General features: G+C 41.9%; 14 protein-coding genes across 18 annotated transcripts; 9 read left to right on the top strand and 5 right to left on the bottom strand.

Annotated features, from left to right (window-relative positions):
- The first annotated feature begins 22181 nt into the window (after positions 1 to 22181).
- On the top strand, positions 22182 to 23131 carry LOC9660961 (probable glutathione S-transferase). Its single transcript, XM_002962871.2, has 2 exons — positions 22182 to 22558; positions 22627 to 23131. The coding sequence occupies exons 1-2, from the start codon at positions 22235 to 22237 to the stop codon at positions 22969 to 22971; spliced, it is 669 nt and encodes a 222-aa protein (XP_002962917.1). The 5' UTR covers positions 22182 to 22234; the 3' UTR covers positions 22972 to 23131.
- Positions 23132 to 25887: 2756 nt separating this feature from the next.
- Positions 25888 to 27246, bottom strand: LOC112342509. The gene is made up of 7 exons (XM_024664464.1): positions 27185 to 27246; positions 27049 to 27123; positions 26942 to 26999; positions 26817 to 26872; positions 26686 to 26748; positions 26557 to 26631; positions 25888 to 26511 (listed from the first exon to the last, which is right to left on the bottom strand). Exons 1-7 carry the CDS (start codon positions 27236 to 27238, stop codon positions 26338 to 26340), a joined length of 555 nt encoding a protein of 184 aa, XP_024520232.1. The 5' UTR covers positions 27239 to 27246; the 3' UTR covers positions 25888 to 26337.
- Positions 27247 to 27448: 202 nt separating this feature from the next.
- LOC9662182 (GDSL esterase/lipase 6) lies at positions 27449 to 28717 on the bottom strand. Its single transcript, XM_024660440.1, has 2 exons — positions 27799 to 28717; positions 27449 to 27735 (listed from the first exon to the last, which is right to left on the bottom strand). Exons 1-2 carry the CDS (start codon positions 28715 to 28717, stop codon positions 27449 to 27451), a joined length of 1206 nt encoding a protein of 401 aa, XP_024516208.1.
- Positions 28718 to 29511: 794 nt separating this feature from the next.
- On the top strand, positions 29512 to 32195 carry LOC9660960 (alpha-galactosidase). The gene is made up of 15 exons (XM_002962870.2): positions 29512 to 30066; positions 30157 to 30215; positions 30284 to 30340; positions 30393 to 30427; positions 30485 to 30588; positions 30644 to 30719; positions 30788 to 30849; positions 30904 to 30969; positions 31033 to 31116; positions 31179 to 31243; positions 31374 to 31456; positions 31518 to 31608; positions 31666 to 31724; positions 31778 to 31918; positions 31973 to 32195. Exons 1-15 carry the CDS (start codon positions 29705 to 29707, stop codon positions 32105 to 32107), a joined length of 1479 nt encoding a protein of 492 aa, XP_002962916.2. The 5' UTR covers positions 29512 to 29704; the 3' UTR covers positions 32108 to 32195.
- Positions 31623 to 35044, bottom strand: LOC9662181 (ATP-dependent DNA helicase 2 subunit KU70). Of its 2 annotated transcripts, none has more exons than XM_024661847.1 (20): positions 34953 to 35044; positions 34816 to 34893; positions 34653 to 34763; positions 34497 to 34596; positions 34336 to 34441; positions 34169 to 34286; positions 34034 to 34117; positions 33927 to 33985; positions 33741 to 33874; positions 33647 to 33690; positions 33525 to 33601; positions 33330 to 33477; positions 33217 to 33278; positions 33109 to 33169; positions 32962 to 33054; positions 32791 to 32908; positions 32629 to 32731; positions 32382 to 32574; positions 32199 to 32329; positions 31623 to 32138 (listed from the first exon to the last, which is right to left on the bottom strand). In XM_024661847.1, exons 1-19 carry the CDS (start codon positions 35016 to 35018, stop codon positions 32216 to 32218), a joined length of 1869 nt encoding a protein of 622 aa, XP_024517615.1. In that variant the 5' UTR covers positions 35019 to 35044; the 3' UTR covers positions 31623 to 32138; positions 32199 to 32215. The 2 variants fall into 2 exon arrangements, with proteins under 2 accessions (XP_024517615.1, XP_002962490.2); XM_002962444.2 differs by having other exon boundaries at positions 32030 to 32138; positions 32202 to 32329.
- A 1045-nt stretch (positions 35045 to 36089) lies between these two features.
- Positions 36090 to 38050, top strand: LOC9662180. Of its 2 annotated transcripts, none has more exons than XM_024660197.1 (12): positions 36090 to 36267; positions 36316 to 36442; positions 36506 to 36579; positions 36644 to 36690; positions 36759 to 36882; positions 36949 to 36990; positions 37041 to 37230; positions 37279 to 37340; positions 37394 to 37491; positions 37547 to 37598; positions 37656 to 37703; positions 37757 to 38050. In XM_024660197.1, the coding sequence occupies exons 1-12, from the start codon at positions 36105 to 36107 to the stop codon at positions 37939 to 37941; spliced, it is 1212 nt and encodes a 403-aa protein (XP_024515965.1). In that variant the 5' UTR covers positions 36090 to 36104; the 3' UTR covers positions 37942 to 38050. The 2 variants fall into 2 exon arrangements, with proteins under 2 accessions (XP_024515965.1, XP_002962915.2); XM_002962869.2 differs by having other exon boundaries at positions 36946 to 36990.
- A 40-nt stretch (positions 38051 to 38090) lies between these two features.
- Positions 38091 to 38837, top strand: LOC9660959 (photosystem I reaction center subunit VI, chloroplastic). Its single transcript, XM_002962868.2, has 3 exons — positions 38091 to 38317; positions 38375 to 38498; positions 38561 to 38837. The coding sequence occupies exons 1-3, from the start codon at positions 38199 to 38201 to the stop codon at positions 38738 to 38740; spliced, it is 423 nt and encodes a 140-aa protein (XP_002962914.1). The 5' UTR covers positions 38091 to 38198; the 3' UTR covers positions 38741 to 38837.
- LOC9662179 (uncharacterized hydrolase YugF) lies at positions 38803 to 40447 on the bottom strand. Its single transcript, XM_002962443.2, has 6 exons — positions 40059 to 40447; positions 39891 to 40002; positions 39712 to 39808; positions 39345 to 39522; positions 39224 to 39293; positions 38803 to 39177 (listed from the first exon to the last, which is right to left on the bottom strand). Exons 1-6 carry the CDS (start codon positions 40439 to 40441, stop codon positions 38869 to 38871), a joined length of 1149 nt encoding a protein of 382 aa, XP_002962489.2. The 5' UTR covers positions 40442 to 40447; the 3' UTR covers positions 38803 to 38868.
- A 43-nt stretch (positions 40448 to 40490) lies between these two features.
- Positions 40491 to 42624, top strand: LOC9662178 (DNA primase small subunit). Of its 2 annotated transcripts, XM_024659170.1 has the most exons (15): positions 40491 to 40532; positions 40579 to 40659; positions 40714 to 40764; positions 40818 to 40993; positions 41049 to 41129; positions 41182 to 41293; positions 41344 to 41480; positions 41527 to 41585; positions 41639 to 41754; positions 41800 to 41951; positions 42009 to 42066; positions 42122 to 42195; positions 42249 to 42294; positions 42338 to 42417; positions 42481 to 42624. In XM_024659170.1, the coding sequence occupies exons 1-15, from the start codon at positions 40526 to 40528 to the stop codon at positions 42547 to 42549; spliced, it is 1299 nt and encodes a 432-aa protein (XP_024514938.1). In that variant the 5' UTR covers positions 40491 to 40525; the 3' UTR covers positions 42550 to 42624. The 2 variants fall into 2 exon arrangements, with proteins under 2 accessions (XP_024514938.1, XP_024514934.1); XM_024659166.1 differs by having other exon boundaries at positions 41639 to 41951.
- LOC9660958 (tyrosine decarboxylase 1) lies at positions 42483 to 45003 on the top strand. Of its 2 annotated transcripts, XM_024659158.1 has the most exons (14): positions 42483 to 42584; positions 42631 to 42703; positions 42757 to 42890; positions 42950 to 43022; positions 43073 to 43303; positions 43358 to 43539; positions 43603 to 43743; positions 43800 to 43859; positions 43916 to 44080; positions 44139 to 44195; positions 44257 to 44321; positions 44380 to 44503; positions 44551 to 44688; positions 44751 to 45003. In XM_024659158.1, the coding sequence occupies exons 1-14, from the start codon at positions 42582 to 42584 to the stop codon at positions 44931 to 44933; spliced, it is 1629 nt and encodes a 542-aa protein (XP_024514926.1). In that variant the 5' UTR covers positions 42483 to 42581; the 3' UTR covers positions 44934 to 45003. The 2 variants fall into 2 exon arrangements, with proteins under 2 accessions (XP_024514926.1, XP_024514923.1); XM_024659155.1 differs by having other exon boundaries at positions 43073 to 43539.
- A 204-nt stretch (positions 45004 to 45207) lies between these two features.
- Positions 45208 to 48690, bottom strand: LOC9662177 (autophagy-related protein 11). The gene is made up of 4 exons (XM_002962442.2): positions 47629 to 48690; positions 46046 to 47560; positions 45764 to 45968; positions 45208 to 45649 (listed from the first exon to the last, which is right to left on the bottom strand). The coding sequence occupies exons 1-4, from the start codon at positions 48507 to 48509 to the stop codon at positions 45275 to 45277; spliced, it is 2976 nt and encodes a 991-aa protein (XP_002962488.1). The 5' UTR covers positions 48510 to 48690; the 3' UTR covers positions 45208 to 45274.
- A 1514-nt stretch (positions 48691 to 50204) lies between these two features.
- Positions 50205 to 51044, top strand: LOC9662176 (probable glutathione S-transferase). Its single transcript, XM_002962865.2, has 2 exons — positions 50205 to 50564; positions 50633 to 51044. The coding sequence occupies exons 1-2, from the start codon at positions 50241 to 50243 to the stop codon at positions 50975 to 50977; spliced, it is 669 nt and encodes a 222-aa protein (XP_002962911.1). The 5' UTR covers positions 50205 to 50240; the 3' UTR covers positions 50978 to 51044.
- A 5873-nt stretch (positions 51045 to 56917) lies between these two features.
- Positions 56918 to 57736, top strand: LOC9662175 (probable glutathione S-transferase). The gene is made up of 2 exons (XM_002962864.2): positions 56918 to 57277; positions 57346 to 57736. The coding sequence occupies exons 1-2, from the start codon at positions 56954 to 56956 to the stop codon at positions 57688 to 57690; spliced, it is 669 nt and encodes a 222-aa protein (XP_002962910.1). The 5' UTR covers positions 56918 to 56953; the 3' UTR covers positions 57691 to 57736.
- A 595-nt stretch (positions 57737 to 58331) lies between these two features.
- On the top strand, positions 58332 to 59922 carry LOC9660957 (cytochrome P450 71A1). Its single transcript, XM_002962863.2, has 2 exons — positions 58332 to 59237; positions 59311 to 59922. Exons 1-2 carry the CDS (start codon positions 58344 to 58346, stop codon positions 59920 to 59922), a joined length of 1506 nt encoding a protein of 501 aa, XP_002962909.1. The 5' UTR covers positions 58332 to 58343.
- The last annotated feature ends 4744 nt before the right edge of the window (positions 59923 to 64666 follow it).

The following is a 64666-nucleotide window of genomic DNA, read 5'->3' as shown; positions in this document are numbered from 1 at the left end:
CCAATATCTCTCTTAACACTATGGTGAAGGCTTAGAGCACAAGATATATAAATGCTATAATTCATGAAGGTATAGTCTAATTCAATTAAGAACATTGTTTTAAGTTTTTTTTCTTTTGTAGATTTATTTAATAGAAATCCAAATGAGGTATTCTATGGTGTAAACAAAGGTAAAAATATAGATATTATTTTATACCATAAAGCTTCTTATTCCACCTCTTACAGTTGCAAAGGAGTTCTATAAAACTTTCTTCACCACCTTCTTCCCCAAACCAATCCTTAAAGATAAAGTTGATAATATTGTATTTTGTCTAAAATGGTTAAGTTTCATTCTAGGAGGTAATATAAAGGGTTTGTCCTCAACCTGTAATTAGATGTACCTTTCTAAGAACTTGGGCACTTCTTTAATAGTAAAGATTGAGTTTTTCCTTGTGCATATTGCAAGATAAATTAAATATTTAATTGCTTGTTTATGTGGGATATTCCTCACATCCTACTTCTCCTCCTTAAATAAATGATTTTGTGTTTTTGTAAGTGCAAGTCTATTGGAAGTGGTGTTGCAATTATTTTAGCATATTTTATGTTAAGCTTAGCAAGAACTTCCTCTATATAGTGTTTGAGTAATGCTTTTTTTGCCTATACTCACATTCTTGCCCCTATCTGCAAAATAATGACAAACAAACAAAGATAAAAATGTAGAGAAGAGAAGAAGAATGATAAAAGAATGAAATAGAACTTAGCTTTAACCCCAAAGGCATGAATAAGGATAAGAAAATATCACTCTCTCAACTCTATTTTTGCAGAAACAATCATAGGTAAAAGAAAAGAAGTTAATTTAATGCAAATGCATATCATAGTGAGTGGGGGTTGTTTCTAGCATGTCTAAGTGTTATTTATATATTACATAATTTTATAATCATTTATAACTGTTTCACACTTGTTTATGACAAATGTTGCCTAGATCAGATCTTTCTTTTTTAGATGCATAAGCTTAAGCATAATTCCATTTCACCTAAACTTTCTTCTTTTGCTCTGCCTAGGATAATACACAAGATAAAACATTTACCTCTTCATCACTCCCCCATGACAAAGCTATTACCTATCCTTAGGTAATTAGATTTTCCAAATCCTACTCCAGGTTGCTAAGCCTGATCTTTATAGTGACAAGCTCAATGCTTTAGCGTAGATTATCGAATTCTTGATATATGATATGATTTTCCTGATCGAACATTGCAATGTGCTAGTCCTGATAGTTGATGTGCTCTGCATCAGTGGATGTGGAAGCAAGGATTGCACTCTTGAGTTCTTGGATTATGTGGTGTTGATAATTCTGCTTGCCCACGATTCCATCTACTTTCTTGGTGATTGTCTTGAGGTAGCTCAAGATTTGTATATGGTATTTCGTTGTTTCCTCGTCTTTTACCGGCTGTATCGGTTCGTCAATTGGCTGCTTGCTTATCAATCCAGATTCAGGATTGATCTAATGTCTATTAACCTAATTATTAGCAAGTGTATTTCTGCCTATGGGTATCCAAGTTTTATTGTGAACTATTAAAGTTCCTACAATAGCTTCTTTGTCTAAGATTGTATAAAATTTTAGCAATTGTCTAGTAGGCGGAATTTTATAAATCCTTTGCAAGTTATAATACTCAGGATTTGTGTCTAACTTGAATAGGCAAACTATCTCTCTGTTTAGGAAGAATCTTGGTACTATTTTCTTTTTGTATATGTAACTCCATATATATAAATATCACTCACACTATGTACCTACAAAGTAATCTAGATGTATTATTACACCTTTGATAATAGTAAAGGTACCAGGAGTCAAACTTCTATATACCTTGAATAGAATATTATCAAGTATTTTGCTTGGTAATTCGTCAAGTTGTTTAAGTAATTTCGTTAAATTTATCATTCATTGGGTTAGTTAGACATATAAGATAGTTTAGTTTTATCTTTCTTATACTTTTGCTTAGTCATATAAAGTGAGGATTAACTAACTTCCATTTAAATTTATAAGCAAAATGTATCTTTTGATAAGTGTGATAGATCGTTGGTAAACATTCTTATTTTGTCTATCTCAATTCCCTCATTCAACTTCTATTAAGACTATAAAGGGTTGTCAATCCTTAATCTCTCCATATAAGTGCCCAGGAGGACCTTCCCTTTCTGCCTATGGTTAGTATAGTTAAAATTAATTTAGTGCAAGGTCTCTGGTGTGTGATAGCCAATTCTAGAGTAGTTTGTTTACTTCACAATGGGTCTTACCCTCTAGCTTATAACCAACTTTGCCTTTACAATTATGGAATTAAAAAGAGTGGCCTATTGCTTTTAGCAAGTTTTATGCAAACTAAATCAATATTAGGGACTAATTTGAATAGAGCATGGAAACCATTTCGTGAAATTGCCCTGTGGAATCAATATAAGGGTCAAACTATCTAGTGTATGATAGCTTATTCTAGATCAATTTTCTTGTGGAATTATATTAGATAGTTTTCCAAACATATAATAGCTAATTTATGGAAGATTTTGCTTCAGATCTAGACAAAACTTGCTTTTCAAAATAAATTTTTCTTTAGCCTCTTTGTCAATGAGTGGTAATGGTCAATACAAGTCTCTACTTAAACTTGTATGACAAATTCTTAAGCTTATTTAAGTAAGCTTTCTATGTGTAAAAAATGAGTCTTGATTAATTTGCCTAGGTGTCATATAGTTGTTTGAACAATTAGAGCGATTTGTGATAATTGTTTTTAAATTTTCGACTTGTGAGTTTTGTTCAAGTTTTATAAGCTCTTACAATATGTGTAAGAGAGTTAAACTCATGACAAGTCTACTCTCAAACCGTATCTGAGTAGTAATCTAAGCTAAAAGACCTTGGATCAAAGCCTTGAGACAACATAATGTTTTAATTGTGATTCTGCCTTTGTCAAAGTTTTGTAAAACTTTGGTGAATAATTCCCCAATTTATTCTTCATTAAGGTTGGCTTTAACTCTTTTTAAATTGGAGTCGAAAACAAGAGTTACAGATGCTTAATTTTCCTACTTGTATATGCCTAGAAAAGTTGTGACATGCTACTAAAAAATGTATCTTCTAAAAACTCAAATGAGAACTTATTCAGAAGGAAAGAATTTTAGAGCAGTTAATTGTGTTTTCCATATCAAATAAACTCCATTCCTTCTTTTTTTAGATTTTTCTCAAGAATTTGCTAGCGAAACAATTTGAATTTGAGTTTTTTTGCAATATATGCTGAACTCCAATTTCAAACTCGTCCCATACTCTATGGCTTAGGTGATAGTTGAAAACTATCTTTCTTGCATTATTTAAGCACTAGGCCATTGCAATTGCAAAAAGAACTCTTTTGTTCAGTGTTGTCTAGGCTCAATGCCTTTACAATCACTAAAAAGATCTACTTGTGATTCTTAGTGTTATGTATGTTTGAAATTCATAAATGATCTTTTCCTGGTTGTTTTTCAAACCAAAGAGTGGCAGTTTATCCCACTGTGGCTGCCAAAAGTGAATAAAGCTTTTTCTGCCTATATTTGCATTCTTGCCCCTACCTGCAAAATAGTGATAAACAAACAAAGATAAAAATTTAGAGTAAAAGAGAAGAATGAGAAGAGAATAGAATAGAACTTAGCTTTAAACCTTAAATGCGAAGTAAGGATAAACATATGTCACTCTCTCAATTCTACTTTTGCACAAATAATAATAAGTGGGATAAAAGATGGTTAATTCAATACAAATGCATACAATAATGAGTGGGGGTTATTTTCCAACATGTCTAAGTGCTAATTATATACTACATAATTTTATAACTGTTTATAACTACTTCACTTTTGTTTATGATGAGCATTGCTTAGGTCAGGTTTTTCTTCTTTAGATGTCTAAACTTAGGCATAACTCCATCGCATTTAAACTTTCTCTTTTTGCTCTGCTTGGGATGATATATAAGATAAAACATTTACCTTTTTGTCAGTGCTCTTGAAAAAGATCAATTATTCTAGTTATTTGGAACACCTAGATGCTAAGACAAAATGAAAGAGATTTCTAGACTTCAAATTTTGATTAAAAACACTACTCAAAATAGTGTATCAAGTTTATTTTGGTGGCAATTATCAAATTGTTATCCACATTAAATGTAAAGAGAGCAAAGCTGTTCCATTACTTCATGAGGAGTATATTTAAACGTTACCATTTACTTGAATTTTGATGAAGCCAAGTGCCAAAGAAACAGGTCTACAAAGTCATACCATGCCCTAGAATATTGCTACAAACTATAGAGTGCTTTTTTGATATGTGTTTCTCTTTTGTGCTAGATAAAACATTCTAGTTGAGAGGTGAAGACTTACTTTTGCAACTCACCATAAAGAAAGTCCATTTTCATGTTAAGTTGGTGAATTTCGAGATTCTAACAAGTTGCAATCTATAGAAAAAGTTGAATGGGCACCATCTTTATCACTAAGGAGAATGTTTATAAGAAATCAATCTTGCCATATACAAAAAACTTTTAGTTATAGATTTATAATGTATCACCTCACTAGTGGTATTGAGCTTGAGTTTGAATAGCCATTTGATGTTGATTACCCTCCCATTTGCTGGTAATGGAATTAAATCCTATATCTAGTTTTTAAGTAACAATTAACACTTCTCTATGGTTGTTCACCATTATTTTGCCTTTGGAGAATCACTTCTCACTATCTTAAGATCTAGAGAGAAAACTCTAATACCATATTACTCCTATTAGGTAAGTAGATTTATTATTTATTATTATTATCAAATAAAAATGGTTATTTAGAAAATAAATAAACTTTCATACATATATATCTTAGCTACTGTAGTGCACCCTATTTCTCTCCTCTTAAGTAAATTAGAAAAAGGGTATTAGCTTAATAAAAGAGCTTTTAGTGGCTATTTTATCACTATTTATCCCCCAAAGTTTCAAGGATCCATGGTGACAGTATATTTTAATCTCATCCTATATTATTATATAGCTGTTATATAGATTTTCAAAAGGATAGTACCTAACTAATTTACCTTATAATGAGATATGTATTGTACCTTTAAAAGATTGTAGAAGATCGAGTACTAAATTTACTTAGGAGTTTAAGACAATAAGTATTCCTCAATGACTATTAGACAATAGCAAATCTTGCACTTCTATAGCTAGAATAGGATGATATTGTTTAAACTTAGACATCTAAATCTGCCACACATAATCCTTGGTGGATTAGGTGATTATAGAAATAAGGTAAATGAATATCTTTTGGTTGTTTAAGGTGGAGGATTATAATGTTGAAAAGCTTAGCTTGGAAAGAAGAATAATATAAGAATAATGCTTTGATTAAAGTAGTTGATATAGGGATGCTAGAATTGGGTTATGATGTTTACTTTCACTTAAATATTTGATTGTAATTGTCTTTTTTTGTTAAAAGTTTGTTTTAGACCATCATACTAATAAATTTCCTTACAACACTATCACAACTTTAGTGTGTTAGATGGGATGCCTTATTTTCTAGAAGTTATAAATCTTTAAATAATACTATATCCTCTTTTTCCCCTATTTTTATTTTCTCCTCTTCTTTTAAACAATTAAATTACTAGTAGTGATTATTATTATTAATTTATATGCCATAGTTTGTTAAACATGGAAGTGGCATAATGTTGATCAAACAATTCTCCCCTTCTCTAAGTCTTTTTTCTTCTGTTTTTTTCCAATCCAAATTTATTATATTTTTTTATATGAGTTCCAAGATGCTAATAGTCAGGATTATGGTTTTGTCTTCACAAATGCAATTCATTTAATGCTATCTTTATCTATTATGATTAAGTCCATTTTCCCCTTTAAGTATACCAACCTTAAGGATGTTTTTAACAAGAGGAGAGTTAACATCTTGCTAGCACATTAATTTTATAATTGTTCTATTGATCTTGTAGAGTGGAAATCACCACCATTTGGTTTCATTTACAAACTTTCATTAGTGGAGTTAAAGGTGTTAAGTAGTATATTCCTAATTAATATCTATTTCCATTGATCTTAAAGAGTTGCTCCAACATCTCAGATATCTAATTCTTCACTAAGATTGATTTGTATAGTGCTTATAGCCTCATTTACATTCAAAGGGGTGATGAGTGGAAAATAACATTTTATACTTGTTATAGCCACTTCAAGTACATGATGCTACTTATTAGTCTGATCAATACTTCTTTTATTTTCCAATATATGGCAAATAATATGTTTTATGATTTTTTTCATCTTTATATTGTCATTTATATTGATGATTATAAGAAATAAATTTTTCCTTTTTAATTTACCATCTTACCTCGTCTATTTGATTGCCTTAGCTTTAGTTAAGTTCCCTTGCTAAGGTTCCCACATATTGTACTAGTTCCTATTTGATCCTACTTGGTTTTAACTATTCACTACATGAGCAATAAAGTGTTAGCCATCCATCTTTAGATTCCCAAATTTTCTCCCAATCCCCCTCCCAGGGTTAAACTAGACTCAAGGTTTAGCTACATTCTTCATAGGTACAAGTAGCCAAGCACACCAAACCTCTAAATTTTTAACATCCTTCGTACAACAAAACTTGATTATAAAACCTTCTAAATCCCAAGCCTTGGGCGCATTTTTTGCTTCTGGATATAGGGGGAAACATTGTGGCCTAGCAGCCTAGTATGAGTACCCTTACTCCCCCACTTCTGTCCCAAAGGAAAGGCATAAACCTTATAAACTCTGATTTTTTAGGTCACACAACCCAGTACTATTCAAACCTAAAGATGCTTAACCCCAAGTATCCCAATACCCTTAACCAATTGGAAAAGAAGGTGCACTCTTATTCATGGGCCTTTTGCCCTCTATATTTAAACCCCATGGATCATCTTTTGAGTCGTTCCCTTTAGTTGCTTACAAACCCCTAGGAAAGAGTGAAAATTAATAAGCCCTATAGTACTCAAATAGGGCACAACTCTATATAAGCTGGGAGCATTGCAATCAATTTCCCTTCTAAGAGTGAGAGTTGCTTTTAAGCACTTCTTTGAGTGGATTTTTTGAGTCCATACTCACTCTCACCTAAGGCCCTTAACCCTCAGTCTTTGAATAAGGCTTTTTCTGTCTATACTCACATTCTTGCCCCTGTCTGCAAAATAGTGACAAATAAATAGAGACAAGAATGTAGAGAAGAGAAAAAGAGGAGAAGAATAAGAATAGAATAGAATAAAACTCAACTTTAAACCCCAAAGGCATGAGTAAAGATAAATATATATCACTCTCTCAATTCTACTTTGCACAAATAGTCATAGGTGAGAGAAAAGATGGTTAAATCAATGCAAATGCATACAATAGTGAGTGGGGGTTGTTTTCCAGCACGTCTAAGTGCTATTTATATACTACATGATTTTATAACCATTCTTAATTGCTCTCGCCTAGGTCAGGTCTTTATTTTTTATATGCCTAAGCTTAGGCATAACTCCATTTCACCTAAGCTTTTTTTTTTTTTTTCTCTGCTTGGGATGATACACAAGATAAAACATTTACCTCTTCATTACTCCCCCACGACAAAGCTACTACTTGTCCTCAAGCAGTTGAATTCTCCAAATCCTGCTCTAGGTTGCTAAGAATACTCTTCATAGTGATAAGCTCAACACTTTGACGTAGGTCATTGAGTTTTTGACATATGATCTAATTTTCCTGGTCAAGCATTGTGATGTGTTGGTCTTTGGCAGTTGATATGCTTTGCATCAGTGGATGTGGAAGTCGGGATTGCACTCTTGAGTTTTTGGATTATGTGGCATTGATAATTCTACTCGCCCATGGCTCCATCCACTTTCTTGGTGATTGTCTTGAGGTAGCTCAAGACTTGCACACGGTATTTTGTTATTTCTTCATCTTTTACCAGTTGTATTGGCTCATCAACTAGCTCCTTACCTCCCTTGATGTGTTAAGCGAGCTCCTCCATAAAGCTCCAAATTGCTATCTCACTTAATTGACTCAAGGTCTTATGAGTGAAAGCATGGCTAGCCTTGACCTTGTAGTGCTACTGCAATGTCTACTACTGTTGTGGCTGCCTCATCTTGATAGGCTAATTGGGCGAGGATGTGTCATTGTTGGATGCATAGGTGAACTAGAGAAGACTTAGCTTATACTCTTCCAGTTCATCTATATCCTCTTTTGTAGCCTCATCCTCTTCATCTTGTTGAGTTTCTTAGCCATGATTTTCTTGGCCTAAACTCATCTCATTAGCTGTATCTACAACTAATGGTTTTATAACATCTGTAGGTGTATCATATATTAAACTTTGTGGCCCAAGTTATGGAATTTCTTTGGCATCCATCATTCACCTAGTGTTATCCATTTGTGTACTTACGCTTCTTTGATGCTCAAAGAGATTTGTATTAGCATCAGAATTGTCTCTATAGACGTAGACGAGTCATGACTTTATTCTTAATCTAGGCATGGTGTTTTATCACCGTACTTGTTGCGTCTAGCTTTTCTGCGGCATACTCGACCAATAGATTTTTACAAGAGGTTTTATAACTTTGATTTTTAGATTTAGGTGGAGTTTCTTTTTGAGGGGAGAATTTTCCTTGTTTGAATCTGTGTCATCGGGATTTTTCTCTATATCCACATCTCTCACTATCTCCCTTGGAGGAGATATTGGAGGTGGTGGCTCAATGGCAAGGTGAGGTGTAGGATTCTCTTGAGTTCTATAATGCTCATAAATGCACCGCAACAAAATGAAGACTCCCATCTTCACTTGCCTTCCCTTGCCTATTGGTAAAACAACATTTTTCATTTTGGCCATAAATCCATTATAGGTGAAATGAATTATGTTTATTTGCCATTTAGTCTTAATAGTTTCCAATAAGTGAGCTATTTTAATGCTAGCATTTTGCATAACCATCCTCCCATCGACGATGGCACACAACATATTAAACCTAGCATGATAATCGAGCTTCAAGTAGGTAAAGTTGCTTCTTCGTCTGAATGTATAGTTAGGTAAGACGTATTGATTTAACATGAAATTCTTCTTGTTTATCATGATTATTTCACTCTTTTTATCTATGTGAAAAATCTTAGCAAACTGGGTGAGTCCAAAGGGATGGACTCACCCACAGAAAAAAAAAATGCTCTGTTAGGTACCATTTTTGTATAAGCTCAATCCCTTACTTGATTGATATTTCTCCTTCGAACAACTTTGCATAGGAGAGTAACCCAAAAGCATTAAGCTAAAACTTATCATAGAGAAAAAGCACAAGCTCCTTAGACAACTTTATTTGGCCATGATCAAACTCCTCATCACCAGATAAAATTTCCTCCACATGCTCATATTGTCTAAAAATTTTTGCCATCTGTGTGTAAGCGACTAATTTTTCCATTCTACTTTAGTCACTTAACCACACTTCCGACCAATTGGAGGAGTCTCACTCACAACCTCCATAAGTCCTATTTCAAACTTGGGCTTGCTAGCCCTGAGAATGGCATCCCTGCCACCCAACCTTTGCACTTGGTCCAAGTGCTCCATGTGACTGATCCCATGACCGACACTCCAAGGTACCACCAACATATCAGTTCGTTACGCTAAGGCCATGCCCATTCACCTTGGTCACACCGGTGGTCTGACACCACCTCCATCACAGTCCCGTCCCTCAAAGACTGGGCCATCCGTTTATGAGTGATCATCCCAGATCCACTCCTTAGCATCCTTAGGATGCCAACAGACATGGGGAATAGCCTTCCCCCAATGTCCCTTTTCTAGTCCCCACCAAGTCCCTTTACTGTCCATGGCCGTGTTCACCAACACTACCACTGGATCGAGGCCCACAGGCCCAACCACTAAGTCCCACGGTCCTTTGGGACTTCCTCACCACACGACTGTGTCCTTGGTCACTACCCCAGAGGACTGCTCCTCTTCCTTTCCATAGTCTGGGCCTTTAGGACAACATTTCGGAACACCGTGGCCTTACGCGAGCCACCTGGGTACTCTCCCCACCTTTTGCCTTTAGGTGCTCTAGCCATGGGCTTAGAGCGAGGTTCCATTAAGCCACGCCTGGTATCCAAGTAGGTAGTGCCACCCACACTTGGACTGGGAGCATCGGTCAGTCGATCTCTCGGGGGAACTAGAGCCGGCTCTTGAACACTTCACCAAGCTACCCCGCTTGTCGGTCTATATTCACTTTAGTCTTGGACTTCCCAGTGGTCAGTTTATCACCCAACACTGGGTCTGGCCTTCTTGGGCCAAACTACTGGCCTTTCCTAGCCAAACTAGCTCCACTGCAGTCCTCCCCCTTCTATACTTTTGGAGCTCACCAAACCCCCCAGGGTCTGGGAGACGAACGCTTTGGGCTTTCACCCTCTCGGACTCGGACTCGGACTCGGACTCGGACTCGGGCTCGGGCTTGGGCTTGGGCTTGGTCTCAGCCTTGGCCTCGGTCTCGGTCTCGGTCCCGGTCTTGGTCCCGGTCTCGGTCTCGGTCTCGGTCCCGGTCTCGGTCTCGACCTCGGACTCCATCTCGGGTCCTTCTCGGACTCCATCTCGGACTCCATCTCGGACTCCATCTCGGACTCCGTCTCGGTCCATCTCGGACTCCGTCTCGGTCCATCTCGGACTCCATCTCGGACTCCGTCTCGGTCCATCTCGGACTCCATCTCGGGTCCATCTCGGACTCCATCTCGAGTCCATCTCGGACTCCATCTCGGGTCCATCTCGGACTCCATCTCGGTCCACCTCGGACTCCATCTCAGACTCCATCTCGGGTCCATCTCGGACTCCATCTCAGGTCCATCTTGGACTCCGTCTCAGTCCACCTCGGACTCCATCTCGGACTCCATCTCGGGTCCATCTCGGACTCTTCCACGTGTCATGTGTTGGTCCTTTTTGGGTCCCTTTTTGGAGCCTTGCTTATTGCTCGCTTCGTGCTCGCTCCTTGAGCACTTTGTTGGGAGTTCCACTCCCGCTCTCAACCTTCCAAGTCAGAGCTTTTAGTCCAAACGTGTTATACTCGTTTGGGCTTTTGCTTCGGCCACTACCACGTGGCACCCTTTCCGGCTCCACTTTGGGGCCTAGGGATTTTGTGTCTCACAACTTTAGTTGGAAAAGGGGGTGCACTCTTGTTCATGGGCCCTTTCCCTCTATATTTGAACCCCAATGGATCGTCTCTCGAGTCGTTTCCTTTGGTTGCTTACACTGTGGAGATTTGTAGGCAAAACACTTGGCATTAAGCAACCAAGAGATATAGTGCAGTGCTAACGGAGATGCCCAAAAAAAATTTTGTGCTGACAGTGCTTTAAGAGTGGAGTTGATACCTTGTGGTTGTGGTGTGAGGACAAGATCACTCTGCCCAATTGAGGGCGTGCTCAATCCAGTAGGCAGTAGCAATGGCATTTGCTCTTGCGCGGCCCTAGGCAGCATTTGAGCTGCCGTACATTGCTTTAGAGCTAAGCTTGGAGTGTCGGCACATCTCAACGGAGGCGTAGTCATGGAGTGAGTGAAAAGAAAAGAGCAAGAAAGAAAAAGAAACTCCCTAGCTGCCTCCAAATTACTTTAGTCACCCTACCTTACCATGTTAGCCTTAAACTTTATGCTCTTGCTGTAAGCAACCAAAGAGAACAACTTAAGAGATAGTCCATGGGGTTTAAATATAGAGGGAGAGGGCCTATGAATAAGAGTGCACCCCCTTTTCCAATCGGTTAAGGGTCTTGGGATATTTGGGGTTAAGTGTCCTTGGGTTTGAATAGTACTGGGTTGGGTGACCTCCCGGGAAGTCTAAACCCAAGAGATTACATTTGGTATTGGAGCGGTCTCGGGTCCGACTCTGTTGGTTGGTTAGGGGAATCACACCACATGTTGATTGACATCTGGCTGGTCTAGTTTGCTCCCGCTGGGCTCGACCCGAGGGGTAAAGTGTCAAGAGAGTGGGGCTTTTAGGAGAGTTGCAGCTCTTAACTTCCGTTCACGAGGGCGTGAACTTGCATGCTCCTGCTGGGCTCGACCCGAGGGGTAGGGTGTCAAGAGAGCAAGGCTCTTAGGAGAGTTGCGGCTCTCAGCTTTCGTTCATGAGGGCGTGAATTTGCAGGGAAGTGTGGTGGATTGTAAGCAACCAAAGAGAACGACTTGAGAGATGGTCCATGGGGTTCAAATATAAAGGGAAAGGGCCCATGAATAAAAGTGCACCCCCTTTTCTAATTGGTTAAGGGTCTTGGGATATTTGAGGGTTAAGTGTCCTTGGGTTTGAATAGTACTAGGTTGGGTGACCTCTCGGGAAGTTTAAACTCAAGAGATTACACTCGCCTTTGTTTACTTTTGTATATAAATGTATTGTAGTTTTTTTTTTTCTTGTTGGCCTAGTATTCTCTACTCATTAATCTTTGTGGTTTATTAGCAGAGTTTATGAGGCAAGAAAAATGTAAATATTAGAGTATCCGCTCCTTTTATTTTCCTCTAAGTTTTGCATTGCCTAAAGAAAATTTTTATAGGCTATACCAGCAAGATTTTGAGGGAAGGCTTGCTCCAGAGAAAGGAATATCTGTCTAATGTATCTTTTGATTTCTTTCCTTAGAACTTCTTTATCAAAGAAAGCACTCAGATATATAAAGGTTTCTCTAGCATAAAAATGAATATTTCCTAGGGGATATGTATTTTCCCTTTATTCTAAATGAATAGATCCTTATCAGGAAAGACTACTCTTTCTATTTAATTCCACTGATTTAGCTCTATAGGGAGGTAAAAAAGTTTGGAAATAAGATTTTGAATAATCTTAATATCCTCTCCATCCATTTTGAAAATCAATTTTACAGAATCCCATAATTGAAGAACCAATCTACCTTCCTATGGTTTTACAAAGTTTGATATCACTTTGTAAAATTTTTCTAGATCTTTATCATTCATCTAGTTAACCACTTTATCTGTGCACTTAGGTAGTTCATCATGATAAATCTTTATTAGGGCTTCATTCATGAGCTTATCCATAGTTTTGTACTCTAAGATATAGATAATATTTATATTTATATCTTCATAACACTTCCTTAAATGATTTAAATTTACTATTGCAGTATCATCCCCATTTAAAGTGTGCACTTTAGCTGTTTCTGAAATTGATATCTTAGACAAAATAAATGGACCATTTCATTTTCTCTTGAATTTATTTCCAAGAGCATTTATTTTGCCTTAATACTAAAGGACTTTATCTCTTGGTTTAAGCTTCTAAAGATATTTTTAATTGTCTATCATGCTTAACATTTCTGGCCTTTTGAATTGCATACAAGGTTTAGATTGCTCTAAGCTTAACCTTATTTAATTTTTCTATTTTGGCAAGTCCTTGCTTAAGATCTTTTTTTTAGTCTAAGTCATTTTTAATTGCAATACGCAAAGAGGAAATTAAAAATTCCATAGGTATAAAAGCTTCTTAGCCATAAGATGAAATAGTGTTATATTTGTGGATACTTTATATGCAATCTTATAAGCCCATAAAACATCTAAGATTTCCTCATTCTAATCTTTTTTATTGTCTTTTACAATATTTTTCAAGATATTTTTAAGCACTTTATTAGTAAATTTAGCTTGATCATTCTCTTGCGGGTATTATGGCATGAACTTTTTGTGTTTAAGGATAAATTCTTATATAAGAATTTCTATTTTTCATTGATAAAATGGATGTTTTTATCTATGACAATCTCTTTAGGCAAAACAAACCTTACAATGATGTTTTCATAAAGGAATTTAGTAATGTTAGTGGCTAAGGCTTGTTTCATAAGCGTAACTTCTATCTATTTAGTCACATAATCAATAGCAACTAAAATGTATTTGTTCCTTTTACTACTTGTCAATATAAGATTTACAAAATCCAATCCTCATGTATGAAATACTTCATATAGATAGGTAGAATTTAGTTCATGGATTTGCTTTTTAGATAGTAATTTATACATTTGGCAATATTATAATTTTTGCATAAAATTGCTATATCTTTCCAAGGCATAAGCCACTATAGCTTTGATTGTAAAATTTTCTTAGCAGTGGTTTTGTTTGCAAAATGGCCTCCTAATGAGCCTGAGTGAGCTTTCTTTAGGATTTCATTTCTTTTTTCTTACATATTAACACATCTCTTTAGTGTTGCAGCAATATTTAATTTATATAGGCACTCCCCCATGATAGAGTAGGGCTGTATCCTCAATACAAAAAAATTATTTTTCTCTAGCAAATTATAATGGTGCATGTAGAAAGATAGATTTATATATCTTCTAACCATGTAGTAAGTATAGAGATTGCAAATAAGTGAGCATTTGGGAGTTTATTTACTATAGTATTATGTGACTCTTTTGTAATGATACGGCTTAGGCAATCACCCTGTTTATGGAATTTTCCAGATTTATATACTATTTCAAAATTATATTCTTCTAATAGTAAAAACCATCTAGTTATTTAAGCAGATATACACAGTTTATTGATAAGATATAAAAAAGTCTTATGGTCAGCAAAAACAATAACTTTTGTTGCCAAAAAATAATGCTTAAATTTTTGTAAAGCGTAAACTACAACTAAAGCTTCCTTTTCAATTGTTGTGTAGTTATGCTCAGTGTTTATTAACATAATAAATAAGATGATCTTTTTGATCACTTTATGCTTGGAACAATATTGCACTTGTGACAATATCAAAAACATCCACCTATAGGTGAAACTTTTTTATCTAGTTGGGCTTAATAAGTATAAATGCCTTTTTAAGGCATTGTTTAAACTTTAAAAATGCTTCTTGATAATTTTCATTTTATATAAATGGAGTATCTTTCTTTAAAAAATCAATAAGTGGCTTAACAATATTTGCATAAGCATTTATAAATCACTTATAATAGCTAATTTTGCTTAGAAAACAAGAGAGACTTTTTAAATTGTGTGGTGGAGATATTATCTCAATTACTTGAGTTTTGTCTTTATCTACAAATATGTCTTCCTTGCATACAATATAACCCAAAAATATGCCTAAATTTACAAAGAAAATACATTTCTCTGAATTAAAAATAAAGTTATTTTCTTTGTATTTTAAAAACATTTTTATAAGAAAGTTAAATGTTCCATTTTGGAGTTGAAGACACTAAAATTATTTATGAAATCTCTTATGAAATCAGTGAGAGATTCTTTAAAAGTGTCCAAAATAACTCTTTGAAATGTGAAAGGAGTATTGCATAGGCCAAAAGGTATTTTGCGATAGGCATAACCTCCTCATGTGCTTATAAAAGCTATTTTATATCAAGTTTCATGTGCTATTTCTGCTTGATTATAGCCAAAGAATCCATCTAAAAATGAATATATCTTATAACCTACTATTAAATCTAGAATATATTCTTTTTTGTTGTATCATTTAGCTTTTTGTAATTCACACAAACTTGTAACTTGCCATTTTCTTAGGCACAATTACAAGGGGTAAAAGCCAAATCCTAATTACTAAAATAAAGTCAAGGAAGAAATCAATAAACTTCTCCATATATGAATCATCTATCTAATTTAAAATGTTATATCCTTTTAGACATATTTCCCAAGAGTATCTCAATATGATGTGTATAAAGTTCTAGTGGGATGCATTTTAAATCTGTGTAAGACTAGCCAAAAATATCCTTGTAATCTTTTAGTAGATTTGTGGCATGATTGCAAAATTTACTTTGCAATCCTTGAGTAATTGAGATAGTATATAGATTATCCTCATCTGCTAAATTAATTTTCTCAAGTGGTTGATCACAAAAAACATGTGAAACATAACTTTTTTATTAATGAATTTTATAGGCAGGATCCTCCTTTAGGGAGAAATCTCTTATAGCTGTATTGACCTCTAATCTAGGGTCTTTTTGCTTAGGTATTTCTTTGAGTATTGTATAGAAATCAACTTCTGAAATTAGCTCAATTTTAAGGAAAGCTTTTAAGATTTTTTGTTTTCAAAAATCGTTTAAGTTTTCCTCCCAATTATAAAATTGAGTTTGAGGGGTTAATTTTTCCTTTCCAACTATATGGTGGAAGTAATAAGCACAAATCTTTTCTGGTTGCCCTGCTTTATACATAATAAATCATTTTTTAGTCTTAGTTTATGCAAGTAATTTTTAGCCAAGGTCTACCTAGTAGAGTTTTGTAGGTAGAATTTCATTGTGTCATTTTAAACACAATATAATTAAATTTGTACTTTAGGCCAACCACATTAGTTAAAACATTTCTAATAATTCTAATGGGCCTGACACTTTGGTCATCGGCCATTTGTACATTAAATGGGGTTGGTTGAATTGGGCATAAGCTTAATTCTTTGCAAATATCTTTTTCCAGAATATTTACGCTTGAGCCACTATTAATAAGAGTTCCAAATAATAGATTCTTGCCAATTTTTATATAAATTGTAGGAACTTTATCATCACAATCCCTTGGCTTAATTATAATAGCTATAGATGGGATTAAAGTTTCTTCCTTCTTATTTGAGCAATGCAATTCTAAGATAAAGTACTATAATAAGAAGTTGGCTTAAAGTGAGTGTAATTATAGCATTTAAAACGTCTTTCACTACCTTCTTCTCATCCTTGCTATTTAATTTTAATATAAAATTTTTCTTTTGCATTAGTGATAAATTTGTGTCAGTTTGTAAAAAAGTGAGACTCTCTGTGGTAAAATCACCATTCTCCAAATTGACTTATAGTTGCAAGTCTTAGAGTTGTTAATTGATTTCTATGTTAATCATTTTTTTTGGCACCATTGAGAGTTGGGGATGATTTCTATTTCATTATCACTCCCTTCATCTTAGCTTTTAGATTCAACCATTCTTCGTTAGGCTTTAGCTATGACACAAACGCTAAGTAACTCTTTTGTATTTGACCATTCTACCTTAACATGCTTAGCTACAGATTATATATCTTTAAGAGGCCTATTATTCTTGCTTGATGATTTAACTTGATTGTATGGCCTAGAATAATGAGTAAGAGTTTTAACTTGATCATATTCTTTTGGGCTTTCATAATCTCTAGGCCCATTGTAGCCTCTAGGCTGATCATAATCTTTAAGTTAATTATAGTCTTTAAGCTTATTTAGGTGAATAATTTAAAACATTACCCCTAAAAAGATAATTTCGATGGTCATCTTGCCTTTCAATATATAGGTATTCACATTTAGCACTTTGATTATCATGGTAATCGTTCTTCCTATGATAACTTTTATTGTCAAGTGGATAACTTTGCCTATATGGTGTTTTATCAATTTGGGCTATCTGTTGGCCTATTAGTTGTTTAAATAAAATTCTATAGTTGGATGCCTTATTATTTCATAAATTTGAAACTTAATCAATTGGAGTTTGCATTTTTCCTTATTATAGTCTTTATTTTTGCATTTGGTATACTAAATCCCTTTTTTGATATTGGTTTGCAATTTAAAGTTTCTTAAACAATTGTTTTCTTTGTCTATAGGAGTCATTCTTTTGTTAGACTTTACCATATATACTATGTCATATTATTTTATAAGATCTTGGTAGTCAATCATGGCATTTTTCAAGTTATCAAAATTTAATTATGATTATGCCTCTATCACAACCTCATAAGATTTGGGTGATTGATTCCCCAATTTATTTTTTACTAAGGTTGGCTCTAGCTCTCTTTAATCTAGAGTCGAAGACAAGAGTTATAGGTGTTCAATTTTTTTGCTTGTGTATGCCTAGAGAAATTGTGGCACATTGCTAAAAAATGTGTCCTCTAAAAACTCAAATAGAAACTTGCTTAAAAAGAAAGAATTCTAGAGTAGTTAATTGTGTTTTCCACATCAAACAAACTCCATTCCTTCTTTTTTTAGATTTTTTTCAAGATATTGTTAGCGAAACAATTTGAACTTGAGTTTCTTGGCAATGTATATTGAACTCTAATTTGTTCTGTGGTGATTGAAAAACTATCTTTTTCTTGCATTGTCTAGGCACTAAACCATTGCAATTGCAAAAGGAGCTCTTTTGTTTAATGTTATCTGGGCTCAAAGCCTTTGCAATCACTAAAGAGATCTACTTCTAATTCTTAGTACTACATTTGGAATTCATAAGCAATTTTCTCCCGATTGTTTTTTAAGCTAAAGAGTAACAAATTATCCCACTATGGTCGCCAAAAGTGAGTAAAGATTTTTCTGCCTATACTCGTGTTCTTGACCTTGCCTGCAAAATAATGACAAACAAACAGAGCTAAGAATGTAGAGAAGATAAAAAGAATGAGAAAAGAATAAAATAGAACTCAGGCTCAAACCCCAAAGGTATAAGTAAGGATAAGCATATGTCACTTTCTCAACTCTATTTTTGCACAAACAATATTAGGTAGGAGAAAAGATGGTTAATTCAATGCAAATGCATACAACAGTGAGTGGAGGTTGTTTTCTAATATATTTAAATGCTACTTAATTTTATAACCATTCATAATTATTTCACACTTATCTATGACGAGCATTACTTAAATCAAGTCTTTCTTCTTTGGATACCTAAGCTTAGGCATAATTTCATTTTGCCTAAACTTTCTTCTTTTACTCTACCTAAGATGATACATAAGATAAAATATTTACCTCTTCATCAATCGTAATCTCAAGTTAATTTGAAAGCACCATTAGTGAGTTCCTTCAAAACTAGTTCTTAGACCTTTTTATCCTTAGTATACTTTTGGAACCCTCTATAACCCCCTCCTTTGGAAGATGATTTCAAACTTAATCTCATACTTAACCTTGGACTCGACTTCAGACTTGGTTTCAAACTTTGCCATTTATGGATACAATGTTGGACTTAGTTCCAGGCCATAGGCTTTATTCTTTTTTTGATGGTTTCAGTGGCTACAATCAAATTTAAATAGCACTCAGTCTTGATTTCAGACTTGGTTTCGTCTAATGAACTCTTTATTATTCTGGTCATGGTTTCAGAGATCCCTTAGCCTATAACACCTCGAATAGTTGATTCTTTATAATGACTTTTTTATTTTCTTTAAGACTCAATAAAATTTTGACCATTATATTTGCCTAATGCTTTCAACAATATAGTAGTTTTGCAATGTTGGAAAAATATTAAGATTCAATGGAATTTTTAGGCTATATCATTTCTTTATACAACATCATTATAGATCTTATTAAAGTTTTCACCATTCTTGAATAATAATACCTAGCTTTTGGTCATGATGTCAAATGATTTTTTGGCTTTGTGAACTTTACCAATGTTTCATTTAAGACTTCTCCAAAATTACTTTCCTTTTAATGTAATTCACCAAAGAATGCCTATTTTATATGGTTTTTTAATCTCCTAAAGTTATATTCACTTCTATTCTAGTTCCCATTAATTTGGAATATGAAATTATATTTCATTGAGCCATATGATTCAAATTTTACTTTGAACATTGTTTTGTTATAAAAAAGATCAAATAATAAGGTTTACTTGATTGCTTTCCACTCTTAAAAGTATAGATTAATTATAACATTTTTAATAGAGAGTTGTTTATAATTGAAACTTAGAGTCATTTCCTTAAAAATTCTCTCTATATAACCATTATTTTGAAGGATTATTTTGAAGTTTAGAGTCATTTTCTTAAAGATTCTCTCTATATAACCATTATTTTGAAGGACTATTTTAAAGCTTAGAGTCATTTCCTTAAAGATTCTCTCTATATAACCACTGTATATAATGATCACAAAAACCTTCAATATTAGTATTTAATAGACATCCTTACTTGGTATTAGGCTTAGTGGTTGTAATCATTATTCTATTTCTAAATTGCTATTATACATTATTTAGAGAAAGTGAATGGGTAAAATAATGCTTTTACTTGATATAATTATCTTAAAAACTTTATATTTTGCCTTTAGCATCAAACTCTTCTTGATTTTTCTTACTTTTAGATTAACTTATTTATACAATTCTCTGCTCCTCTTAATTTCATTTGGTGGTTCAATAGTCTAATATGATGAATATCAATTTCTTCAATTTTGGGGCATTTACATATATATTAGGCTTTTATCTCTCTATCTCTCTCTCTCTAAAAATAATAAAATATAGTTATATATACACAATTGTGAAATACAACCTTATTTGTGTAAGTATGTTGAAAATATTATCTATAGTTGCAATATATATTAGCAAATCAAAATGCTACGATATGTTCTGTTTTATCTTCTTTGTTTATGAACTTTTACCAATGTTTCATTTTAAACTTCTCCAAAATTACTCTCCTTCTAATAATAGAAATCAAATCTTCCCCTTGCTCTAGAGCTTTGGAAATCTATCTTTATGGATTTCATTAATGATTTTCCATTTTCTTAAGGATTTTACAATTTCTTTATTATGTTCAATTGGTTTTTTAATTTATTACCATATCGCAATACCATTGATGAAAAGCAATTAGCTGAGCTTATTTACAAAGAGATTTTCCACATTTATAGAGTATTAAAAAAATTTAGTGATGATCAAGAGTTTACTTGATCTTGCAAATGATTTATTGTTGTTCATGCTATTGCAATAAATTTTCTTCATAAAAAAGGTTTATTATCACCTTTTTATACTCAAGTTACTCATCACTATGTTGTTAATTGTTTTTGGCAACCTAGTCCTTCTTTTTTAACTGGATCAAAAGTTTGGCTTCTTTGTCATTATTAGAAGACCACATGTCCTTGCAATAAGTTGAATTATTAATGTTTAGGTCTTTTATTTGTGCTCTTTTGCACCTTTGAAGTTATTTATTGGCTCAATCTTTCAATATTCATGCATTTATATTTGATATTCCATATTTTTTTATTACAATTTTATTATACCTCTTTTAATCCCATTTATATTCCACCACCACCTCCTCTAGAGGTTATTGCTAGTAAGCAAGAGTTTGAGGTTGCTACTCAAAGTACTAACATTGCAAATTCTATTCCTTAGTTAATTGATTTGGGTATTCTTTTAGTGATTAGCCTACTTTTCATCTTGTTCATACTTATGGGTTGGTTGGAAATTTTTATTGATGATATCCATTCAAGTTTAGTCTTACACCACTCCAATGCTTGACATCAAAAAGGGTGTTATGTATTTGCTATTTCTTTGTATTTATTGAAAAGTATATTCATCACTTCTAGCTACAATAGAAATCAAATCTTAAACCTTTGTTCATGGGATTTGAGCTCAAGATTTACTATTTCTAAGCCTTATAAAAGTAGGGTTTTAATAATTTTATATTTAAAATATTCAATACAATCCATCTTTTCTTCTCCATCATTAGTATTTTATTAGTATTTTTCTTATTTCCCTTTCTTTTAACAAAAAGCTCTTAACACTATTTCAAGGCTAGATAATAAGAGGGAATGATGGTTAGGTTGGGCATCATCCCACCCCTTGAGGATTGTTTAACAATATTTTTGGAGTGTGACTAAGAGTAACATTTAGACATCGTGAGCATTTTAAATGTGGTTTGGATTGGAGTATGGTTCTGTTCTCTATGTGGACATGGGTTTTCTTGTTTCAAGTTTTTTAATAGTGTTCGAGCATCTCAAAATAAGGGTATTTGGAAATACCATATCAATATATGCAAGGTTGGGTCACTTCTGCATGCTTGCTTTGTATTGTAAAGTTATTATTTGCAAGCAAAGAGCCACTAAGAGATAAGAGAAGCATCACTAAGCTAACATATCAAATATTCTACACCATATAGCTTCAGTGACAAATTCAATTAATGTACATGTACAGAATCAATGGTCCAGATTATAGGTTAGCTAAGCTAATCTTAAACCAAACGTTTGCAGTAAATTATTTCCTCAAGAACAGGATCATTCTCGGTTTAATGATGACTTTGGGCAACACTGGGTGGACCATACTCGTGATTTTGCAAGTTATAATGCCTGACATCTTGATACTCTTAACAGAAGGCTCCACCAAATTCCAGGAGAGATCGTGTTCGAGATCACAAGTTACTACAAAAAACAAGCAAAAATAAAAAGCCAATAAAGTGTTCCAAGAATTTCTGGACATGCCATGAGACGATTGCTAATGCCTAGGCTTGAGCTCTGCTTGTTGGATACAATCACCCTGAAGACTGGCCTAAGCTTCAGGCTCATGGAAGGACCAAAGTTAAAATCAAATCGATTTTTTAAAGTTCAAGCCTGTTACCTTCAGCCTTCTCCTCTGCCTTCTCGGAAATTCACGTAGGAGCCACCTTAAACACGCTCTTTATGTTATAAAACGCTTCATTCGATCAAACCTCATTCCATTCGCATTTCCAATTTTCCTTCTCAATTTTCCAGCCATGGCTTCTCGCGATCAAGAGGTGACACTGCTCAGCGCTTGGCCCAGCCCCTATTCCATGCGAGTCAAGCTTGCACTAGCGCTCAAAGGCATCGAGCACGAAGATCTCCCCCAAGACCTTGGCAACAAGAGCAAGATCCTGCTCGAATCCAATCCAGTTCACAAGAAGATCCCCGTTCTCATCCACAAGGGCAAGCCCATCCTGGAATCGGCCATCATTGTCCACTACATCGACGAGGTCTGGCCCGAAACAAGCCCACTCTTGCCTCAGGACGCATTCCTTCGCGCACAGCACCGCTTCTGGAGCGATTTCATCGACAAAAAGGTATGGATTCTCTTACTAGAAATCTGCTGCTACGGGTTTCATACTCTTCTTGCTTATCGATCACACAGCTTTCCGACTCCTGGATACGATTCTTGCGTAGTAACGATGACGCGGCCGTGAACGAGGAGTTCAACCAAAACTGTTTGCTTATCGAGGGAGCTCTGGCGGAGCTGGGCAGTGAGGAAGTGGGCCCCTTCTTTGGTGGCGCGAGCATGTCGTTCTTGGATGTGCTGCTGGCACCCTATGCGGTGTGGATCCCAGGAGTTGAGCAAGTGATGGGCTTAAAGCCCGCGAAATGCCCGCGTTTCCACAAGCTCTTGGCGGCCGTGTCCGAGCATCCCTCGGCCAAAGCGGCGCTGCCGCAAGTCGAGAAGCTCAAGGAGTTTATTCGGGTTCGCTTTGCGAGCAAGTGAGCGATGACTGTTTGCAAAATCTAATAAATCTTTTGCCCGACTGTCCTGGAAGAAGATTGGAGTGAAGAGGTTAGTGTCTGCATGACATAGGAGCAGACAACTCAAGTCTTTGTACAAATGAAAAGATGATTGAATCAGTGAGAGGCCGACATAAGCTGAAGAGGAAGAGAGCTAGGGCTTCTATGAAGGGGAGGTTGTGTCCAGGGTCCAGAGGTCTCAAGCCAACAGTTGATGAGCCCCAATTTGAGTGACCATTGCTTAGGAGGTTCCAGTCTATGGGTCTGAAAACATGTCTTGATCTAGATGATCTTTGTGTCTCGATATAGCTCTTCCAGGACCATCATGTAAATTCTTGTGGCTTATATACGGTTTGATGCAGGGCGTCAGTGTGTGGATTCTCGACATGAGAGTCACATATTCAGGAACAGAATTATAAAAAAAGAGTAAATAAGACTCCCAAGATCATCTGCAGGAGTGACAATTTGTATAAGTACCCGAAGTTTTGAAAGGAATAAAGTGGCAAAATTGGTTTTATTTCAATGGTTTTCTTTGACATATTGCACTGGAACTCAAACCAAATATCATCTAAAAGTTTTTTTGGCAAAGAAAGTATGTGCCTCCTCAATATAAAAAGAGTGGCTTGATTTCAAACTGGTGCGGAAGCCTCGTGCTCTGTTTTTTGCTTGAGATAGTAGACCTGTCGGCTTCGACAGAGTATGTCAAGGCCTCATTCTCCTGCAAGAAAATCCTGCTGGAGAAGCTTTGTGACAAAGTTGGAGATCTTGAAGAATCAGGATTCCTCAGAACCAACCCCCGTGCCACCTCCAGCTGCAAGCATAAGAACGAGGAGTCCCAGACAAACAACTATAGGATATGCAATTGGACGATGATTGTGTTCATGATAAAATTGGTAATGTTGGCTGGGTAGAGAAAAGAAGTGTTTGTTTGTTACTCTTGCTGTATGTAAGAGTTAAAGGTTCTTAGAATTTTCCTTTGCTGTCTGAGGCAATAAATGTATTACCACATGAAATTGAGTGGTGTAATTTCTTCAAAGTGGAGAGGTTGTTGATAAGGACAGTAGACTTGGATTGGAGTGGACAAGTGGTTGCTTATGTCTTGCTTTTTTAAACAAGCAGATTGGAACTCCTTAACAAGTAGAGACCGTCAATACTGAAGAAAACAATCACAAACCAAGGACTTGGTGAAGATATCAGCCACTATGTCTCATGCGCCATAGTATGCTATCTGAAAACTCTTGTCTTCATACTTTGAATGTCGAAGTAGAAATGTTAGCTAGGCTGCTAGCCAAAAATGATGTAGCTCTGGTTGTCACACCACAGCCTCGAGGTGATTACTGCTGACTTTTGATCACATTTGTTGTAGTTTCTTGCCTAAACTGCATGACCTGTTGCAAGACCAAAGTAAACTGGCATTAGGGCAGAATAAATCCTGTGAGCTGTCGTAAAACTCTTTACTGTCAAAGGCTTTTAGAAAGTGTAGCTAATTAGTCACGTGGGCTGAAAAAAACTGTTTTGAATCACAGTAAAAAGGATTACATAATTAGGTTGCCTCACATATTTGTCAAGAGGTAATGTGCTTCTATTTTCTTGTGGTTTGGCTATTTGTCTATTTGCTTATTTTCACCGTCTAGAGCTTGCATATGCTGATTTTCTAAAAGAGATTTTATAGATCAATTGGTGGCAGAAGAAAGAGGAACATGTGATCTAATTTTACATGAATGCTATATATTAAATGGAAGTTCAGTAAGTTTGAATTCATCTCTATATATGAATAAAAGCATTGAAAGTGTGACAAACTTGGTTTCATTTGAAGAACCCCCAACAATTCCAAGATTGATACCTATAGGAAACGCTTCAAGAAACATTGTTGAATTTATTACCTTACCTATTAATGAAGTAAATCTTGGAAATGGAACAGAAAGCATGGAAAATACTAAAAATTTAGGATTCTTGCAAAACAACAAAGATGCTAAATTTGAAGCAGATTATATTGGTCTCATGGATAAACATTGTGACTATTGTAAAGCTTTTCTTTTTGCTTCTAAAACACAATCACAATGTTGTCATAACAGTTATATTATTAATTTTTCTAAAAAATTATGTAATTACTATTAGTGGAAAAATAATATATTATAAATTGAACTCCTTTAATTTTAGTATCATGGATTAGGCCGTACTCTAGCATCAATCCATTCTACTACTCTGAGCTCAACAACCACAAATGGGAAAGCATTTTCTCAGTAGTAGAGCCATCACTCTTGAGGGCCTGCACAAATGCTCTGCTTTACACCTACAACCTTAGTACACAAAGACATCACCTTGGCAAGGTGTTCGAGAAGCTCAAGCTCAAGCTGCAGCCGGAGTGCAACTACACCATCTTGGTGCCAACAAGCTCTAAGTCAATAAGCACGTAGCACAGGAGACCAGATCATGCTGTCCAGTCTCACATCGCAATGAACCACCTCCAGCTTGTGAAGACCAGCCAGAGCACTAGGCATTCCCGCGCAAGCTTCATGCACTCGTCCTCCGATGTAACCTTGGGATTCCCAATGAATGGGTTCGGACCATGTACACCCCGTTCAAAGAAACTGTTGGCATCGCCGCAGCAGAAACGAGCTGCTGAACACCGACATTGTATGCCCTTTCAATGTGTGATTTAACAGTCCCATACTTTTTTTTGTAAACCACCCAATTGTCAATGCTCTTTATGCATCCCTCGCCGTCAAGCTAATGCCCTCTCGTGTTTTTTGAAGAGCAGCAGCATTCTGAGAAAGAATCAAGAATAAAAAGGTTGACATACAAAGAAAACATACCCGCTAGGTACCATGTCCTGCAGATACTCAAGCATAGGAAGTAGAGCTTGAAGGAATGCAGAACAAGCTTGGCACGTCGTCAATAAGGTTGAAGTTGTACGCAGGGCCTAGTGGCTCTACCTCAAGACCTGAAGCGCTTTTGACAAAGAGCTGGCATGTCATGCCAACGCGAGCACATTCTTGATGTTCCCGAGCGCCCAGCTAGGCACCTTATTGAAGCTTGGACGAGATCTCGTGTACAGCCACCACGAAATCGTCGCCGTCTGCTTTACCCTCCCCAAACATGAACACAAAGTCGACGTACTGAAACAGGAAGTCAGGTCTCTTCCTCTTCCCGAACATTGGCATCTGCGCAGACGATGAGGTACAACTTCTAAGTCTCCTCCACTTCCTTAAGCTCCAATGAAGTCTTGGGCGGACGAGACGACCGAATGGAAGGGACGAGAAAGAACTAGAGCCCGCATATTTCCTAGTTCTTCGTCCCTGCAAGTCAGAAGCTCGATCGTGACATAGATCTCTATCTCTTCTTTGATTCAGTCGTCGTCCTCGTCGTCAGCGTCGCCATAAGCAGCGACCAGTCCAGCCATGATCCCCGGCTTGCTCTCTTGCTCGACGAGGCCTTCTTCGACTTTAGCTTTCTTAGCGGGGCCTTGGAGAGGCTTCACCTTGACAAAGATGCTGGAGTGGGACGGTCGCTTTGGCCCTGCCTGTAGAGTGTGATTCCAAGGAAAGAACGAAACTTGGTTTCTTACCACGGCCTCTCTCTTTTTTGGCTGGGGAGTGGGAGCTGCCTCTTGTGATGCTTGCATTCTCTTCGCTACCGCCGCCTGCTCGCGACTTTAGCTCAAGAAAGAAAGCCTATAAAACCCAAGCTCACTCACGTCAAAGTTGCTTAGTTCTAGCGCTTCTTCCTTTGCTACTTGCCGGTCGTGTTCTCTTTTCACCTACATTACTTTCTCAGTAAGTCGAGAAAACGAAAAAATCCAAGGGCGAAAAGAAAAGAAGGAAGAACCTTGTCAATCCCTTCCAGAAACTCCATCTCCTCTGGATCCAACGCTTTCGGTGGTTCTGTTACACATTCAGTGTGAGCCAAGTTAACACAAACACACAGAAAAAAAAAAAAAAAAAAACTCTCACGGTGCTTGAAGCGTTCTTTGAACTCTTTATCCTGCTTTTGCTTGTTCTCCCTGAGAATCTAGAAGGACAAGGGAGAAGGAAATATAAGATAAAAGCACACGCCAAACCTCGTGCAATGGCCTCTCAGGCGCCAGCGTTCCATCCTGAATTGTGGCTCCACGCGAAGATTTGAGCTCTTCCAACTGGATAGAGAATGCATAGAGTGATGGAGGGAGCCATGGCTCGAGATTTGATGCATCCCACCTTACTCTCGGAGATGAACTGCATCAAGCGCACTGGCTGCTGTTGTTGCTCCATAGCTTTTGCCCTAAACCTAAAAACAGAGAGCATATATTTATTTGGATTGGAAGGGAAAAAAGAGGGGTTTAACGGCATTTTAGGGTTTCCTAGGAAGCCTTGAGCGGGAGTTTAGCATTATTTTTCAATGGAGATACGATTGAGAAGCTCGCTTCAAAGAAACGAAAATGAAGAGGATAAGTGAAGAACTCGATTCACTGAACTCTCAGCCTAAGTAAATCTTGGTGGCAGAGGTGGGAATGGAACAGCATTGCCTGCAAACAAGTCCTTGAGGTTGAACGGGGTAGCGATGCTCTGGTCTCCGTGCCAAAAGTTCTTAAACATCATCAAGTAGGCGGCCTCGCTGAAGTGAGCAGCATCGAAAAACATGTAAGTTGCCGGGTTTGGACACAAAAAGGGCTGGTACTCAGACGTCCTCTGTGTGTAGGAATCGGCGCAAGACTCGGCAGCGTTGAAAGGGCCAGCTCCACAGCACGCATCCACACTGTTCACGAATCCTACTCAAGTTCCAACGAATCGAGTGTCAGAAGAATTTTCTACCATGAAACGAGACCGCTTACCAGAAGCTCTAGGTACGCGTATTGTGCTCATCAAGAGATCATACGGCTTGAGAACAATCAGCTGAATTCCCGTGAGTTGCGATGACAGGGTCTTGGCGAGATCGTCAAGTCCGGTGTTCACGTCCTTGGCCAAGGTGTTTGCTGCCTCCAAGCAGTCGAAACGCCTGAATCCCTGGCTCGAACGAGATGCGGCTAGCTTTGACTGCGGGAAGCAACCCACGGGTCCAAGTTCCACCACCACTATCTTTCGTGCTCCATGGTTATACAGCGTCTGCAAAGCACCAAACGGTTTGAGGAAAGAAACCTCCAGAAACTTGACATTTACCTCGATGCCTGACTTGTAGGTGGCTATCAAGCTCTGGACAAACTGCTGCTCGGGAATCTTCATCGATGGCTGTGCAATGTAGTTGGCAATATCATCGGCACCAGTGGAAATGACGAACACGGACTCGCTCAGCATCGTCTCGGCGTTGCTCTTGCCTCTCCACTTGAAAACCGCCATCACACTTGACAGCTGCTGGAGCTGCTTCTTGAAGCTCACGACTCCTCTGGAAGCACCGGTTGAATCGAGCCGGCCACTCCCAGCTGAGGCAAAGTTCGCGCCGTGCCTGTGATCTCCCAGCGGCTGGACGAAAGGCGGGACGAGAGGGAGGCCGAGGGACTGCGCCAGGAAATCCGCCAGCGTCCGGCCATTGGTAAAACGTCCAGCAGCGTGGCCGAAGAACGTCTCGCCGTATGGAGAAACGCTGGCTTGGTACGTAGAGTTCACATACGTGTTGGTTCCAGCATCGACGGTGCCGTCTCCGAGGATGAACAGGGCTGGAACGCTGGGCAAATTGTACTGCGCTGAAGCTAAGGAGGCGATGATCGCGATGAGAAGCACCGCTGCTGGGAAGAACTTGGTGAATTCAAGTGCCATCGCTGCTGCTTGACGATAACTTCCCTTGTGGAATGGCTGGTTTTATAGCGAGGCTCGGCCAAAGTTGTCGGCGGACTAACATGGTCATTTCATTTCCTTAAATCTGAGATATGGAAAAAAAGAGAGTAGAAAAACCTGTCCTTTTATTACCAATGAAAACAAAGAAAAAGAAACAAAGAATATTCTTTAGCAGTGAATTTCTACTGTGGAGGAAGATTTCCCCTTTGAATGAACAGGATAAAGAATTTTAAGAACATTTCTTTCTTTCTTTTGTGTTTATATCCTCACTCTGAATTTGCAAAGGATTGACATCTTTCCTCCCGTGGAGTTTTCTGGGAAAGTAATGGAGGTGAGAAGAGAACACGACCAGCAAGTAGAAAGGAAGAAGCGCTAGAACTAAGCAAGAGTGTTTCATAGCTATGGAGCAGCCTTGTGTCTTGAGCTAAACAAACGTTTGTCTCGAGCAGGCAGCAGTAGCCAAAGCATCGCAAGAGGCAGCTCCCACTCCCCAGCAGCATCACAAAAAATGGAGAGAATTCTTCCCTTCGGAATCACACTGGCAAAGCGACCATCCCACTCCAGCATCCTTGTCAAGGTGAAGCCTCTCCAAAGTCCCGCTAAGAAAGCTAAAGTCGACGAAGTCCATGTCAAAGTCGTCGACGAGTCGGGGATGGGCGGCTCTAACGACGAGGACGACGACTGATTCAAAAAGAGATAAAGGTGGCAAGTTCGTAGTTTATCCCCATTTGTCACGATCGAGCTTTTGACTTACAGGGACGCGGAACTAGGAATATCCGCGGGCACCAATGAAAGCCGGCCTCCACCAGGTTGCCCGCGTGTCCAACAGTTCTTCCTCGTCTCGCCCGACCACCACAATCGGTCGTCACATTCGCCCAAGACTTCCTTCGGAGCTTTTAAGTTGTGAGTGGGCTCTACAAAGGAAGAGGAGGAGACTCGCGTTCTTGGCTTAGAAGCTGTAGCCCAGCGATGAGGAGCATCGTTGTGCTGGTAGCAGGATTGGTTCTGGGTTGGATCGACAGAGCTTTGGATTCGAGCAGGAGTTTCTTGGTGAAACGGATAGGGGTGAAGAGGCTGCAGTGGATCTCCAAGCATCTGGTGCCGTGGAGCTTGCTAGATTGGATTGGTGGGACTCTCCGGCGGAACTTTGTGATGTGGAGGAACTGTGGTGTGATTTTGGGGGTCGTGCTATTGACCTGGAAGACGCAGTCGCGGCTGCTGGGCAGCTCGGGTAATGGCAAGATGCAAACGAAGTGGAACGTGACAGCCGCTGTACCGCTGCCAAGACGTCTGGTCTACGACAACGGGTTGGGAAAAACTCCGATCATGGGGTGAGTGTCAAGAAAAAAATGGGTTTTTTTCATGCATTTTGAGAAGCCAATTTCTTCGCGGGACTGATGAGAGTTCGCTGTTGCATTTAGGTGGAGCGGCTGGAACAAATACGAGTGCAAGATCAATGAGAAGATCGTTTTCGGAAACAGTAAGACCTTTCTTTCACTTATTTTTGCTCTGTTCTTTTCAACAGGACTTATCTTATTGTTGTGGCAGCTGATGCGCTGGTCAGGCACGGGCTCGATCAGCTCGGATACAATTACGTCATTGTTGGTAATATATCTCAATCACATGGTTTTTTGAGGTACTATTTTCTTGTGTTTAGATGATTGCTGGGCTGCTTATAAGCGCGATAAGCAGGTGAGTTAAAAACGGAGTGAAGCTTCTCATGAAAACCCCGTCTGTCTTTGTGTACAGGGGAATTTGAAGTCGCACCCAACGACTTTTCCTTCGGGAATGAAAGCACTTGCAGACTATGCGCATAGCAAAGGATTGAAGTTCGGGCTTTACTCGGACGCAGGGTTGGTCGAAGTTGTTTTGCTTTTCTCCTAAGATTGAATCTCATTGTCGATGCAGAAGGAGAACTTGTATAGGACACCGAGCTGGCTCCGAGGACCACGAAATCCGGGACGCCAAAACATTCGCTTCATGGGTAAATAAAACGTTTTTCAAAGCTGCGACAGATTCCTCCACCTCACATTTGTTTCATTTTTCAACCAGGGCGTGGACTATCTCAAGTATGACAATTGCTTCCACAAAAAACATTACTACCCGCACCTTCGGTACGCTTTGAACGTGAGCTCAAGCTTTTTATTTCTGGTTTTCCTTGCTTGTAGTTACCCGGTGATGAGCGAAGCTCTTAACAAAAGTGGAAGACCGATATTCTATACCATCTGCGAATGGTGAGTGCATCTTCTTCTTCATCTTGTTTACAATGCTTTTTTTTTCTTTTTTCTTGTGCGTAGGGGTGAAGATCATCCCGCACTCTGGGCAGGCAAGTATGCAAACTCGTGGCGCACTTCTTTAGATGTCAAGGACAGATGGGACCGGTATAAGTTTGTTCTCCTTTTTTTTTTCCCCGTGTGTGGTTCAATGTTTTCTCTCCTTCCAGAATCCAGATTTTGGCCGACGACAACAATATGTGGGCAGCGTATGCTGGTCCTGGAGGATGGAACGGTAAGCTGCCCAGTCTCTTTACATTCCTAGACGAAGAAAGAAAGACGAGAAAAAAAAAGAGAGATTTTTCTGCTGGCTTGTTCTTGAAGAGTGTGTTTTTTGTATTGAAACTTTTAGAGCTGGTCTCCAGATCCTGATATGCTTCAGGTTGGCAACGGACGCATGAGTGTGGCGGAGTATCGGTCGCATTTCAGCATCTGGTCTATCATGAAAGTAAGAGCTCTCACTTGTTTCATTCACTTCACTTCACCAAGTTGCTAAAATTTTGTCACAGGCGCCACTGATCATCGGGTGTGAGCTCAGGAAAATCCGAGAGGAACACCTGGAAATCTACAAAAACAAAGAGATCATCGACATCAACCAAGGTTTGCACAGGTGCTTTTGCATGGAAACTTAATCACGTTATATTTCTCCTGTGATAGATCCACTGGGGATTCAAGCTAGAAAAGTTAGCAGGCAGGGGCGTTGTAAATGTCGTGAGGTACGACGTCACTGCGAAAATCTTTGTTCTTGCGTTGATCCTTGAAACAACAGGTCTGGGCAGGGCCGCTCTCCGGCAAGAGAATAGTTTTAGCGCTCTGGAACCGAGATTGGCGAAGAGTTGCCATCAAAGTGAATTGGTTTGATCTTGGACTGGAGCCGGGAGTGTCTGTTTGTGTTCGAGATTTGTGGAAGGTGCTGATACGACTTTGAATGATGCCTCTTTAACGTTGTTTCTTGATACCTCAGCATGAAGATTGGAGCGAGCGACAGCAGGATGGCTTCGAAGTCGCGATTGATTCCCACGATTGTGGAGTCTACATTCTCTCGGACGTGAGACTAACCTCGGACAACGTCTACGTGATCGCGGACCACGTTTTCTGAAGATGGTGATGATACACAAGTTTTTTGATTCCTTGAAAAGGAAAGAAACAAAGGTTAGCAGAAGATCCGAGATTTCTTTTGGCTTGCTTACCCCCCCGTGTAGATAGATTACATTCCCAAGTCGTTTAGAATGCGTTCAATGAGGATCTCTTTCTTGCCGCTGAGCGGGAGCTTCTTTCCCGCGAGATAATACTTGAGCTCCACCACGGTGAGTTTCTTAAGCTGCAACGAAGGAAAAGGTATTTTTTCCGTTTGGAAAGAACGAAGAGCTTACCTCGCCGTCCAAAGCAAGCTGACGCCAATTGTATTTTTCTGATTCTTTGGTCGCTACTTCAGCAGCAGCCTTTCTCTTTTGAGCTGTGACGCTTCCTTTCGCCCGTTCGGCCTCCGCAGCTGCCTCTTCTTGGTCATGATCAGCCCCGTAGACAGTGTCTTTGAATGCTTGAACTACGGCAACTATCGACGGCCTGAAAAGCATAGTTTCAGCCATGTTGGAAAATGAAAATCAAAGTACCACGCACCTTTTCATGCCTTCCTCGTCTGGCAATGTACAATCCTCGACATCTTCCACGGTGTCTTCCTGGAGTCCAAGAGCTTGCAGATTTGAATAGTGTCTTTGAAGGGCTGAGAAAAGACATGAAGAAAAGTTCCGGCAACGTTAAGATGCTTTGGATAGCACTAACCTGGGTTTTGTATATCGTATACTGTAAATTCTCGCAAGTGGAGCTTCTTGATGAGAGCCATTGCTTTGTCGATATGCTCTTTTGCCGCTATTTCAACTCCACCTTTGCTCAGATTTATCTGTGAAAGCAACTGGTATCAGAGAGAAAACATGGAAGACTGGCGCCAACTACCTTTTCAGGCTGTCGAATGTCCTCTGCATATGGAAGGTAGATCATATGCATTCCAGGTGGCTGGACTTGCCCATACTCGTTCACAATCTCTTCCTAAAACAGAAACTCGATCAGAACGAACAGCTCGCATTCGTTGCCTTTAAGTACCTGGGGAACCAAAGCAACCAGGTGAGGAGACGTCGAATTTCCATGAAACGCCAAAGCAAACCTACACAGCCACGTTTCAGATAAGAACTGGTAGAATAAGAGACTCACTTTTTCTGCCGGATCAAAGACCTATGTAGCGCAATGAAAAGACAGGTGCTGCCTTTGATGGCCTGCACGTAGCGTTTAGAGAAAATCTCTAGTTTTCCAGTCAAGCCACTTACCTCTTCACTAGGATACAGGAACGTGGCTGGCCTCAAGTTGTGATAGTCTTTAAGGCAAGCAATTGATTTGAAGCCTAGAAGTCGGACTTGTACGTCCGTTATCTTTTTTACTTCTGCAAGCTCTTCGCGTGTCATGAGAACTCGCTTACTGCATCAAACGCATGGATGATGAAACTGACAGCCAAAGGCATATACCTGTTATAGTGTGTAAAACGTTTCGTAGATTCCGTCACTATAGCGCCCGTATCCGTGCATATGAGAGCTCGTTCAGACTGCAATGGCTGTTAAAATTCAGGTAAATACGTTGAAAGAGTTACCTTCACAGGCTTGTTTGTCGTGGAATCAAGCCACTCGTACTTGCCTACATAGAAAAGCTGAGAATGAGTTTTACAATCAGCCAAAGTCTTCAACCTGTCGTAGCCGGCCGAACCATCGCATATGTCCCGAGACCGATACTAGTCCCATTAGCAATGGTGAACGTTATTTTCCTTACAACACGCTTTTGAAAAAGCTTCTTTCTCATCCTAGCCTTGAGTTCTTCAAATCTACAACAACACGAGCTTTAGGTAGCCTTTAAAGCTTCGTACCAAAACATACCTTTTTTCTGCACCAACCATAAAATTCGACAGTTCGTCATCTTCCATGGTAATCATATCCTGCAAAAAAATTGTTCCAGGATCTGGTTATGCAAAACCCGAGCGAACCTTATAAAAGATGTTGAGATTAAATTCTTCTCCAGGCCTGCTCATCGGGTAGAGTTCAATCGAAATTCCAAGATCTTGCGAGTCCTGGGGTTACAATAACGTTACTGATCAAATAAAATAATCACAGCAAAGTACCTTTGCCCGTTGTATAGTTGTTCTCCTCATGTCAGCCTTTGTAACGGGATCCGCATTTTCGAAAGGATCATCGTTGTTCGTAAACAGCAGAATTCGCTTGCCTAGATTCTTTGTAGCACTGAAAGAAACCATTGAAGGAACAATCGAAGGGAAGCTTTCCAGCGTACCTCTTTCCGAGCATGCCTTGTGCGACCCAAAGGCCACTGTAAAGCGGATTTTCTCTGGCCCCGTAGTTAGAACCATCGTTGCTCCCTATAACACTATCAAAGTTTTCTGAAATGGAGAAGACATTAGATGGCTGAAAGTAGCTAGACAAAAAGCACAGTACCGCACAAGGAAGAAGTATCTTTGATAAAAGAAGCCGAGAGCTTGCTGAGCTCCTTAAACGTATAAACACCCTCTGAGGAGAGCGAGTTATTTTTTTCGCGCTGCAAAATTCATTAAAAAAAATTCCTTGCATTCCACCAGGAGAACCAAGGCTTACCGTGTTGATGAAGCAAATTCCCACTTCATCGGTGTCTCTAGAAATGATCCTCGTCTTCAAATCTTCAGTGATAGATTCCATCACAGCTTCCAAGTAAGTTTTAGTCTCTCCCTGCAAAGAAATCTTCTATCAAAGACCAAAATGGAGCTCGACCTTAGCATACCCGCTTTGTCTGGAGCTGGAGAAGCATATCTTTCCCAGCGTCGATCAGAAACACGACGTAATCCCTGGTCGCCCCCTCCTGCCATGGCGATGCGATCAAGAAAGAGATCAAACACGCTAGAAATCCCTGGCGCATACCACCGCGTACTCGTCCTCCTCCTCCTCCTCCTCATCGGCGTATGGATCGTCGCCATTATCCGCCATCGTCTTCCTCAAGCTTCTAAAGCCCTAATCCTCGAAAGTGAGTCAGCCCTAAACTCTCAATAATGGCGCTCGTATGATGCTTTGGATATTTTTAAAAAGCATTACATTATAGAGCTTCCTATGCATGATTGAGTGAAAGTATTTAAAGAGGTCAGCCTGTCAATCATCTCAGCGTTGCAGGTATTCGCAGGAACACCATGCTTCTTGCACAAAGCCTGTAATTGCCGATAATGGAGCTTACTGAAATCTAGCCCATCCAAATAACCTCCATCTTCGACCACACCTCGCTTCTGGTAAGTGTTCTTCTCTTCCTCGAGCGATACTTCTCCAATCTCCTTCCAACGAAACTCGATGCATTCCGCACACATGAGCTGCCCCTCCAATGTCTCCATGCTCGGGTTCAGATCGAGAGATACAGCAGGCATCTCGGTCGGCAGATCGAGTCCCGCATACGGAGAACCATCCACGGGCACCGCCACCTTAAATCAGAACTCGGAGCTCCAGCACAAACCTCCACAGATCGCTGAGAGACTTTTCGAGATGCTGCTCTATACGGCTGGGACTGGAAGTCGGGAAAGACATCCGGTGGCAAAAGGAACAACACCACACTGTCTTCATTGGCATGGTCGCTGTCAAATACTTCCCTCCAGGCTTTGAGAGCCTTCAAAGGCCTCCACAAGTAGTTGACAGCATCCCTACCTGTAGCACACGAACTTAGCAAGACCTCTGCAATACAATTAGACTAACCCGCTGCACATATAGACCCGCCACCTTGGTCGAGCAGAACGCGTAGCAGTACTCGCTGAAAGATCCAGGACACAGCTTCAAGTGGAAAAGCCTCCAAGAGCATCGTACTCGTGCTTTTCCCACGCAGGCAGATGTCCGAAGTTTCCTGGCTCCTTTGACCTCGTCTGGTGAAGCAGCAACAAGGGCTCTACGTCCAATCATCCGCCCTAAGTCCACTCTTTGATCGATGAGATGGTAATCCACTTCCTTGGCCAGCGCAAAGTCCTGAGGGAAGTCTTCTCTCGTCACCTCTATAAAGCCCTAATCCCTTGAGAGTGAGTCAGCCCTAAATTCTCAATAATGGCGCTCTTGCTGCGCCTTGTCCCAGGGCGATCGCGATCGATCGCGAGGTCTCTCCGGCCTCATCGATTCCTCGCGTCTCTGGCTCATGGCGATGATGCCGCGGCCGAGGGCATGGCGGCGCAGATTCTCGACTACGCGGCGGCGGCGAGGAAGAAAGGAGGTAAAACATTTCGCGCTTTTGCGATCTAGCTAGTGATCCTTGTAGCAGGCGCCGGGTATTTGGATGCAATGCAGGTTCTAGAGCATGGCGTGAGCTTTGTGAAGAATTCCGGGCCCTCGGCTGCCAATGCGCTGTGTAAGATCCAGTTCGCGATAGCGGACTTCCACGCTGATCAGTAAGATCACTCGGAGTCTTTGGTCTAAGATTAAATTTTTCTTGTGTTTTTTTTTTCTTGTAGAGGGAAAGTCTCGGACGCTACTGAGGTATTACATGGTGTTTCGAGCAATGAGTCGGCTGGATTGGAGGTGCGGGGTCAGTTTACTCTCGCTTTTTTCGTCGGTGGAATGTTTTTCGCTGATTGTTTTATGGTGGCTAGTTTCTGCTCTGGAAGCTTTGGTAGGACTCTACTTGCAAATACACGAGGTTCGTTTTCATGTCTCTTTTGGATAAGCATCTCTGGTTATGGTGTTTTCGTCGTGCTTGTCTTCTAGGATGAATTGGCGTCCGCTCAATTGCAAACTATATCAGAGCTTGCTACTCCGGAATCTGATATTGGACCTCGATCGCAAGCATTAGCCGGACTCGTCAAACTATCTGGAGGACAGTTTGATGCTGGTATGAGTATTTTCCTTTTATTGTTTTGATGATGATTGTTTCTTTACTCCAACACGCGTATAGCAGCGGCTTCGTGTTTTGAGGCATTTCCACCTGATACAAAGCAAGGTTGGTTTTGATCATTTCTCTTTACGCTCGTAGTTTACGTTGAATTCTAGGAGCTGCCATCCTTTCTCGAGCTGAAGTTGCCCACGTAAGAGGCGATGACAAGGAAGCTAAAAACTTTTACGAAAGCGCTGCTGCCCTTGCAAAAAACGAAACCGACAAAAGCAAAGGAGCCACAATGACCTCTACCGAAGTTCATTCAGCAGCTCTAGCAGGTTTAGGACAGCTTTCAGCTGACCTTGGGTAAGCAAATTTTCATCTCTAGGCGCTCGTGATTATCTTTTATTACAGATGCTTTGATGAAGCAGAGAAATTTTTGACAGAAGGTCTTCAAGTCGCTGAAAGCATTAGTGGTAACTTGGACAACAGCCTGTTTCTAAAGCTGGTAGCTAATATGATACTGCAGGTGAGACGCACGCACGAGTTGGACTTGTGTTATCTTGCATGGCAGATCTCTACAGTAGACGAGCGAAGGCCGAGAATAGCGGGTTCATGATAGCAGAGGTTTGTAATTTTTTCTTGTTGTAGCCTTTTCATCTTCTACAAAATTTCAATGCAGGGCCTTTATCGCAGATCTTTGAACTTGTTGAAAGCTCCCCCGCTGGAAAAAGGTAGAAGCTGTAGCGAAGCTCATGTTTCTAACTGTCGCAAGCTCATGTTTCTAACAGAAGCAAAGGACAAACTTCAATATCTGGACGCCATTGCAATCACAAGAGGTATTCAGACGTTCCACACTTCGTTCTGTAATTCTAGTTCTGGACAATCGCAGCTAGATATGCCGATATCCTGTCTAGCGTGGAGCAGCGAGCAAGCGAAGCTGAAAGACTAAAATCCTGGGCTACTGCAGCGTGGAGAAACCAGCGTTCTCTCTCTGATGTACTAAAAGCCGCAGCGAGAGACAACGGATCAAAGCTCCATTCCGTGATCGACGTGCGGCTTGGTAGAGTTTTTTAAGACGATCACAGGTTAAATAATCTTTGCAGTTCTGGGTGGTTTTAACGTCCTCTACTTCGAATAGATACAGGGATCGATCCTTGTAGAGTGCCTCTTATCGGCACATCCAGTTTCCTCCTATTGCGTCTTTACACCTCGGCAAGGTTTGCAACCAAGTGGTGTGGTCCTCCGTGGAGTCCGACGTGTCGAGAACACAGCCACCATTTTTTCTTTGGAGCAACTTGGCTAGCAAGCTCCTCCCTGTGAGAGAAGTGGCGATGGCAGCAGCAACAGCAGCAGCATTGGTACCATCTGGACTTGCCAGCAGCAGCTTGAATGGGACGAAGCTAAGAATCAAGCCTACAGCGCAAGTTTCAATGAGAAGATCCACAGCCAAGTAAGTTACTTCAAAGAGGAAAACTTACAGTGGAACTGTTCCTTCGAAAACTTCCAGGCTCGGTGTCTCGGCGAAGTATGGAGAGAAGAGCGTCTACTTCGACTTGGGAGATATCAACAACACCACCGGAGCTTGGGACTTGTATGGATCGGATATGCCTTCCCCTTACAATGGACTCCAGGTGTGTCTTCTCTTTCTTCTTGATCCACGGCGATGAAACTTTTTTGCTTTCTCGTTTCGTAGAGCCAATTCTTCCAAATCTTCGCTGGCGCTTTCACCAAGAGAGGCCTGTTGCTCAAGTTTCTACTGCTCGCTGGTACCGGTGCTGTGGCTTTCACGGGTGCTAATGCACCAGCGAGTCTCGTCCCTGTCAAGAGAGGAGCTGTTGGGCCGCCGACGCCTGGCCCGAGAGGCAAGATCTAGATCGAGAAACGCTGCTAGCCACCATGAATGTAACTTGTGCTGGAACTTCGTCACTCTGGATAAGAAACCAAAGCTCGAGCTTGCTCGTCATTCTCTTTGTGATCAAAATCTAGCGAGCTTGGATCTGGTCAAGAACTTAAGCTGGCCAGCCACGGCAAGAGCTGCTCGTGCACAAGCTCTGGCTCGTCGTCGTGAGGACAGTGTCCAACGTTTTGTAGCACTCGAAGCTTTACGTTTGGACGTGAGGATGGAAGGCTGGTAAAGTACTTGCCCACTGGTCCATCCACCGGAGTGAAGGGATCGGTGTCGCCCCATAGCACCAAGATCGGGCAGTGGATCTTGTCGATGAGAGCCATGGGAGTCGGGCCTGGAGGACCAGTTATGATCGAAACGAATGCTTCCAGAGCTCCTGGATCCTCCGCAGGCCTTCTGATAATCTGTGGAGGCGAAAGTTTGAGAGAAACTCGAGAAGGAATCGAGTACCTCGATGAGTTCTTGGTCCACAGCTTCCTTGTTGACGTAAACTGACGATAGAAGAGTCTTAAGATTTTCCCTGTGGATTTGCAAAGCTTTAGAAAGTTTGCGCAGCCATGGTGAAGCTTACCTCGACTTCACTCGGTTGAAGAGACGAGAGGAGATTCCTGGTTGCTTGAGTAGCCAGTCTATGAGCGAAAGCAAGGGTGATGCTAGCTTCAAGCGCCAGTCATCCACCACTGCTTTGTTGTTCATTCCTCCGGCACAGTTTAAAAGCACAGCTCCTCGAATCAATCCTTCCGTGGCATCTAGAGAGAAAAAGAAGAGAAGATCCATGCAAGTTAGAGAGAGAGAGAGAGAGAGAGAGAACGATCAACTTACTCGCAGGAGCAGTAAGACATGCGAGAGAGAGAGAGAGAGAGGACGATCAACTTACTCGCAGTAGCAGTAAGACATGCGAGAGAGAGAGAGAGAGAGAGAGAGAACGATCAACTTACTCGCAGTAGCAGTAAGACATGCGAGACTGCCGATAGAATTTCCAACAAGAACAGTCGGAGCCGACTCCATAACATCTTTGATGAAATCCAGCAAAAGCTGCTCTACGGAACGCCGCACTGTAGCAAGTTCTTAGCACGATATCCAAAAAAGAAGAAAAAAAACCAGCAAGAACACGAACCTCTCCCCATGTTTCCATTGTGTAAGAAAAGTTTGCCGGTTTTTCAGACGCGCCTAGTCCCAGAAGATCGATTGCGTAGACCGAATAGTTCTTCGCAAGAACAGGGATGTTTCTGCGACCAAATTCACGGATTTCACAAGCTAGAATATCATCCAGAGAACCAATTACCTCCTGAAATGCCCGATAGAAGCCCCAAATCCATGGACGAGGAGAATCGCGGGGCCTCCACTCGAAACGAGAGCAACGTAATTGATCTTGTACAACCCCTTCCACTCCCAGACCTTGCACTGGCTGTAAATCTCTTCCATTCCCGGGCCGATTTCTCCAGGAGCGACCTCTTGCTGCTCCTCTCCACCGCCTGCCAGGGCAATTCCAATGCTCGCCTCCGGCAATCCAACAACGCTGCTGCTCGCGCTTGCTTCGCTTTCTTGAGACGACGATCCAGCTGCGCACCTCACGCGATTTCTGTAAGCAATACGACATCTTCCCCCCTGGATCGAAAATCTAGAAGAAGAAACGCTGAGAGAAGCGTTGAGGGCTATTGCCGCCATAGCCAAATTAACGTTAAGTTTCTAGGGCTCTTCATTTTCCCGCCATTTTCTTTCCTCTTTCTTCTAGGGCTTTAGCGAACGGCTATGGCGGGTGAGTCGTTTTCTCTGCGCGCCGCTATTGACGACGACCAATGCAGGTGATCCGATGGAAATCGACGGATTCAAGCAACAGCAAGGGCAGGCGCTTTGCAATCCCGAGCTTTTGAGCCTCTATTACAGTAAGATTGATCGTTCTAGTGTGCTAGCGCCTAAGCTGGATCGCCATTCTCCAGGGCGGATTTTCCCTTTCGCTGAGATGTACAAGTGGCTGTCGTATGGCAATGGTATGTTTCTAGACGATACCAGTCTAGATCTAACTTCGGTCGTTCTTTCGTAGATGGAAAGCATCCTTCTTGCGATTCTTCGTTTTTTGGGCGGAGAGAGTTCTCTTTCACTCTGGAGAACGACATTTATTTGCGGTACATGTCTTTCCGCGATGCGTCGGAATTTGAAGCTACTGTGTGTGAAAAGCGTCCTCAAAAAATTGATATTGGAGCGGTTTACAGTGTGGATGTAAGTTCCTGGTTGTGTTTTTTTTCTTTCTTTCCTAACACTTTTTTCCTCGCAGCCTGCCAAGCGCTTAGCGTATGCCAGCGTTTCCAATGATAGAGTTTTTGCTCCCGTCGAGAAGGAATTGGTATTTGATGTTGTGAGTGCCAGAACTTCTATATATAAGGATCAGAAACTCACCACGCTTGCAGGACATGACAGACTACGACGACATTCGAAACTGTTGTTCTGGAGCCGACATTTGTTTGAAGTGCTGGCCGCTCATGACAATAGCTATCAAAGTTGTTGATTCGACTTTGCGAGGTAGCGTTCGTCTGATTTTGGTTGAATGCTCATTGGTTTCTGGCGCCTAGAGGACTTCGGGTTTGATCACATCCTATGGGTATATAGTGGACGACGAGGAGTACACTGCTGGGTGTGTGACGCACGAGCTCGTAAGCTGACTAATGAGCAAAGAGCGTCCATTGCTGACTACTTTCGAGTTTATAAGGTTTGAGATTAATTCTTTACTCGTGAGGATCTGACTTTGTGAAAAGGGTAACGAGAATAACAACAGGAAGGTGTCCTTGCCTACACATCTTCATCCATTTCTAGCGTATGTGTCTCGTTCTTTTTTGTTAATTATTGATTCGACAATGAACATGACAGGAGAACTTATTCACAGTTTTTGAGTCGCTATTTTGACGAAGAAATCCTGATAAAGCAGAGTTTGCTGCATCCTCAAGAGAATGCTGACAAGGTTCTGAAGCTGGTCTCTGGTCAAGGTATGTCAATGCAATATATGTCTAGCGCTTATTCCGAGCTTCCAGTTCAATTGGAGGAGAAAAAGCGTAATAATAGATTGCTCCCTGACGAGATAAATAGACAGCGCTGGGCAGATTTACAGAGGAAGCTCATGCAGAAGCGAGGTATTCAAGTAGAGCTTGTATTTACTTATACGTACCCAAGACTGGACCTGGAGGTGAGGGAACAACTTTAATTTTTGTCCCCTCTTGTTTTGCTCACTGTTGTATAACAGGTAACTAAGAAAATGAATCATCTGCTAAAGGCGCCTTTCTGCATCCATCCAAAGACTGGTAATGCATGGCTTACCATCTTAAACTGTTTTATCACTTGTCAGTTGTGGTGTAGGACGCGTCTGCGTGCCTATCGATCCTGAAGACTGCGACAATTTTGATCCAACGACTGTCCCGACATTGCCAGAGGTACTGGTCTTCAGATTAAAACATGTTAATTCTAGTTTTTCTTCTGTTTCCAGCTGTTCAATGATCTAAACAACGGCGATGCGCGTCCAGTATCCAAAGGTACCGGCTCTTTCTTGTTACGTTCTCACATTTTCCTGTACAGATTGGGAACGCACGTCCCTTGCCAAGTCAATTCGCTTCTTCAAGTCGTCCTTTCTCGAGCCTCTTCTCAAGGAATGCAGAGTAAGTTTTTTTTATTTTTTTTTTCCGCAATAGGTTTGAAATTCCTGGCCGTGCAAAATGCAGTGTCAGCTGGAAGCAAGCCATCACAAGAAGCTGCAAGAAATGTCGGCAAGACCAAACTTTACCTGGTAGCTTTTAAATGAAAGCAATGTAACCTTTCATTCATGGTTGTTCATCAATGTGTGTTTTGGATTTAACGTTGTGATATTTTAGGGCCTTGGCTTTCGAGCCTGTCTTCTCACTGTTCGCTGTGTCTACTGTAGCTCTTTTCGGCTTGCATTAGCAGGTCTCGTTTTGCTTCTCACCTCGTGTGACAGTTTGCCGTCTTCGTGTCTCTAGAAATGGGGGAAGCGAACATTGGGCTCAAGCCAATAGACGCGGAAGAATTTCGCAAGCATGCTCACGAGATGGTGGACTTCATTGCAGATTATTACCGTGATATTGAGAGCTTTCCCGTTCGCAGTCAAGTCTCTGTACGTTTTTCCTTCTTCCTCCAATTTCTAATTTGCCTGACACTTGATTTATTGAGCAGCCTGGATACTTGAAAACTTTGTTGCCTGCGGCTGCGCCTGAAGATCCCGAAACGCTGGAGGAGGTTTTTGCCGGTATGTTCTGTTTCCAAGCGCGATAAAATGCCGAGTTTCCTTCCTTTCAGATATTCAGAGCAAGATAATTCCGGGAGTCACACACTGGCAAAGTCCGAATTTTTTCGGATATTATCCGTCCAACAGTAGCACGGCAGGGCTCTTGGGGGAAATGTTAAGTGCTGGATTGAACATTGTTGGATTTAGCTGGATAACTTCGCCGGCGGCGACAGAGCTGGAGACCATTGTTCTTGACTGGCTTGCAAAGCTGTTGAAACTTCCCGACGAGTTTCTATTTGGAGGTATGGTGGAAATTTTAGATTATAAGATCATTATTCTTACACTTTACAATGCAGGTAATGGCGGCGGAGTGATTCAAGGGACTGCTAGTGAGGCAGTTGCTGTGGTGCTACTCGCTGCTCGAACTCGAGCCATTTCAGAAAACAAGAGAAAAGGGTTGTCGGAAGCGGAGATTCTTTCAAAGCTGGCGGTGTATACGTCAGATCAAACTCATTCCTGTCTGCAAAAAGGATGTGTGGTACGCCATTTCAAGCTTCTAGTCCTTTCAATCCGTGATAACCTCTTCGTGTTTGTTGTACAGATTGCTGGGATTCCTCTTGAAAATCTAGTGACTGTTCCAACTGATATCTCAACAAACTATGCAGTATCACCAGCTGCGATGAGACAAGCACTTGAGGATGGCGTCAAGCAGGGACTTTTGCCATTCTTCCTTTGCGGGACTGTGAGTTCGTGCAACTAGCTTGTCTCCCTCCTTACGCCTGTTATGTTCTTTCCTAGGTGGGAACTACATCATCTTCGGCCGTGGATCCATTGTCTGCTTTAGGAGATATTGCAAAGGTATAGCTCTTTTCTTTTCAATCTCTATCGATCTCAAAATGCAAGAATGTTACCAGGATTTTGGAATGTGGTTCCACGTTGACGCTGCCTACGCTGGCTCTGCGTGCATCTGCCCAGAGTTTCGGCATCACCTGGATGGAGTTGAGAAAGCAGATTCGTTTAACATGAACGCACATAAGTGGCTGCTTACAAACTTCGATTGTTCTGCTCTTTGGGTGAAGGTAAAGTGGTGTTCATTCATTTTCCAAGAGTTCTTATACCTTTTGCTTTTCTCGATAGGAATCCAGCCATCTGGTGTCAGCTCTTTCTACAACACCTGAGTTCTTGCGTAACAAGGTAGCGCATATCTTTCTCACTTTCGTGTTTAAGTTTTCTTTTACTTTCTTTGTTGTTCCAGGCATCTGATTTAAATCAAGTTGTCGACTACAAAGACTGGCAGATACCTCTCGGCAGAAGATTCAGGTTCTAGTCTTCCGTTTTTTCCTTTAAACTCAAATCCTTAGGAAACATTGTAAAACAGGTCGTTGAAGCTGTGGTTTGTCATGCGCATGAATGGCGCTTCTGGATTACGGAGCTACATAAGGAACCATGTCTGCCTTGCAAAGCGCTTCGAAGGCTTCGTGCGTGAAGACCCACGCTTCCAAGTAAGGCACACGTTCTATTCTTCAAACACGTTGGCACCATTTTGCAGCTTCTAGTTCCTCGCACATTCGGCTTGATTTGCTTCAGGCTAAAGCCAGAAAGCGATGATCCGGACAACGGACGCACTCTAAACTCGACGCTTCTGGAGGCTCTCAATTCCAGCGGAAGAATGTTTATCACTCACACGGTAAGCCAGCAAAACTATCGCGAATCCGAGCTCTCTTCTCAAAGTTATACTTGCCTGAATAGGTGCTCTCGGGCGTCTACACGCTGAGGATGGCCATCGGCGCTCCACTCACGCAAGACAAGCACGTAGATGCTGCGTGGAAGCTCATCCAAGAAGAAGCCACCACCCTCTTTGAGATAAACTTGGTTAAGGGCCCTTCGCATATTCTTGCGAATAATCTTTGTTCCAAGAATTTAAACACTTAGTTTAGGGTTTAGGTGCTTCGGATATGCTTGCGAATAATCTTTGGCTTTGGTATATTCTTTGATATTTGGATATGATCTGGGCCATTGATTCTAGGGTTCCTCGTGGTTTTGCGGCGATAGACTAGAGTCACTCAGGCGCCTCGTGTCCATGGCGCATTTTGAGCGCTGAAAGTCGCCAAGATCGATGTCTTCCACGGGATACCAGCAGCGCTGATGATCCTTTCCATCAGCTTTGTCAAATTTCTCGTGCCACATCTGTGAAGAATGATAGTTCTAATCCGAAGAATGATCCATTCCAATCGTGTTAGATCACAATAAATGTTTGCTATGAGTAACGCTATTTACAGATCAAGGCCCGGCACCATCGCCACCGTCACGACCCAATACTCGGTTCCCACGGGTAGCCCATACGAGTTTGCTCGATGCCTCCCCATCACCGACGAGGAAGAAGAAGCTCCTCCCTCCAAGATTGAGAAGCTGGAGGAGCTAGCACAGGGCGGCGCTGCGACGGTGTGGTGCTCGATGTGGACGATCTGGCCGACTATATACTTCCGCCGCTGCTCGTTCTTGCCGTGGAACAGCGCGATGGATTCCTCCGACAGAAAATAGTTTGGGCAGTTCCGGTTGAGCGCTTCGTAGTGACCAGCCGCGTTTGGAGCGAAGAGTGCCAGCTCGTGGACCTCGAATCGTGTCAGGCAGATCTTCTCCTTGCTAGCCTGCAAAGTTTCCACAGAGTCTCCCAAGGTGTCAAGAACCAAAAAAAAAAAAAAACGGGTTTTTCTTTAGAAAAAATCTCCAGCCATTCTCTCTAAGTCGTCTAGAGTAAGTACCTGTTTCTCAAGTTTACACTTTGCGAAGAGGCTCTTGGCCATCTCGGCTTTGTTCTCCACCTCCTTCCTCAGCTGGCTCTGCGAGCTCTCCGCAAGCTTGACGCGCTCGGCGAGCTCGGCGCGCTGCTGAGCCAGAAACGTCACCCTGTCCGCTAGGATGCTGATAAACGATCGAAACTCCGCTCCCACATCGTCTCCACCATCACTGCCAAAGAACGAACTTAGCAAGCGTTCCAAAGAACTAACTTAGCAAACTTTCCAAAGCGCGGACGAACGACTTACCTCGGCAGTGAAGCGGACAAGGAGCGTAGAGAGTCCATGAAACCGGCAGAGCCACCGGCCGGAGAGGCAATGCAGCTCCTCAGCCTCTCCAGCAAGCCGCGAAGCTTGACGCTGGAGGCGCGAAGAACGTTGTACTCGGACGCTCGGCGGTCGGCCGCGCAGAGGTGGATTTGCGCTTCCTCCCGTGCCTCGTGAAGCCGGTTCTCCAGATGCGCAGAGTTCATCTGACACTGCCTGAGTAGCTCCGCGCTCGTCTCAAGCTCTTCTCGAAGCCTCGCCACCTCTGAAAGCACGGGCTCGTCCGCCGGCCACTCCATCGTCTGTGAGAACATGTCCTTGACTGGATGCTGGTTCTTCGCCTCCTCGGACTGTGCGCTACTGTCTTCCTGTCCCGTGGCACCATCCATCGGCTCCACCGCTGCTCCAGTGATAGCCGAGTTATCCGACTCTTCCCTACGTTGATCTTCACTCGACAACATCGTATCCAAGTCGGTTCTCTCACGTTCCTCTTGCTCCCTCAGCCTGTCTTCCAGCTCTCGGATCCGGGACTCGTATGAACTACACCGGCCCTCCTTCTCGTTTATGATTCTGTGCAAGTGTTTGGCATGCTCGTCTTTCAGCCTCAGAGCCTCGGCAGTTCTCTCGGCCGAGCTCAAGTTCCCACGTATCTCTTGGTCCTCGGCATCCCCCAGGATGTCTGGCTGAAAGCCGGGGTCGACGCTGCAGATAAATGCGATGGACGCTGCTAACTGAGCTCTCAGCCTGGCATTCTCGACCTCCAACTTACTCGTGCCAGATATCTCGTCACTGCAAAAGTCTTCCTTTCCTTCTGGATCACACCAGTCGTCCGCCGGAGAATCAGCCTTGAGTGACCCTGTTACCTGATAAGGAGCATACTTCTCCACATCCGCCAAGTCGATGTCCAGTAAGTTGGAGTCGAAAGATGCGAGGTTGATGAGGAACTGGCTCGGAACCTCAAGCAGTCCCATTTCCGATAAAAGCTCTCGAGGCAAAGCAGCAGTGTGCGTTTGTAGAAACTCTTCCCTGCGGACCACCTCTTTCTCCCTCTTGGCGGCCATCCTCTCTGCGAGTTGCCCGGCCTGCCCGAGGTAGAGCTTCATGTAAGACTTCCTCCTCACGACCTCGGCGAGGCAAGCCTTGTAAGAACTCCCGACCCTGCGGAACTGCTTGAGCATCGCAAAGTTCTCGTCCTGACGAGCCATGACTTCCCGGAACCCGGATATCTGGTTCCTCGTCAACTTTATACTGGCCTGGAGCGACGCCACGCTCTGCATCCTCTGGTGGACGCACAGCGTCATCGCATTCTTCCCCACGACCAGCTGCTGGAGAAGCTTTGCGAGCTCGGCATCGCAGTCCTCCATTCTCGGCAAGTGACTCTTGACCTGCACATCATGCATCGGGCCGAGAGCCAACAGTGCGTCCTGAACTTGCATGGATGAATACCTTCCGTCGGAGTAGTCATCGCTCAACCTCTTCACCTTGGTCACATCCTTCCTGGAAAGAAAGAAGGAAGATGATTTCAACTTCCACTAGAAACTTCATTAAAAAACTCTTTTTCTTACCTCAACGACTGAAGGATCGTCGACTGTTCATCGATAAACCTTGCGTGCAATCCAAGAGTCCGCTCCAGATTCTCCAAGCTCACCGCGGATGGCTCCTCGAGAAAGTCTTCCACCCTCCGCTTCAAGCCCGAGTACTCGGACGCCAGCCCGGCCACCTTCGCGCAGAGCTGCTTGTGATACACGCCACAGTCGTCGGCCGACTTGCGCAAGCTCCCTTCCTTGACGCAATCCAAGAGAGTGTACCGTGTCTCCGTCCTGAGGGCCGGATGGAGCTTGCAAGCACGCAACCTCTCGATATCCTTGCCCAAGTTTGCCAGAACCTCCGTGTGCTGCTGGCTCTGCCGCTGGAAATCCTCCACAAACTCGCCATAGACGTGCTGGATGCTGCGGTAGTGCTGCTCCATGCTTCGCCGGACCGTCTCTAGCGCCATGTCCTGGACACGAATCTCTCGAGCGAGCTTGTGGCATGCATCGAGCTTCTTCTGGCTAGCGCTCAAGATGGCGTGACCCTTCTGGAAGTTATACCGGAATTGCCTCTCGGAAGAAACCAAAGGAGAGGAGCTTCCACTCCTCTCGGCCGCTGGAGCCTCCGGAAGAACTGGCACGACATTCTCTGGAGCTCCCTGCTGTGGCGGCAGCGGCGAATTCGGCGCTAGTCGCTGGCGATTGAAGAGGAAGATCGGCCTCTCATCGTCTAAAAGGCGGTAGAATCCCAGTGACCTGTGTGAATCCAAGCGGGCATCGCCGGAGAAGAGGAGCTGGTCTTGCCTGAGCACGCCGGTGAGCGACGCCAAGACATCCTGGATTTCTTCCACCCTCGTCCCCGCCTGGCAGTCCTCCAGCTCGAAGGACTGGCCGCTCTCGGCGACATGGATCATCATCGTTGGCGATGGAAATTTTGCCCTTTCACATTCCTCGCCCTCTTCCAAGAGCGCGATCGATCGATGGAGCGAGGAGAGGAGAAGAGGAAGCGTGGATCACTGCCACACGCGTCCCAAATGCTTACTTGGATTGCGCCCGCGGGGAAAGCAAGGATTTCTCCACTTGAGGACGCCGCCCTAACTGAAGCCCTCGCTGGTTTATAGGGTTTATATGCTTCCAACCTTACAATCCTTGGGTACAATTAGCCCTTAATCTAGTGGTTATGCGTGACCACTAATTAAAATTCCTCCATGGCTTCTCGCGATCATGCTCGATGCTCTTTGCCATGCAAGCCAAGCACTGGCTTGCAAAGGCGTAAGCACAAAGATCTATCGCACAGTTTTCCAGATTGCTTGTTGTGATTCATGGACGCTAAAGAACGAGTTTATCGAGAACTACGACAAAACTGGGCAATGAGGAAGAGGGCCCGTTTCTCTTTGAAGCCCACGAGCCAGGAGCACTGCCCAAGCTCTTCAAGGCCATGTCATCTCTCGGCCAAAGTGGTGGTGCTGCCATTGAGGGACTTTCTCTTATGTGTCAATGGCTTCTGTTATATAGCTCGAAAACTTTTTGTATTAAGACTCTTTCCTATTATCATTACAAATGCATAATACATTTCATTTATAATTTTTGAACTGATTCTTCTAGAATTTCAACACTTAAATTACACTTTTATAGAGTCGAAAGTATAGTTTTTTAATATACAGAGAACACAATTTCACATTGAAAAACTATAACCACTAGCAACGTTCTTAAAGATTTTGATAATATATTTTATTTTATAAATATTTCTATAAGTTCTTTTTTTTCAGTTTTTGCTATGTAAAATACATTTATTATGATATTTTTAAAATTAAAAAAACATATTCTAGAATTCTATAACTGTATTATTATATTTATAACTCATTCCTTTCAAACATAATTGCAATTGTTAAGCTTAAAGAGGATAAATTTGTTTAAGCCCTCTAAGTTTAATGAAGAATCTAAGATTTTCAGATTTTTAAGACTTGAGATTTAAAATAAAAGAACTTTAGAGATGGTTTTAAAAACATATACTTCTAATTATTTTTATTTTATGCAAAATCAACAGTTTTATTAACCTTTACAATAACTCACTCACAATTATTCTAAGTTTGAGCAAGCATTAAAACTCACTCACAGGTCAGGAATTTCAATAAGAGCGTAGGCAAATATCCAGATTGCTTCCATACTGTGAGGTAATAGCAAGAAATACTTTCACAGATAGTGAGATAATTACTGGGGTATTTTTTCCTCAAGAACAGGATCATGCTGGGTTTAATTTGATGACTTTGGGCTGATACTCTTAACAGGAGGCTCTCGTATTCGAGATCACAAGTTACTGCAAAAATCAAGCAAAAATCAAAGGCCAATAAAGTGTTCCAAGAAGTTCTGGATGAGACAATTGCCACCAGCAGGGCTTGAGCTTTGCTGTTGGATACGATCACCGTGAAGAATGGGTTAAGCTTCAGGCTCATGGAAGGACCAAAGTCAAAATCAATCGATTTTTTAAAGTTTAAGCCTGTTACCTTCAGCCTTCTCCTCTGCCTTCTCGGAAATTCACGTAGGTGGAGCCACCTTGAACACGCCCTTTATGTTATAAAAAGCGACCCTTCATTCGATCAAACCTCATTCCATTCGCATTTCCAATTTTCCTTCTCAATTTTCCAGCCATGGCTTCTCGCGATCAAGAGGTGACACTGCTCAGCGCTTGGCCCAGCCCCTATTCCATGCGAGTCAAGCTTGCACTAGCGCTCAAAGGCATCGAGCACGAAGATCTCCCCCAAGACCTTGGCAACAAGAGCAAGATCCTGCTCGAATCCAACCCAGTTCACAAGAAGATCCCCGTTCTCATCCACAAGGGCAAGCCCATCCTGGAATCGGCCATCATTGTCCACTACATCGACGAGGTCTGGCCCGAAACTAGCCCACTCTTGCCTCAGGACGCATTCCTCCGCGCACAGCACCGCTTCTGGAGCGATTTCATCGACAAAAAGGTATGGATTCTCTTACTAGAAATCTGCTGCTACGGGTTTCATACTCTTCTTGCTTATCGATCACACAGCTTGCCGACTCCTGGATACGATTCTTGCGTAGTAACGATGACGCGGCCGTGAACGAGGAGTTCAACCAAAACTGTTTGCTTATCGAGGGAGCTCTGGCGGAGCTGGGCAGTGAGGAAGAGGGCCCCTTCTTTGGTGGCGCGAGCATGTCTTTCTTGGATGTGCTGCTGGCACCCTATGCGGTGTGGATCCCAGGAGTTGAGCAAGTGATGAGCTTAAAGCCCGCGAAATGCCCGCGTTTCCACAAGCTCTTGGCGGCCGTGTCCGAGCATCCCTCGGCCAAAGCGGCGCTGCCGCAAGTCGAGAAGCTCAAGGAGTTTATTCGCGTTCGCTTTGCGAGCAAGTGAGCTATGACTGTTTACAAATCTAATAAATCTTTTGCCCGACTGTCCTGGAAGAAGATTGGAGTCAAGACGTTAGTGTCCTCCTTGCAGATTGTGCTAGTCCTTGAGTTACAGAATCCCAGTGATCGCCAGAGAAGAGGAGCTGGTCTTGCTTGAGCACGCCAGTGAGCAACGCCAAGACATCCTGGATTTCTTCCACTTCCCCACTTGCCAATTAAATTAAAAAAACATATTCTAGAATTCTATAACTGTATTATTATATTTATAACTCATTATACACACAGTTCCTTTCAAATATAATTGCAATTGTTAAGCTTAAACAGGATAAATTTGTTTAAGCCCTCTAAGTTTAATGAGGAATTTAACATTTTTAGATTTTTAATACTTGAAATTAAAAATAAAAGTGTGAGTGCTTGGAATATAAAAAGGGAATACAGAAAATGTGCATATCAATTAGTCCAAAAACCTTAGCTTATATATAGGAGCAAGCGGTCGGGATTGAAACTAATCCGACGGCTATTAAAATCCCACTACACTAATATTAATATATAGCATCATAGCCGTACACTTAGCCTTCACATCATCCCCTCTTATCGGAATAATGGGTTTTCTTGTAGACGGGCCGGAATCTAGAGGAACATAAGGAGGAGGCATTAGCGGATTTATAGGTGGTATTAATTATTCTTGATCCCTTTGTATGAAGCATTTCAACTGTTGCACATGCACAATCTCTAGAGGATCGGTCTGCTGGACGTCATGCCGAACCTCATAAACTTGTGGTTTAATTTGCCACAACACCTAATACAATCCTTTCCACTGCACAGGGAGCCCCTTAGATAAACCACGTACCGTAAGATAGGGAAAATGGATTAACACCAAATCATCCACTTTGTATTTTGCAGGTGGATGATGATGGGAGTTGTAGCACTGTTGTTATCCCACTTGTATGCGGCCTAAGTGTTTGGCAGACTCTGCTTGGATAAATGGAAGAATGCTCCTCAAATACTGATCCCACGACCTAGCATCGGCAGCTCATAGCAATCGTGAAGGTAAATCCAACTCCATTGCTAATATTGGATCATGACTATATAGGAGTTTATATAGTGAAGCACGAACAAAACTCTGCACCCCTATGACATATGCATACCAAAGAGACGTCAAATAACTATCCTAATTCAAATGTTGAAAGTTCACATACTTCACAATCATCCCTTTGAATGTCCAAACGAGCCGTTTCACCAGATTGTTTGATTGTAGATGATAAACACTCATGAAAGTGATCATTATCAAAAAGAATTTGCTCTAGACAAGAATGCTGGAACACCACTCGATTAAGGAGGAAGTATCCAACAGTAGTTGTAGAGGCACTAGTAAGAGCACCAACTTCCACTTAACGAGTCAAGTAGTCAAAAACAATAATAACATACTCATTGCTAGCAATTGACCGTGGAAAAAGTCCCATAAGATCAAACGCCACCAACTCAAATGGACGGAAAACTACAATTGACTCCAACCATCCTTCTATAACACAAGGGGGAGTATTACGAGCTTAGTACTAAACGCAGCTATGCACATACCAGATAATATCACATACCGGATAATATCTTTGGCCAATAGAAAGATTTGTGGAGCTTCTCGGTTACACAACGATGTCCTATATGCCCACCTAGAATAAGAGAATCATGGTAAGCATGGAGAAACTACGGAATAAAGAAAGAAGGCACCACCAGCCGTAAATGATCATCAAGATTCATCCCCACAAAATAAAGAAGGCCATCTTCAAGGTGATATTGACAATATAAATGCCGGAAAGGCAAGTCATTAGCAAGTGATGCAAAATTCTTAAACCCATCTCGAAGCCTTCGAATACACAGTTCAATCTTTTGAGCCTTGCGAATCTCATCAAGAGAAGGTAGATCTTGCTCTGCACTTTATGGACACTAAACGTCAAGTACAACAATTGCCGATGGCACAGAATCCTCGTCTAAAAAATCCACAAATGCTGGAACAATAGACTTGTCAGAAACATGAGAAAACAGTGGAGAAGGAAAAGGAACTTGAGAAAGGGCATCAACATTAGCTATAAAACTCCCTAGGCAATAAACAACATCAAAATCATATATCTGAAGCTTTAAAGCCCACTGAGCAGTACAACCAACAAGGTTCTTTCACTTCAATAATGAAGTAACGGCAGCATGGTCACCTTCAAGTAACGTTCGAGAACCATGTAGATAAGCTTGAAATTTCTTGAAACCCCAAACTACTGCTAAACACTCCTTTTTTGTTGTAGAGTAGTTCACCTTCGCTAGTTGTAATGTACGGTTTATATATGCAATAGGATGGTGTTGACTAAGCACACTCAGGCTCTTTTGCATCAACACACCTCCAAGACCAATATTGGAAGCATCCATGTGCAAAATAAAAGGTCGAGTGTAGTCAGGATATGCCAAAACCAGAGGAGTTGTCAATAGCTTTTTGAGATCCACGAACGCTCGCTCATAATCCAAAGACCAAATGAAAGATGGTGTTGATGACTTCAATAATGCTCGCAACGGTGCAGTGCAATCAGAAAGATGATCCATAAAACAACTGAGATACTGCACCTTGCCCAAGAAGCACTGCACATCATTCACACACTTTGGAGTAAGGAACTTTAGAATAGCTACAAATTTGTTATGATCAACTTGCAAACCCTCACTAGAAATATAGTACCCAAAATAAGTTGTGTCCTTAGACCCAAACACGCACTTCGACCGCTTCAACTTTAAACCAACGTCATGTAGCTGATTCAACACTTTACAAACATTATGAACATGCTCCTCCCATGTCCACTCCGAGTGGATCAAGACATCATCAATGAAGTCAGCAGTCACCTCTGGCATATTGCAAAGAACCTCGTCCATCATCTACTAGAAGTTGCTAGAGCATTATTCAAACCAAACAGCATCACTAAGAACTCGTATAAACCAAATGGTGTATGAAAAGTAATCTTAGGAATATCTTCTTCAGCCATCGGTACTTGCTAGTACTTAGAAGCAAGATTTAGCTTGGTGAACCGACTTCACCCTAGACGATCCAAGAGATCAGCAATGTGAGGAAGAAGGTACACATTTGGGATCGTCACATCGTTTAACGGACGATAGTCAATGCAAAAACAAATACTCCCATCAAGCTTCATCACAAGATGAAGTTCACATGCCTAAGGACTCGATGACTTCCGAATAATACCCTTCTCCAACATCTCCTTGACGTTTGCACATAAAATCTTGATCTCCTTAGGTGACTAACGACAAATAGGAACCTTGATTGGACAAACATCCCCGGTTGGAATCAAATGACATGTGATAATCTTGGCCCCAGACGATAGGTCAAATTCAAAGAGATCAGAATACTCCTTTATGAGCCGGTCAACCACTACAACACAAAGATCGTTAGAGGGATCAGAAAAGGGAAGAGTAGAACAAGATAGAAATATAGGAGGAAATAATGGGGGAACAAAAGTAATGGAAGCAAAGGTAAAAGTAAAGGGATGAAGAGGTATGGAAGTGAAAGAAATGGATGAAACATAAGGAAGTATAAGACAAGAGGGAGAAGCCTCAAAGTCACACTTGGCATGATTGCACTGCAACCAATCAATACCAAGAATGAGGTCAAAAGCTTGACTCAGCACCACCCGCAATGACTGCAACTCAAGCTCGAAATCACCCACATGCACAATTAGGTCCGCCTCATCCCGTGCACATGCATGTGTATGGCTGTTGCCATAAAGAATGAAAACTGGTTCTGCCGCACGACACTAGTGTAGAGGGCAACATGTGGCAACAAGTCGAGCAATAGAAGATAAACTCAAATCTGTATCAACCAACACGGAGAAAATAATAGGAGACCTCTTGTTATAAAAACAAGCTTGGAAAGTAAACACTGGATGAACTGGTGCCAAGTGAACCCCTTAATGATACTCCCAAAAGAAAGATGAAGAGATCACTGATTTATTTGTGCAAGGTCCCTCCATTACTTGCGTGACTCCTCATTTCCCGGATGCATCTCGGTGTCCAAACCTTCCACTACAGCAGCACCAATGGGACGTTGCTGACGCCAAGGTCTCCACCTAGGAAATGAAGGTTGTCAATCTGGAAAATGCTAACAACATCGATAAATATGACCAATTTCATCACATGCCTAGTAGTGAACATCACGGCCAGGACCATGTTCTCGCCCTTGTCCTTGGACTCGAGCAGCAACAGCATCAAGTGGAGTTGAAGGACGTGCATCGAGAAGTGGAAAATGTGACGTTTCATAATGTTATGCCAAGTGAAGAGCATTGTCAAGGGTGGCGGAAGCAAGTGCATGCACAAGTCTGACAAAATCTTGATGAAGTGCTGGCTACAACATTCCTAGCTTGATCCGCTCCGACATATTTGACTCCGCACGAAACAAAAGACTTCGGAAACAAACGCCAAATTGCATCACCAACTCAGATGGCCCTTGGCGAAGATGATGCAATTGTTAGAAGGCATCATCACAATTGTCGGCATGTCCGAAGGCACATTTGAATACGTTTGAGAGAACACTCCAATCCCCACGAGTGGCTGCACTCAAACCATTGTACCACTGCAACACCATCCCTTGGAGACACGTGGGAAACTCACGCAAATGTTGAGCATCATCCCAAGAATGATATGTGGCAATCACCGTGAAGTGATCGAACCAATGGTACACATCATCCTTAGGATTCCCGCGAAAGAACTCCGGCCGAACGCAAGGATTAGCACCAAGAGCAGGAGGAGTTATACCATGTGCTGTGAATGATGCCATCAACTGAGTTTGGTTGTTCAATTGCAAGCACATAGCATCAAGCAATTGTATCAACTGCTACTCCAGAGTCAAAGGAGGAGATTGCTGATCTACCATGAAGACGAACAAAAAAGAAAGAGAAAAAAAGAGAAATGACAAAAAGCTAGAAGGAAATGGTAAATTTAAATAATGCAAAAAGCTAGATCTAAACCAAAATCTTTAAAGGAAAGAATAAAAGAAAGGAAATGGAAAAAACTAGATCTAAACAATGCAAAAGTTAGATCTAAACCAAAATCCCAAATCCAAGCACTTATCAGGGACAATTAAAGGTGCTCAATGTGAGTGTTTAGAATATGGAAAGGGAATACAGGAAATGTGCATATCAATTAGCCTAAAAACCTTAGTTTATATATAAAAGCAAGTGGTCCGAATTGAAACCAATCCGACGGCTATCAAAATTCTACTACGTTAATATTAGTATACGGCATATATACTTGACCCTCACAAAAAAACTTTAGAAATTATTTTAAAAACATATACTTCTAATTATTTTTATTTCATACAAAATTAACAGTTTTATTAACCTTTACAATAACTCACTCACAATTATTCTCAAGCATTAAACCTCACCCAAAGGTCAGGAATTTCAATAAGAGCATAGGCAAATATCCAGATTGCTTCCATACTGTGAGGTAAAAAAGAGACCAATAGCAAGAACTACTTTCACAGATAGTGAGATAATTACTGGGGTATTTTTTCCTCAAGAACAGGATCATGCTGGGTTTAATTTGATGACTTTGGGCTGATACTCTTAACAGGAGGCTCTTGTATTCGAGATCACAAGTTACTGCAAAAAACAAGCAAAAATCAAAGGCCAATAAAGTGTTTCAAGAATTTCTGGATGTGCCATGAGACAATTTCCCCCAGCAGGGCTTGAGCTTTGCTGTTGGATACGATCACCGTGAAGAATGGGCTAAGCTTCAGGCTCATGGAAGGACCAAAGTCAAAATCAATCGATTTTTTAAAGTTTAAGCCTGTTACCTTCAGCCTTCTCCTCTGCCTTCTCGGAAATTCACGTAGGTGGAGCCACCTTGAACACGCCCTTTATGTTATAAAAAGCGACCCTTCATTCGATCAAACCTCATTCCATTCGCATTTCCAATTTTCCTTCTCAATTTTCCAGCCATGGCTTCTCGCGATCAAGAGGTGACACTGCTCAGCGCTTGGCCCAGCCCCTATTCCATGCGAGTCAAGCTTGCACTAGCGCTCAAAGGCATCGAGCACGAAGATCTCCCCCAAGACCTTGGCAACAAGAGTAAGATCCTGCTCGAATCCAATCCAGTTCACAAGAAGATCCCCGTTCTCATCCACAAGGGCAAGCCCATCCTGGAATCGGCCATCATTATCCACTACATCGACGAGGTCTGGCCCGAAACTAGCCCACTCTTGCCTCAGGACGCATTCCTTCGCGCACAGCACCGATTCTGGAGCGATTTCATCGACAAAAAGGTATGGATTCTCTTACTAGAAATCTGCTGCTACGGGTTTCATACTCTTCTTGCTTATCGATCACACAGCTTTCCGACTCCTTGATACGATTCTTGCGTAGTAACGGTGACGCGGCCGTGAACGAGGAGTTCAACCAAAACTGTTTGCTTATCGAGGGAGCTCTGGCGGAGCTGGGCAGTGAGGAAGAGGGCCCCTTCTTTGGTGGCGCGAGCATGTCGTTCTTGGATGTGCTGCTGGCACCCTATGCGGTGTGGATCCCAGGAGTTGAGCAAGCGATGGGCTTGAAGCCCGCGAAATGCCCGCGTTTCCACAAGCTCTTGGCGGCCGCGTCCGAGCATCCCTCGGCCAAAGTGGCGCTGCCGCAAGTCGAGAAGCTCAAGGAGTATATCGCTTTGCGAGCAAGTGAGCGATGACTGTTTACAAAATCTAATAAACCTTTGCCCGACTGTCCTGGAAGAAGATTGGAGTCAAGACGTTAGTGTCCTCCTCACAGATTGTGCTAATCCTTGAGTTACAGAATCCCAGTGATAACTGAAACCCTTTTAGGGTCCACCTTTAATCTAATGACTCGAATCATATCTAGTTAGTTAACATTGTTTTGAATGTTATAATTTTGTTAAACTGGAAACTCAAATTAGAATAATATCAAAACAATAAATATTCCACAAATGTGTTTCCTCAAAGGAAATTATCAAATTCGTTAAAGGAAATTAGAGGGAATTATCATATCCAAATGATAAAGTCTCCATTGCAAAAGGTTAAATGTTAATGCCGGTCAACCCTTTACATGTGACCCACTAAACCCTTAACAGTTACTTCTTATCTGACGGCTGCCATTGGGTAGATCAGAAAGTTTGCCACTCCTCATTATTATATCATTGTTATAGATGCTTAGCCATGATCAAGAGCATTTCCTTGAAGAATAACGAATAGAATGAGATTCGCAAGTAAGCATACCATGAGATTCGCAAGGCCCCTTATACCAGGAGGAACAAACTCTATGGCACAAAGAGTGAGTACCACAATGGAACTTTAATAGAGAAGAACGCTCACCTCGTTGGAGACCATGGAGTTCTTAGTTGGTTTTGCAATTCTCTTGATCTTGGTTGTCTTCTCGAGCGTGTTCTACCTGAGAGTAGCATCGCAATCGCCATCACTCCCCACTCCACTGCCGATCATCGGCCATCTTTACCTCTTGGGAAAGCTCCCTCACCACTCTCTCCTCGCGATTGCTCGAAAGTATGGCCCCCTCGTCAAGCTCCGGCTTGGCTCGGTTCCCGTGGTGATCGCGTCAAGCCCCGAGATGGCGAGAGAGTTTCTAAGAAACCAGGATCTCACCTTTGCATCGAGGCCGACGTTGCTCACCACGAAGTACATCCTCTACGACTCCAAGGACATGGTTTTTGCTCCATACGGCGAGCACTGGAGGAGCATGAGGAAGCTGTGCGTCGTGGAGCTCCTGACAGACCGTCGCCTCGCCTCGTCGCACCAGGCAAGGCTCGAAGAGCTACAGAGATTGTTAGCGAAGATCGCAAAAGTTGCGGAGACGAGCAAACCTTTCGTGCTGCTAGATCTGCTGACGGAGTTTACGTTCAACGTCATCACCCGGATGGTGATGAACAAGGCTTACTTTGGATCCGGAGAGACGACGGAGGAGCTCGCGGCCACCAGAGACTTCATCCATATGCAAGAGCAAGGAACCATTCTTCTCGGGGAGTTCCACATCGGCGACTACATCCCGTTTCTCAAGTGGTTCGACTCGAGCGTCGCCAAGATGAAAGCCCTGCACAAGATCCAGGACGAGTTCCTGCAAAAAGTGGTCGATCAGCACGTCCTTGCGAGGCAAAGCAGAGAACAAACTCAAGCTCACGATGGAGTTGGAGATTTCGTCGACACACTCTTGTCTCTAGACTCTCCAGATCCAAACAATCAAGCTAGAAACATCAAGGCACTCATCCAGGTACTCTAAAGAAGAAACAAAGAAAGAATCCATACCTTGGAAGTTCTTACATGTTGTGTTTGTTCTCGTCTAGAATCTCTTGGGAGCTGGAACAGACACCTCCATTACCACGATCCAATGGGCAATGGCGGAGTTGCTAAACAATCCCAGAGCCCTGGAGAAAGCACAGGAAGAATTACGCGCGAAATTCGGCGATGCCCGCCAGGAAATCATCCAAGAACACGAGCTACAAGATCTACCATACCTCCACGCAGTGATCAAGGAGACCTTCCGCCTCCATCCGCCAGCGCCGCTCCTCATCCCCCACCAATCCACCCAAGACGCCACCGTCGCGGGCCTCGCCATCGCCAAGGGCACGCGCCTCTTCGTCAATGTCTATGCCATCGGCCGAGACCCTGCCCTGTGGAAATCCCCCGACGATTTCCTCCCGGAGCGGTTCCTGGGATCCAGCATTGACGTCCACGGCAAGAATTTCGAGCTCCTCCCGTTTGGATCGGGGCGGCGCGGCTGCCCTGGCATGGCGCTGGGATTGATCACTGTCCAGCTCGCCCTCGCGAATCTGCTGCATCGATTCCGGTGGAGCTTGGCGCCGGGCGTGGACGCGCATCCCATGGCCGAGTGCTTCGGCGTCGTCACCACCATGGAAATCCCACTCCGCGCTCGAGCAAGCCCTAATAAGGATTGATACGTTCTAAATATTTAGATAATTTAGATAACACGTGGCAGCTCGTGATTGGCTCGGAAATACTTTGAGCAGGGTTCTAGAATATTCACTCGCATCTTTGGGGGGTTGTGAATAAGCCATGAATGGGGCAAATGCTGGCGGGATAATCAGCTTTATGACACAGTTGAGCGCAGAGCAGTGACGGAGAGTCACACGATTCAGATAGAAGTTTCTGGTGAAGTACTCAGTGAGAGAGAATGGCAAGGCCGAGGTGGCCTTGCAGCTCTTTCGATCGATGCAACAGTGCTGTGGAGCAAACGCATGAACTTTTGCCACTGCGCTCCATGCTCCACTCTCTCAGCTGCTGATGGGAGGATGGTGAAAGTTTTTTCCGCTGCAACGAGGAATGGAGGTTCATCGTCAAGCCGAGACTGGGATGAGAACAGATCCTATCCTTTGCAATGTCTACGTGGGTGCAACCTTTGTTTTCACAGTGAAAGATATCCAAGTGGAGCCAGCACTTTTGTGGCTTCTCAAGAACGCTAGCCTGGAAGGACAAGAGATAACTAAGCTTGTGAGACGACAGGACACTGATACGTTGAGCCAGCTCACGGCCCTGCTTGTCAGGGAGTTATCTTCAAAGAAGCACGTACTGGCTGCTTGCTCGCTCTAGTTGCGAACAAGACATGGGCAAGGAAGGAGCTGCTGGATACCTCTCGTCCAAAAGGCAACGAGACCTCTAAACAAGCTCGTCAAGAACATCAATGAGGAGGAGCCAGGGACGATCAACGTTGCTACTCAGGCGGCATTAGCTCTGGCTGTAATTAGTTTGTTTTCATTTGATGTCGTTTGATTTCGTTTGAATTCTTGAATTCGTTTCAACTCTTTTTAAATTCGTTTCAATTTTTTTGTCTTTGTTTGTAACTTGCTTTTAGCTTACTTATGAATTGCACGCCATAGAAAGTATCTTTGAACTTTGCTAGGTCCAGCTTAAATATCTAATTAAATTTCTAGATATTTATGTAAAATTTTGTATGTTAATTGAGATTATCAAGGATTGATAGAAGTGAAATCATTTGGAGATCAGCCAATATAAGTTGCTAAAACTTTCAAATTAATGACAATAAACAATTGAAATCTTTTCTATATGCATTTGCATGTAAATCTCCTCACTTGTGCTGGCCTTGAAACATGTTCTCTCGAGATCATTCCAGTTAGAGGCTCACTAGCTCAGCACAATGGGAAAACCTGACAATTTTCTCTATTAGTGTTAATGCTCAAGCAATTGAAACCTTTCCATTCTGGGAGCACATTGAGCTTGACTCATTTTCAAAATGTACTGCACCATAAACAACACATATGGATGATATATTTTCAATATTAAACATATATGCTGTATGGTTATTATAATTCTTTTGATGTGCTAGTTTATAAATAATATAATTTGATGATTACTGCATTTGTATTAGTTTCATTAGCATTTTCAAGGTCTATATTTGTATGAGCTTCATTAGCATTTTCAAGGTCTATATTTGTGTGAGCTTCATTAGCATGTGCTATGTTTGTATTAGCATCATCAAAATCTGAAGTAATTTTTGCATTAGCATCTTCAAAGTTTAGATTAGTTTCTTCATTAGCATCTTCAAGGTTGTTATGAGTATAAATATGTGTGCTAGTGTCAATAGTTAGAAGCAACTAGTGACATATACCTCTTAATACTTCGCAAAACCAAAGCATACTTGCTAGGGAGGAAGTTGTGTTCGATAAGTGAAGTAACCTATCTAGCACATTTAAATTTAGGGCAAGAAGTAGAAGTGAAGCATGAATCTAAAAGAAAATCAAAGTACCTAGCTCTAATTTCTCCAGGAGATCTAATGGTTAATGCTCCCAATCTAAGTGTGGGTGGCACTATCTACTTGGATAATTAGTATGGCTCATCAGAACCTTGCTCTAGCCATATGGCTAAAAGCAAAAGGTGGGGAAAGTAACCATGAGGCTCATGTAGGGCCATGGTATTTCGAAATGTTGTCCCAAAGTTTTAGATTGTGGAAAAGAAGAAGAGTAGTCCTTTTGTGTAGTGACCATGATCACGTGGTGAGGAAGTCCCAGAGGTCAATGGGATTTAGTGGTTAGGCTTTCAAGCCCTAATTTAGTGGTAGTGTTGGCAAGCACTGGCGTAGGCAGAGTGGGACTTGGTGGGGACTGAAGAAGAGACATTAGGAATGGGTGTTCCCTATGTCTTTAGACATCCTAAGGGTGCTAAGTTATGGTTCTAGAATGACCACCCATAAATGGATAGCCTAGTCTTTGAGAGATGAGACTATGGTATGGGTGGTTTTGGACTACCAATGGGACAAGGGTAAATAGACATGACTTTAATGTAACAGACTAATACGTTGGTGGTACCTTTGGGGTGTCTATTAGGAGATTGGATATATGGAGCACTTGGACCAAGTGCGAAGGCTAAGTGGTACAGATACCATTCATGGGGATAGCATGTCCCCAAGTTCAGAATAGAACTTATAAAGATTGTGAGTGAGACTCCTCCAAGTGGTCAAAGATGTGGTTAAGTAATTAAAGTATAATGGAAAATTTAGTCACTTACAATTTGATTAAAATTGTTCCTTAGTCCGGCTTTTATTGGTGGTTAAGAATATCACCACTTGATATTGGCATTGGAAGGTCCCAAAAGTGGGTCCATCCTCAAGGAGTAGCATGTCGAGAGGGCATGATTCTCCACTGAGTTCATACATAAACGTGTATGCAATATGATGGATAGAAAAGGGGCTAATAAGGGAATGACTTTGAGATCTTGGGAACAATAGAAGGTTTTCCTCATAGAATTGAGGATGTGATCTATATAAGCATTTGACTTAGTAAATTGGTTGATATAGTTGTGGTAAACAACTATTGTTAGGATCACGGGAATGATGGAAACTCTTAGACGATAAAGGAGTTATAAGATTATCCTTATATAATTAAAGATGGTGCTCAAAAATTTGAAATTGGAATTAGTGACTATAGGAGGTCAAATATGGATGAGGACACGGGTCTTTGAAATGATAGCCAGGGCTAGTTTTAATAAATGCTAGAACATCCTAAGGAGTTGGGGGTGTACTTAGTATTAGAGTAACACTTGCAAAAAGGGTTCTTTTGAGTTGAATATAAAAAATTATGTTCTAGCAAGCTAGCACCTCAAAAGTAGCCATGTGTAAGGAACCAACTTGCCAAGGTGTTGTAGGCTAAAGGATCCCCAAAAGCATGACCGAAATGACAAAGAGTTCATCTCTAAGACTGAGTTCGAGATAGAGTCCGGGATCGAGTCCAAGGCCGAATCGGAGACTGAGTTCGAGATCGAGTTCAAGACAGAGTCCAAGATCCAAATTAGGTCCGAGACCGAGTCCAAGGTCGAGTTCGAAGTCGAGTCCAAAGTTGGGTCCAAGATCGAGTCTGAGACCAAGTTCGAAGTCGGGTCCAAGATCGAGTCCGAGATCGAGTTCGAGACCGAGTCCGAGTACTAATACGGGTCATGGGGTGAAAGCCCAAAACATGCGTCTCCCAGGGGGGGGGGGGGCTGCAGGGGGTTCCAAAAGTATAGTAGGGATAGTGAGGTCTAGGAACCAGTCTTGAAGGAACTCTCCAGTGGTGCTTCCAAACTGACTTGAGGTTGAGACTGGGGCCGAGGGTCTTTGGGTGGGAGTGAGCAGGGACTTGGGTGGTGCCGAAGGGGCCACCCCAGGAAGTGCTCAAGAGCAGCTCCCACTCCCGAAAGCGAAATCGACTGTGGTGCTCCCGGCTCATGTGGAGTGGTGTCCCACTTGAGTACCATGCGGCTCATTGGTCCTCGCCCTTCCTAGGGGCTTAGGCCTTCCTTCGGGATGGAAGTGGGGGGGGGGGGTAAAGGTACCCATACCGGGTCGTTAGGCCACAGTGTTTCGCCCTGGCGTCCTGAAGCAAGTGTTGCACTCAAGACTTGGGATTTAGGGTCCTATGATCAAGTCTTGTGGTACCAAGGGGTGTTAGGAACAGGAAGGCTTGGTGTGCTTGGCTGCTTGTGCCTGCGGGGAGTGTAGCCGAACCTTAAGTCCAGTCTAACCTTGAGAGGGGGATTGGGAGAGATTTGGGAATCCGTGAATGGATGGCTAACGCTCCATTGCTCGTGTAGTGAGTAGCTGAAACTAAGTAAGCCCAAGTAGGAGCTGGTACCATAGGTGAGAACCTTGACGAGGGAACTTAGCAAAAGCCAAGGTAGTGTTGGACGGGTAGACAAGGTAAGTTGGCAAATTGGAAAGGAAAAATTTGTGGCTTACAATTTGGTATCGGAGCCTTTTCCTCAGTTCTAGCGAAGGATAGAGGCGGATTGCTGGGAGATGGCAAAGGCAGGGTGGAAGCAAACCAAAGCTGAGACGGAACCTCCTCCAGAGCTGGAGCCTCTAGTCGAACGAGAGGCTATGGATGAAGAATCCTTGTATGAGGAGGACTCCAGTGAGGAAACTTCCAAACAGGAGTCCGGTGGCAAGGTTCGGTCGTCCAAGGCTCGATTGGGCTTTTTAGAAGGACAATTGGCACAGACCAATGCCCTACTAGAGACTCTCGTACACAAGCTAAAGCATGACAAGAAGCGGAAGCAAAAGTGAAAGACTGCGAATGCTGGTAGCGTAAAAGGTGCAGACCCTTCAGTAGGGACTGAGGTAGAACCAAATAAGGTCGAACAGACCGAAGTGGAATCAGTCCCTCTAGTAGTTCCCAAGTACAAACCAAAGCC

The sequence above is a fragment of the Selaginella moellendorffii genome, unplaced genomic scaffold, assembly GCF_000143415.4.
Source record: "Selaginella moellendorffii unplaced genomic scaffold, v1.0 SELMOscaffold_2, whole genome shotgun sequence".
Classification (NCBI taxonomy): Eukaryota; Viridiplantae; Streptophyta; class Lycopodiopsida; order Selaginellales; family Selaginellaceae; genus Selaginella; species Selaginella moellendorffii.
The sequence above is the reverse complement of the archived record's forward strand: the minus strand, read 5'-3'. Positions and strand labels throughout refer to the sequence as shown.

Coding starts and splice junctions, on each gene's coding strand:
- LOC9662176 (XM_002962865.2), top strand. CDS start 50,241: ATGGCTTCTCGCGATCAAGAGGTGACACTGCTCAGCGCTTGGCCCAGC. Junction 50,565..50,632: donor GCGATTTCATCGACAAAAAG/GTATGGATTCTC, acceptor TCGATCACACAG/CTTGCCGACTCCTGGATACG.
- LOC9662179 (XM_002962443.2), bottom strand. CDS start 40,441: ATGGCGGCAATAGCCCTCAACGCTTCTCTCAGCGTTTCTTCTTCTAGA. Junction 40,003..40,058: donor TCTATCGGGCATTTCAGGAG/GTAATTGGTTCT, acceptor ATTTGGTCGCAG/AAACATCCCTGTTCTTGCGA. Junction 39,523..39,711: donor ATGTCTTACTGCTACTGCGA/GTAAGTTGATCG, acceptor TTTTCTCTCTAG/ATGCCACGGAAGGATTGATT.
- LOC112342509 (XM_024664464.1), bottom strand. CDS start 27,238: ATGGAGCAACAACAGCAGCCAGTGCGCTTGATGCAGTTCATCTCCGAG. Junction 26,749..26,816: donor TTCTGGAAGGGATTGACAAG/GTTCTTCCTTCT, acceptor AAAGTAATGTAG/GTGAAAAGAGAACACGACCG. Junction 26,512..26,556: donor CAAAAAAGAGAGAGGCCGTG/GTAAGAAACCAA, acceptor CACACTCTACAG/GCAGGGCCAAAGCGACCGTC.
- LOC9660958 (XM_024659155.1), top strand. Junction 43,860..43,915: donor CTTTAGGAGATATTGCAAAG/GTATAGCTCTTT, acceptor GAATGTTACCAG/GATTTTGGAATGTGGTTCCA. Junction 44,504..44,550: donor GTGAAGACCCACGCTTCCAA/GTAAGGCACACG, acceptor ACCATTTTGCAG/CTTCTAGTTCCTCGCACATT.
- LOC9660960 (XM_002962870.2), top strand. CDS start 29,705: ATGAGGAGCATCGTTGTGCTGGTAGCAGGATTGGTTCTGGGTTGGATC. Junction 30,720..30,787: donor CCAAAACATTCGCTTCATGG/GTAAATAAAACG, acceptor TTTTTCAACCAG/GGCGTGGACTATCTCAAGTA. Junction 31,609..31,665: donor GATCATCGACATCAACCAAG/GTTTGCACAGGT, acceptor CTCCTGTGATAG/ATCCACTGGGGATTCAAGCT.
- LOC9660961 (XM_002962871.2), top strand. CDS start 22,235: ATGGCTTCTCGCGATCAAGAGGTGACACTGCTCAGCGCTTGGCCCAGC. Junction 22,559..22,626: donor GCGATTTCATCGACAAAAAG/GTATGGATTCTC, acceptor TCGATCACACAG/CTTTCCGACTCCTGGATACG.
- LOC9660957 (XM_002962863.2), top strand. CDS start 58,344: ATGGAGTTCTTAGTTGGTTTTGCAATTCTCTTGATCTTGGTTGTCTTC. Junction 59,238..59,310: donor ACATCAAGGCACTCATCCAG/GTACTCTAAAGA, acceptor GTTCTCGTCTAG/AATCTCTTGGGAGCTGGAAC.
- LOC9662181 (XM_024661847.1), bottom strand. CDS start 35,018: ATGGCGGATAATGGCGACGATCCATACGCCGATGAGGAGGAGGAGGAG. Junction 34,764..34,815: donor TCCAGCTCCAGACAAAGCGG/GTATGCTAAGGT, acceptor ATTTCTTTGCAG/GGAGAGACTAAAACTTACTT. Junction 33,170..33,216: donor TCTTTGATCCGGCAGAAAAA/GTGAGTCTCTTA, acceptor GTGGCTGTGTAG/GTTTGCTTTGGCGTTTCATG.
- LOC9662178 (XM_024659166.1), top strand. Junction 40,994..41,048: donor GAGCGGTTTACAGTGTGGAT/GTAAGTTCCTGG, acceptor TTTTCCTCGCAG/CCTGCCAAGCGCTTAGCGTA. Junction 42,067..42,121: donor CTGCATCCATCCAAAGACTG/GTAATGCATGGC, acceptor GTTGTGGTGTAG/GACGCGTCTGCGTGCCTATC.
- LOC9662177 (XM_002962442.2), bottom strand. CDS start 48,509: ATGATGATCCATGTCGCCGAGAGCGGCCAGTCCTTCGAGCTGGAGGAC. Junction 47,561..47,628: donor ACGATCCTTCAGTCGTTGAG/GTAAGAAAAAGA, acceptor CTTTCTTTCCAG/GAAGGATGTGACCAAGGTGA. Junction 45,650..45,763: donor AGTGTAAACTTGAGAAACAG/GTACTTACTCTA, acceptor GAAACTTTGCAG/GCTAGCAAGGAGAAGATCTG.
- LOC9662180 (XM_002962869.2), top strand. CDS start 36,105: ATGGCGCTCTTGCTGCGCCTTGTCCCAGGGCGATCGCGATCGATCGCG. Junction 37,231..37,278: donor CAGCTTTCAGCTGACCTTGG/GTAAGCAAATTT, acceptor CTTTTATTACAG/ATGCTTTGATGAAGCAGAGA. Junction 37,704..37,756: donor CGCCATTGCAATCACAAGAG/GTATTCAGACGT, acceptor GGACAATCGCAG/CTAGATATGCCGATATCCTG.
- LOC9662175 (XM_002962864.2), top strand. CDS start 56,954: ATGGCTTCTCGCGATCAAGAGGTGACACTGCTCAGCGCTTGGCCCAGC. Junction 57,278..57,345: donor GCGATTTCATCGACAAAAAG/GTATGGATTCTC, acceptor TCGATCACACAG/CTTTCCGACTCCTTGATACG.
- LOC9660959 (XM_002962868.2), top strand. CDS start 38,199: ATGGCAGCAGCAACAGCAGCAGCATTGGTACCATCTGGACTTGCCAGC. Junction 38,318..38,374: donor ATGAGAAGATCCACAGCCAA/GTAAGTTACTTC, acceptor GAAAACTTCCAG/GCTCGGTGTCTCGGCGAAGT. Junction 38,499..38,560: donor CCCCTTACAATGGACTCCAG/GTGTGTCTTCTC, acceptor CTCGTTTCGTAG/AGCCAATTCTTCCAAATCTT.
- LOC9662182 (XM_024660440.1), bottom strand. CDS start 28,717: ATGGCACTTGAATTCACCAAGTTCTTCCCAGCAGCGGTGCTTCTCATC. Junction 27,736..27,798: donor ACGCGTACCTAGAGCTTCTG/GTAAGCGGTCTC, acceptor GAACTTGAGTAG/GATTCGTGAACAGTGTGGAT.